General features: G+C 43.8%; 1 protein-coding gene across 1 annotated transcript; it reads right to left on the minus strand.

Annotated features, from left to right (window-relative positions):
- Positions 1–1,472: 1,472 nt before the first annotated feature.
- On the minus strand, positions 1,473–52,807 carry LOC147436574 (Transmembrane proteins 14C). Its single transcript, XM_086489447.1, has 4 exons — positions 52,375–52,807; positions 52,039–52,103; positions 1,938–2,025; positions 1,473–1,858 (listed from the first exon to the last, which is right to left on the minus strand). The coding sequence occupies exons 1-4, from the start codon at positions 52,631–52,633 to the stop codon at positions 1,749–1,751; spliced, it is 522 nt and encodes a 173-aa protein (XP_086345573.1). The 5' UTR covers positions 52,634–52,807; the 3' UTR covers positions 1,473–1,748.
- Between the last annotated feature and the right edge of the window lie 19,282 nt (positions 52,808–72,089).

The following is a 72,089-nucleotide window of genomic DNA, read 5'->3' on the forward strand; positions in this document are numbered from 1 at the left end:
AACATTAGCCAAGATGTCAATGATTGGGCGATATTGTATGAAACCGTATTGAGCCTGATGAATTCCTACAAGAAGGTGATCTTTAATCTGGTTCACCACCAACTTAGTCAACATCTTATAAATGACAGACATAAAAACAATGAGAAAAATGCTCGCAAAGTGCTTGCTCAAACAGCAATCTAAGCAAACCTTCTTTCCAAGATTCTAGAAATTTTTCTCTCATGTGCCGCATTCATCATGAAGAGCAAAGGCTTTTTTAAGAGTCTTCGAAAAGGAGAGGAAAAACTCCACAATAAGCCCATCCTAACCAAGGGATCGCCAACAACCCAATGCAAACAACGCACAATGCAATTCAAAATCTGTGAAAGGTTTCTCAAGGCATTGTGCATCCTGAGAAGAGATGATTGGTTGGAATATGAGAGAACAACAAGTGTCGTGCTTGACAAACTATTGAAAATGCTTGAGGAGCAATAACAAACGCCAGTCTATAATGCAACACCATGGCATCAACAAGTTCATGTTTGAATAATCTCCAAGCAGCTGAAGAAAGCTTTACACGCTTACTGTCCTGGGAAACCCTCGACTGATGCAAATGCTTGAAAATTTGCTTCAAAGAACAACCTTTATCCACAAAGACCCGTTGATGAGCACACATCTGCCATTTGTCAATCCACTTGTCATTAGTTGTATACATACCCAAGCTTCACACAACTCCGATAATTCAGAGTCAATTAACAACCTCAAGTCAGCCAATTCATGCAATTATTGACATACCTACTTGGCATCATTAAGATTGCCCCGAAATTGATTCATGTATTGTTTACCATAATCCTAAATAGCACATTGCACTCATATGACAAAGCAAAACCAAGCAACATCAAGATCAAGATGCATGTGAGCAAACAAGGGGAGAACAAGTCAAGAGACCATATCTCGAAAGGCCTCATGAGTAAGATGAGCATTGTTAATGTGTAGCAAGCGCTTCCAAGAAAGAGGTCTATAGACTATCACAAAGAGATTGCCAAAAGTAATTCAATAAAACAAGGTGATGATCCGATAGCTGCGAAGTGTAATCTATCCTCAATTCGCATACAAAAACAATCATATTGCTATGAGTTGAGGACATACCACTATCCAGGCATGCGCGAAAAGAGAAATGAGCAGCATGTTGAAAAGTAAATCCCGAACCATCACAATACATATAACGTCATAAATCAAGCATCTGTGCAAAAGCGATGAGATGATCCCATGATTGTTTCTCTACAAGCAACATGTGTGAATTATCTGTGGTGCTCTCATGCATATCAAAAGTATTGTTAAACGCACGCGCCTGTGTGTTGAAATGCAACCAAAAGATCTATACATCCACCCCAGAATTGACTCAAAATAGTAAACACGAATCTAGTTTTTGGCAGCACAGGCCATATCCTTAATGAACGCGATTGGTAACACACAGACGTGAAGGCCCAGCATCAAACAATCTATCGAATCAATACGGGAAAAGGTATAACTCTCGACTAATACAAGGTTCTGTTGGTAGCAGTTTGGCTACACTCAGAGGTAGACTATAGTTTCAAAAAACATTACATAAAAACTCTCGATGCATCATGTTGTTGGCCCAAAGTCATTTAGTTAATGGGTATCTCCATAGTGAAGAAAACATCTTGTTGGAAATGCTAGTGTTAACACTCGACAAAACTGAACACTGAAGCATCCCATGATCTACCCTCCATAGAGGTTCAGCATTTTCAGACTCTATCCTGTATATAGGCACCCACGAAAACTGCTGAAGCAACCACGCTTACCAACAACAATGGGGCTGCCGGAAATACCTTCTTTGTTGCAGCAAAACGAATACCTGTAAGGTAGCCATAGAATTGTCAACGTACAAAAGCGCACTCATGTGCTCTCTTCAGGGGCAAAAACAAGGTGCTTACCAAATACAGCTACAAAAAGGAGAGCGGTACCGAACCCGATAGCCTCGCCTAGGTCTTTCATATAGGGATCCAAAGACAAGAGATACACCTAGGAAAAGAAAACCAAGCCATCAGCTTTTCTTTTGGATGCAAGTGATTGCATCAACAAAATACAGGAAGCACTTTAAGGACCGGCATGTGCAGCACCTTCAGCGTACAACACTCGGAAAACGGTAAATTGAGAATCAAGAACAGGGGGCCATGATTCAGACCAAGAAATTGCAGCAATGACCGAAATAGGTATGTGCAACTCTCTTGAAGTTGAGCACACAGCCCTCGGCTAAATTATAATTTTTCTAGTTCGATTAGTACCACACGTCCTTGTACGAATTACTGACAGTAGGTGACCGTACGTGACCCTGTAAATTGCATGTAAGGAGACGAGAAACATTTTGTTTGGGTTCTTCAAGAGAGGTGGGTCCTTCTCTCAGTGCAGTTTTTTTAAAGCGCAGTAGAAACATAGTGAAATGGAATTGTCTGAGGATCTCTGCAGTCCCTACCAAAATCTGATAAGCCACACAGAGCCATACTTTAAATTGTCCTTTGAAATGTCGCAGGATATCCTCTGGATGCCAAAAAGAATAAAATCTCTCAATTCAGGGCTATCTTAACCTGCTACTCCTCTCATGTGTGCCCAGCCAAACAGATCCAATTTTCCCTTGCAAAAAATAACCCAACTTAAAAGTGCAGATTCAGTTACAAACTCATGGTAGTGATCTACCAAACAATATATCCAGCAGCTCCATCATACGTTTTATTTACTAAATACAAAAACATTCCTACAATAGTTATCAGTAACCAACAGTGGGTGTGGATCTACATGCAGATATGCTACACACATACACAAAACACACAAAAATGAGCATATATCACCACAAACTTCAACAAGCTGAGTTTCTATCATGCGTCATGACTCGAGATATGTCAGGCAGACTCCGTCACAATGAAGCCTAGCACTTAACAAAAGCTTTTGATAAAAAATAATTGAAAGATCAACAACGTGGTTGACACAGCATTCGCACCACTAAAGATAAAAAGATTTCCATACCAACCGCTCATAACTCTGCCGAAAACATCACAATGTGAAATTTGCATGTGACTAATATGACTAGAATGTATATCCAGATGAATTCAGGATAAACCCAGGTTTACCTATAGGAAGGAAAATGCAAGAATAGACATGGTAGTCATTCACAACACAATATAAACATCAAATCCATCATGCGTAGTATTGATTCTATGATGGACATCCCCACTGACGCCATCAGTGCCAAATAGAGGGTGCAGAACCACATACCAATATTAGCTCCCTACACAACCCACACCAAACACAGATTCACTGATCCCATACTTATCTACATTTCCAGAATATTCTACTGCAAAAAATCCATGGCAAGCAGACATAACGAAAGCGCATCCCACAAATACCATCAGGAACTACTTTTGTGTGAAGCTGATACCTACCACATACATAATTTTTGCATAATGGCTGTCTTTGCACATTATCATCTTGTTAATTTGCTGAGACAACTATTCAGAAACAGTTTCCACCATAAAGTTTATTGTGGAAATCACATTGTGGTTGATACAATTTAATCTGGTGCAAGCTTCGCTAGTCATGCATAAAAACCTATCTCAACCCCAACACTCTAAAATGGCATAAAACTAACTAAATCCATTAAGACTATCTTGTAGTTTTTTTTTTTTTTTTCTGTGAAAGATCCTTCTATTAGATTTTTGAAACTGCCCATAGCGCTACAGCTCCCCGCCAAGAGGGCACATGAAAACAAGAAAAAAAAGGGAAGACTCCCCCATAGTGGCTAAACAAGTGTACAATGGCTAAATCACAAAATGGGCATAGGGAAAAGCCACATAGGTGGTCGATAATGCCACTGAATGCCCTGCCCCACCGTGAAGAAAGACCATGGTTGCCACTATTGTATGAAGGCTTGGCACTGGAGCTCTGCTTTGTAGAAGCTATATCCTGAATCTGGTCGTATTGGCCTCGGGAGCTCCAACCAGGAAGCCTGTATAGTCGCTGCAAAAGGCTCATGTCTACCCTCTTAACACTCCAAAGCAAAGTGCTGACGAGAAACCTGGCATCGAGTACTACTGATGTTGACTTGCCACAAGCTGAATCACAAAGCTGTCCCACTCTATCTCATATCCTAGTGCTGGCCCCGAACATGTTGACCATGCTACAGCCCTCAAAGTATATAAGTTGTCTCTGGTAAAAAGAGACGCCATCACCCGAAGGATCCTGAGCCATATCTTCTATGCTTGAAGACAATCCCATTTATTTTACTTCGGCTATGGAAAGTGGATGGGCTAGCACCCAGTTAGCAGTCTATGCTCGACTGAAGTTCTCAAGGGAGATTAAGATGCTTTGTTTGGCTCAGGAATGTGAAGCCAAAGGCAAATGCAAGAGCTTGCAAGAGGACAAAGGCACAGGCAAGCTTGATAGGGAGAGCGGTGATAAACATTGAGAGAAGATCGGCATGGCAGACGTGGTGGCGGCCACAAAGGTTTCTAGTCACGTGGCCGTTGCCACAACTAGCTTCAACCAAGGAGAGGCTTGTGAGCAGAGCTCCCTACATATGATTTGAATCCATGTGTTGGAGTTCAAGTTATCGGTGTTTGAACCCGCGAGTCGCAATTCAAGGCACATGCATCTGGCAAGGAACCAACACGACAATATACAAAACACTATGGATGTGTGCACCAATCCATTTTTGTTGGCCGGATATGGACAAGATGTGTTTCAAAGTTCACTATCTAGGAAAGTTTGGCCATGATGTATTCATAGTTCACAAACGGGGATTCTTGGACGTAGTGTGGTTTTTATGTTTTGTTTTAGGAGTCGGGTTGGGCACTCCCGGCCGTTCCCCTCATACACCAAAAAAGTGAACAAGAAGAACGACCAAGACTATGCACCCAGGCTCCTCGGGCAAACGCTTTTGTCACTAGTTTCCTCTGGACTACGTGAGGCTTTGCTTCCCCAAGAGGCCAGCGTTATCTACACTCTTAGGACAGTGCCCTTGAGAGACCCATCTTGCTGACTAGTCATGGGCGTGACAGCGACCAAGTACCTATGTTCAGAGGCCCAGGTACTGCGGGACTTGCTTCGGTCTTCCCTTCGGAGTTTCCTCCTCCAGGTAACTTATCGCTCACCATGCTAAACTGCCCTTGTAACCCGACGGTTTTCCTCTAGGAAATGCCATACCCGCTTGGAAGGGCGTCGGCTCACAGGTGGCGTCCGCTGAGGTTGGTGGTGTCTCCCTTTGCACCTCCCAACCCCTTTTTGGCGAGGTTGACCCCCCCACGGGGACAAGGCACTTGGGCGCTCTTGTAGCTCATTTGGCTTCGCTTGGGGAAAAGGAGGGCATTATCCCTCCATCCGCCTATGCAGAGCACCCAAGTACTGGGGTACAACCTCATTGAGGAACTGGGGTACAACCTCACCGAGGAACTTCGCCATAGGCACGTGCCCTGCGGTTTTATTCCTCAAGTGCGGATCGCGGCGTACCCAAAAGGTCACGGCGTACCCAAAAGGGCATTCGCACACCCCAACAAGCCTTCCAATGTGTGATATAATAGCACCCAAAAGTACAAAGGTGTCCTCCCCAATGAATTGTCAACTGGGTGTAGGACCAAAGAACAAATCATCCTCGCCAGAGAATTGTCAATTAGGTGTAGGATCAAAATGTGTACCTCCACTAGAAAATTGTAGGCAACTAGGTGATATGTCAAATCAAAAATACAAATGGGGCTTTATCAAAGGTGATGTCCTACTGTAAATTGTCAATGTATATCGTTGTTGCCGATGTCGGTTGCAAATAGTCATCGTCGTTGATGCTCCTCCCCTCCAAATGTGTCGTCAAAATGAGCAAAGTGAATGTCGGTGGCGGCATGGCATACAAATCAATTTTGTGCAAATTTATGCAAGTGAGGATGGTCTTACCCAATGTTAGGTAGTGTCCGATCCTTGTACAAGAGTTATTTTTGTGAAGCCAATTATGTTGTGTCCAAATGCAAGGTGAATACAAAATGCAAAGATTTTGTGCAAATGCAAATGCATAGTATTTGTGCTAGCGGGTTTCTTTCAATCTTGGGATTAGCTCTTGCATACATAACTTTGGTGTTTAAAGAACCCTTAGTGGCCGTTGTGGGAACTTATAGCATTAGTGGCAAGGAGCTCGTGGAGACAATCCTTTTGTGAGCCACTTAAGGACCTCTCTTCTTAAGCAAGAAAAGAGAAACCAAATGCTCTGATACCAATGTAATAGAAATGGCCTATGAACTTTGAGAATAGCGGAATTAGGAGAATTAAAGAGAGCGTTTTTGTGAGACTACTTTGAGAACATAGAGGGTGAACTTCATTGACGGTAGCAACATAATCCTAGTACTTAATTAACTTGGCATGAACAATACTTTTGAGAGAGAGAGAGAGAGAGAGAGAGAGAGAGAGAGAGAGAGTTTAGAGAACTTGACAACAATTGAGGACCGGATTATGTGGAGCCGGTCCCCCCTCCCTTAGGCTTTTGTATTATAGGTTCTCCCATCAAGAGAGACTTGGTACAATACAATCTTTGTGTTCCTTGTGACCTGGGTGATGCAATGAAGATGGAAAGCTTCATGCATCACGAGCATAACATAGACTTTGTAAAAAACATTAAGAATCCTCAGCCTCAGTTCCAAGGCCTCAAACACCTTCAAAGGTGGAGAGAGCTAACGGGGTATGAGGGGAGAAAAGAGGAAGAAGAAATATTCATAGGAGAAAGAAATAGTTTCTCACTTATCATCACTCTTCTTGGTAGCATACATAATAGCATAGTAATGAAGATGGAGAAGATGGAAAGCTTAAGCATTGAAGCATGGCTCTTGGTTGGATTTGCATTCCATAGCCGAGAGTGTTGGTGTAGGCTCTCAACTTCTCTACTAGCTTGGAGAGGAAGATGGAGCTCTTGCACTTTGCACTTCACCAAGTGAAGAATGAGTGCAAATGAGAGAGTGTGAGGGAGTATACCCCCCAAGCACACCCCTTGCTTGCTTTGGTCGACCCCCCCCTTGTAGCTCATGCTTGAGGCTCATTGAACCCCTCCAAGCCTAGCCAATCACATGCAAGAGGCATATCAATCAGCAAGGGTAGGTTTTGGACAAGTGTCCTTTCCCCTTTGAGGGAGAGAGGCTTAATAATTGCTTAGATAATTATTTAGTTAATCTAAATGCTCATTGGACCCCTTTTAAGCCTATCCATTAGGATTCAGGCACACCTTGAGCACAACATGGGTAGGAGCTTGACATGTGTCCTAGCTGCCTCTTGAGGCTTGGGCTTACCTTTTGTGTGTGTGTGTGTGTGTGTGTGTGTGTGTGCGCTCTCTCATCCCCCTAGATTTAGGGCTTGCCCCCTCCTTCGTAGGGCTTTTGTTGACTTTTGGAACACAAGCACCTTAATCAGCAAGCACGACAAAGAACCTCAAGCTTGGGTAGTGTTCCCAAAAGCACTTCAAGCTCCCTAGTCGGCAAGCACCTCAAGCACCTCAAGCTCAACCCTAGCTTACCTAAGGTCAAAGGACTTTTAACACTAACCTTTGGAGGCCTTCATGAAGCTAACCCTAAGGTCTTTAAGCTCTAGCTTTGCTCTTTGACAGACCATCTCTCATTTGGACCCCTTTACCATTGGCCCCGTGTTGAGATAGATCTGTAAGCACATGTCTATATTCTAACCCTTGTTCCCGTTTATTCTCCCACATTAAATGATCAGTTTAATATGAGAAAATCATTTCGGTTGGTTAGATATTAGATTTTATGACAAGTTTTCTAGTAGTGACTCTTCAACCACTTCAGAGGAGTCATCAACAGCGACTGAAGAAAGCGACAATAGCATTGAGGTGATGGGCCTCATTCTCAAGGACCCTAAGAAGATGGAGCAACTTGATGCATCATCATTAAACCCAAGGGCGACACCAAGTATAGAACCTTTGGTAGAAGCAAGTAAGCTACATCGAATGCTCTCTAGTGAGTTGTGTGGGAAGGAGCGTGAAGATTATATTTTGATGCTAAGTAATTTTACGACATTGTTCATTGATAAATATGATAAAATTATTGGCATCACAATATTAAGCTTAAGGAGAGAAGTAAACCTTTAGTGCAAAAGCTCAGGCGGATGTCCCTAAAATAGAGAGGGCTCACTCTCTTTTCTTTGATGGAGCCTATAAGAGGACAGTGGACAAAGCTGTAGCGAGCATTGTCGTCTTCAACGAGCAAAGGGAAAAGGTATTCTCCATTGGGCATCTCTTGGATTCCCACTCCAACAATGAAGCAGAATATGCAGCCTTAACTCTTGGGTTAGAGTCATGTGTGACACAAGGTATTCAACGGTTAAATGTATTTGGTGATGCCATGCTTTTAATAAAACAAATACAAGGAACTTGGGCTTGTAAAAATCATAGCTTGCTATGCCATTTGCACCAAGTTGAGAAACTTTTACGGAAGTTTCAAGCTGTACAATTACATCATGTCCCTCGAGCAGAAAATCAAGAAGCATGTACTCTAGCTAGAGAGAAACTACAAGATGTTCTAGCAGGTGCGATCAAGTTGAAGCTATCTCTCTTCCAAGGTAGCGATGCTATGCCTGACATCATGAGTTTCTTGGACACAGAAGAGTGTCCTAAAGATCTTACTGAGGGCCAAAAGCAATGGCTTGTGCGCAAGGCAACATAATACCGCTTTATCAATGACAACCTCTACTGCAAGGGTAAAATTAAATTCTTAGCGTGTATCTCTCTCTAGAGCAATCACCGAAATCATTTCAAGTTGCCATGATGGTGTTTATGTAGGTCACTTTGCACTTGAAATCACCAATAGGAATGTTCTACAAGCCGGGTTTGCGTGGCCTAGTTTACTGAGAGATGTTCATCACTTGTGCAAAACATGCAAAGAGTGTCAGAAGGCTGGTGATAGGAGGCTCACATATGAGCCACAGACTCCTATAATCTCTTATGGACCATTTGAGAAATGGAGAATTGATGTCATTGGACCGCTGCCAAGGACCCAATCAGGTGAATTGTATATTATCAGGGTGTGGACTACATGACCAGGTGGACTGAAGCAGTTGCTACCAACGGGATTACAGCTAAGAAAGTGGCTATGTTTGTATTTGAAAAGAATTTGTTTCCGTTTTGACACTTCTCTTGAAATAATTTCTGACAGGGGACCAGGTTTTAGAGGAGACCTAGTAGGAGAGCTCACGGAGAAGCTGGGTATCTCACAACGACACTTAACTCTCTATTACCCACAATGCAACAATTTGGTGAAAAAGGTAAATGGTATAATCTGCAAGATCATCACTAAACATGTAAACAATCACAAAAGTGATTGGAACAAGCATCTTATGGCTGCTCTTTGGGCTTATCGCACTTCATTTCGCACATCCCTTGGGTTCACACCATATCAATTGCAATGTGTATGGTAAGTAAGTGATATGGTAAGGAGACCATTTTACCCATTGAAGTACAATTGGCTAGTTTAAGGGTGCTAGCTAGGCAAATGGAACGCCTTAATACTCATCTTCACAACTACATTTTTGATCTAAAAAGGCTTCAACTAGACAAAGAAGATGTTATCAACTATTATGCAACACATGTAGAGCAACATTGACTTAACCTTCAACAAGGGACTTAGGGCAAAAGGTCTCAAGAAAGATATGTTGGTCTTAAGGTATGATAACACGTTTGAAACTATGAATGATTAAAAGAATTCACCCAGATGAAAGCGCTACAACTGGAAGTTATTGATTGATGGATACAGATGGTAGGCTCCACAAAATACGTGTCAATGGATAAAGGCTGAAGCATTAATTTTTGAGGTTTGATCAAGCATCTATGATAGATATTCATGAGGAGGGAGACGACTCCACCTCAACTCAAGAAGAATCAAGTATGGACTAGAGGCAGGGGGAGAACTAATGAGGGCCGCTTTTCAAATTTTGGACCACCTCTCTCTTGGTATGCACTTGATGGCAAGGCTTCAAAGTTTCGTGGAGGAGGAGGGACCTGATGCATGAAAATCACAAAAATCTATGTATTTATTTTGTACATCGCTATGGTTTTGACACATTTGGATCTCAGAAATAAGGAGAGGTAAGAACAAACCCTATTAAAACAAAAAAAATCACTGGATGTTGATTCTACCTAACAGTCACTACCTGACGGTCAATACAGGTAAAGAATAAGAGTCAACAATGAAAAGGAAGGAGAATGTTATGCATTATGGAGTTACAATCAACAAAATATTATCAAATTCAATCATAATTCACTTGTGGACACAAGGCTTGCACATGAAGTCAAGAGGGGACCACCTGAAAGACTTTTGGAAGGAAAAAGACGGACACATATTTTTGTGGGATTTTTTTTTCTATTTTTTCCATTTCAAATTGGAAAAAAGTTTCAATAGAAAAGTTGTACGCGTTAACCTGATCTTTCTGTCCCTATTTTTTTATAATTTTTGGAGCTACGATTTGGGAGATATGGCCGAAATGGTGAAGCCTATCTATCCACACGAGAAGAAGTCATGGTTATCCAACTATACATACATAATTTCTTATAAGTTTCTCTCCATTATTGCTTGATTTTCTCTTATTTTATCAAGATTCTCTCAAATACTACAAGGAAGCTCTTGGACTCAAGCTATGGAAGGAGGCATGGAGACAACTCGCCATGATGTAGGCGATTAGGAGAAAGTTGGTCAATAAGCAAGGACATGGAGCTCTCTTATTGGGGAAATGCCCCTAACTGAGGTTAGTTTGTAAAAACTCCTCTTGCTCATAATCTCTTCCCTAATCCCTCTCTTGGCCTATAAAAGGAGGCCTCCTCTTTTGTAATTGGACACACATAATCAAGCTCTAGCACTCACGCTCTCATATATACATCCTTATGTATGCACCTCTACCCACACACAGTTCTACTATGGCATAGTATTAGCTATGGTCCTTCGTTTTGGTTTCATAATGGCCAAGAGATTAGAGTTACCATGCACATGAGTTTGTGAGATGTTGATTATGTACAATTCCTCTTGTAAATGTTTGTATGGTGCCTATGAAGCCTATATTAATGAAGTTCTAATGATCTCCTCCTCTCCCTCTCTCTCCTTCTCTCACATCTTCCTTGTGCTATGTGCCAACCCCCCTACCATGCGTCCTAGCCACATTCCAAGCTAGGTGGTGCCCCTATTGTGTACCTCCCATGATGAGGCTATTGTGCATAGTCTTGGTGTAGAGGCCACCCGGTCTGTTTAGCGCTTTCGCCTCTCAACGGGAGCGCGCCCGATGCCCAGTGGACTAAGGGTGGGAGTGGCTAATAAGTCCGGGGTCAGGGCTTGAGGATTCTTTGAGGAAGGAAAAACCTAGAGAGGTTCCTTGAGTTCTTGGTGTACTTGAATTCTTTGGGTCCTTGGTGTACTTGGATACTTGGGGTTCTTTCCTTGAGTTTGTGAAGCCCAAGCACACACAGAGCTCTGATACCAATGTCAAGTGCAACCAAAGAGTTTAAGGATTTAGCTCGGATCTAGTACCCGTACAAACACAACGTTACTTGACTTCACTTGAAAAAAGAGACTGAACTCAATGAAAGAGAGAGACGGAGAGAGAGAGAGAGAGAGAGAGAGAGAGAGAGAGAGAGAGAGAGAGAGAGAGAGAGAAGTGACGACAAAGCATGTCGCGTCCCAACCACCCTCAAGGGTTGCACAATGCTGATACAATGATGCCGAAGGCTGAGATGCTAAGATGCTAATGGGTACTTGATGCAGATTCTTGGTACTGGTGAGATACTAAAGGGTACTACGGTAGATGCAGAGGAGTACTGTGGTGGGTGCTTGGTACTTGAGAGCCTAAGTGCTGGGTACTACGAGTACTTGGTGCTCGGTACTGTGACGACAACGACAACGACGACGACAACAAGGCTATGGCTCAATGCTGAAAATGCTAGGGACTGACGGCTCTGATTTGCAACTAACAAGCGATGAAGGGGTTGAAATCTGCATGCTGAAAACGCTGGACTGCTGGCTGAATTTTGAGATGCCCCATGCTGAAAACGCTGATGAGAAGGGCTGGAAAATGCTGGGTACTTGGTGCTTGGTGCTACGGGGAGTTGTGGTACTACTGGTTCCCTGCCCCTTGTGCTTCCACAAGCTTTGGCGACGCTACCTAAATAGGCACTAGAATCTGGTTCGAGCAGCCCTCTGGCTGAACCCCACGACCTTGCTAATTTAATGCAAAAAGTCACTTTATGTAACAAACTTGGACACTCCAAGTCAAGAATCAACCGTGACAGCACCAAATAACCACTTCAAAACAATTCACAGATCACAATAGATTTGCACTGGCCCGGCGGAGTTCCGTGCCTAGAGATATTGGCCCCAAAGACTGGCGCCCCTTTCCGTATTTCTTTTTATATTAATCAATCATCAAAGTACAAGAGAGCAGTTAGGGTTTCACTCTCAGACTCTGCGTCCAGATGCCCTGAGAAGTGAGGCCCTCACCACTAATTTAAAGGTTACAAGGGATGCCCAAAAGCAGAGCCCCAAAAGCTTTTAAAATCAAAAGCATCAGTTCTCTCTCTCTCTTAGAGAGTCTTTTCTCTTTTTTTAATAAAAAAAAAGCAAAAGCAAAATTCGCGTCGCTCATCATTTTCCAAAAAAAAATTATTTTTTTATTTTTATTTTATTTTTAATAATCCGCCTCCGCGATTTCCGGAATTTAGGGTTTCTGGCAGAAATTAGGGTTTTTGCTGTCCGCCACGTCATCACTTTGTGACATACCCCCCTCTTGAAAGCATTGTAATCGACCGCGATTACGCCTGCAAAACCGACAAAAGCCATAAACCGTCTTAGCAAACACTGACTGTTAGTACCTACGTACTAGGAACACACATCTAGCACATGTACAAAATCGACAGTCACATCACCAGACATCACAGGACATCACATGACATTCAACATTCATTCGGATCTTAGACCATGATTTATGGGCAATGTAGCTAGCAATCACATCTAGGTCCAATCGGGACCTCATCGATGTCCGATTGACTAACCCCTATTGCAACCATGTCTATTCGAGATCAATCAGACCAAAATGCTGCAGTCATTTCGGCTATCAATTCCTGCACTCACAAGAAGTCAAGAACAAATCAGTATCATAATCAGGAATTCCATTTCATAAAGTCATCCAGCAGAATACTGTCAGCTCTCAGTATCCCTGAAGCTCAAAGAGACATCAGTGACTTTAGTATCAAAATCGAGGCATCTGTTGACAAGGGAGCGGAGTGACTCCCCTCTTGTGCATCCCACTGCACCAGATCTCCGGCCAAGCTGAATTCTGGGTTCCGTTTGGAGTAGACTATGCTAAACCAAAACATCGAGGTAAAGTTTCACAATCCGAGGAGTATCTGCTAGGTCCTCCTCCTCCATCCACTTCGCATCAAATGCAGGAAAGTTCTTGAACTTAACCAAGAACCGCCTTCGGACTTTACCTTTCTTCGTATCATTATGTGCCAAAATCTGTTCAGGAACAAGGATCTCCTCGTTTTCTTCCACTTTGGGTTGCTCATCAGGCACATCACCCTTAACAGGTTTCAAGAGACTCACATGCAATGCATTGTGAATCCTCCAAGTATCTGGCAGTTTCAATCGGAAGGAGACATCATTTATCTTGTCAGTAATCTGGAAAGGTCCGTAGTATCACATACTAAGCTTTGGAAAAAGCCTCTCCTTTCCCTTTTTCTTTCTTAGGCGTGCCTTCTCAAAAGTAAGAGCACCCAATCATCCTCCTTCAGTTTCCAGTCGCGACGATGGCGATCCGCTACCTTTTTCTGTCGTTCTTGAGACTTCTGCAAAGTCTCGCGAACCTTGGCAAAAGTCGTATCCAAATCTCGCGAATATTCATCCACTTCCAATATCTAATCTTTCGTGCTCAGGAAGGATGGAACCTTCGCAGCACTTTCAACAATCTCACATGGCGTCTTCCCCGTCGAAGAGTGTATCGTGTTATTGTAGGCAAATTCCACCAAAGGTAAGTTCTTTTCCCATTGAGTCTTCTGATGCGAGATACACGACTTCAATAAATCTAAAAGCAATGAATTGGCAATCTCAGATTGCCCGTCAGTCTGCAAGTGGAACGATGACGAGAACTGCAACCACGTGCCAATGTTCTCCCAAATTGCCTTCCAAAACAAACTCATAAATCTGGGGTCTCTGTCGGAGACAATCGTCTCAGGCGTGCCATGTAATCGGAAAATCATCGTGATCATTCTGTATTCTCGGGAGATTAAAAAAAATGAAATCCATTTCAATATTTTCCCAGGGGCGGGTGGGTATGGGTAAAGGCTGTAACAATCCCTGTGCCTTATGCCTGTCAAACTTGACCTTCTGGCATACCAAGCAACTGCGCACAAACTCTTCCACATCCTTCTTGAGTCTCCGCCAAAAGAAATATCTCTCTACCCCTTTCATGGTGGTAGCAATGCCGCAGTGACCCGTAAAAGGTGGACAGTGGCAATCAGTCATAACCTTTTCCCTCAACAGCTGTGTAACGCACAACATAGTCTTTTTCATCAAGTAGCCTTCCCGAAGGGAGTATCCAGCTACTGTTTCCCCATCCCGTATCCGTGTGAAAATATCTGCAAAATCTGTATCTGTGGCACACTGATCGACCATATCCTCGAAGCTCCTATGATGTATCGCGGAAATAGCTAGAACCAACGGTTTTCGAGACAAAGCATCTGCCACCACATTCTTCTGTCCCTGCACATGGACAATCTGAAAGTGGAACTGTGACAAGATGTTCACCCACCGCATCTGCTTTTCCGAAAGCTGCTTCTGTGACAATAAGTAGCGCAAACTCTGATGGTCTGTAAAGACAGTAAAATCCGCTCCGAGTAGGTAATGCCGCCACTGAGTAAGAGCGTGGATAACCACCAAAAGCTCTTTCCCATAGATCTGTGCTGTCATCTCCGGCCTAGAGAACAAACTGCTCTCGTAAGCTATGACATGGCCTTCTTGCATCAAGACCGCACCCAGACTACGACCACAAGCATCACAAAATACTTCAAATGACTTCTGCAAGTCCGGCAAAGTCAAATCTGGTCCTGTAGTCAATTTCTCTTTCAATGTCCGAAAGGCAGTCACCTCTGTGGGTCCCCACGAAAAAGGTACTCCTTTCTGTGTCAAGGTATGCAAAGGGGAAGCAACCTCTGCAAACTTTCGTATGAACCGCCTGTAGTACGAACACGGTCCCAAGAAGCTTCTAGCTTCATGGACATTCCTCAAATCGGGCCAATCACGGATAGTCTCTATCTTGGCCGGGTTCATTTGCACTCCTGCTGTTGACACAATGTGTCCCAAAAAATGTATCTCTGGTACGAAAAATTCACTTTTCGTAGCATTAATCACTAATGTGTGATCTCGTAATTCCTGAAAGACTTGAAGCAGATGATCTCTGTGTTTTGCCTCATTCGTGGAGAAAACAATGATGTCGTCAAAGAAAGTGTCAACAAATAGCCTGTACTCTCGAAAAATCCTATCCATCATCCGGTTAAATGTCGCAGGAGCATTGGTTAAGCCAAAAGGCATCACCAAAAACTCAAATAACCCAAAAGTCGTCCGAAAAGCTGTCTTGTAGACATCTCCTGGCGCTATCCTGATCTGATGATATCCACTCTTCAAGTCAATCCTGCTAAAGCACGAGGATCCCTGTAACCTGTCGAGTATATCATCGATCCTAGGAATCGGAAATCTGTTCTTGATGGTGATTTCGTTGAGAGTGCTATAATCGATGCACATTCTCCAAGATCCGTCTTTCTTCAAAACCAACAACACTGGAGAGCAATACAGTGAAGTACTAGGCTGGACAAGACCCTTTTCCAAGAGGTCTTTCACTGAGTTCATAATCTTTTCATTCTGTACTCGGCTCACACGATAAGGTGGCCGATTCGGTGGCGTGCTTCCAGATATCAAATCAATGGTATGATCTTCAGGCCCTCTCAAAAGCAATCGACATGAACGTGGAGAAAAAAATCTTGGCGTTCTTTTCTTCAGGTCAAAACATATTCAACCTTTATCCATCGTTCAGTTCTCCCAAAAGAATGAGTAAGAAAATTGAAGTTCATCAAGTACAATCTCTAAGCCCTTCATTTATCAAAGTCGCTTTCTCGGCCCGGTAGTCAACCACGGCGTAGTTCTTGTGGTACCAAGGGATCCCGAGTAGAACGTCACTCGCGTGCCTTGAACACCCCTGTCATTGCAAACGAAGTTTGCCAATGCTCGGTGTAATTTCAACATCCCATCCGGGTGCCAGTTGAACTACCTCCGCCTGTGGCGTCAGTCTATCGGGCGTAGTTCCAAATCGAGCCGCCAATTCCAAGTGAAAAGAAGTTGGCCTTGGCTCCTTCAAAAGAGCTTCCTGATCCTTCACTTTGCCCCGAAAGCGGCAAAGTTTGTACTTCCATTCATTAGATTCGGTGCAGGTCCCACGCCATGTGGTACCAGTTCTGCTTTTCTATCTGCCTTTTCAGCCACATTCCTCAGCTACTCTCGAACTCTCAGACCTGTCGTCGTCTTTATCATTCTATTCTTTCTGTGCCTTATCAGGGCACTTTGCGGAAATATGTCCATGTTCCCCGCATCCAAAGCACTTCCCCTCTCTGATGAAGCGAGCTCTCTCCTCAGGAGTAAGCTTGGGTCGTGCATCCTTTTTTTTCTCTGGGTTGCTCTTTTTCATTCTACTTTCATTCCCAGAAGTCTGTTCGGCTCGTTGTGTCATGGCCTCATCTGTGGGGTAGGTCAGACTGCCAGAGTGAATGGCAAAGCCCCGCTTCGCATGACTCATCAACTCCTGAACAGAAGCTGACTTCTGTTCCAAGCAGTGATTTCGGATTTCTATAGGTAGACCCAAGGTAAACCGCTCAATCTGTTCTCTGAACGAGATCTTCTTGAATGAAGAGGCGGGTAGAAAAGAGCTCCAGAATCTTTCACAATAAGAATTCACTGTATCGCTCTTGGTCATCCGGAGATGGTTCCAAGCAGCTCGTATATCTCGCTCAAAATCTTGAGTCAACCAAGAAGAAATAAAAAGCCTCTTGAATTTCAGCCATGTAACTGGCACAGTCTTGCTTAATAGAAGCGTGGACCACCAAGTACGAGCATTCCCCTTAAAGTAAGAGACAGCTCTCCGAATCTTGGAGTGCTCTGAATAGCGTCCTCCCGCGAAAGCGATGTCAAACTGCTGTATAAAAGACAAAGCCTTCGAAGCATCTGAGTATCCTGAAAAGTATCAAACTTGATCGAGTGGCCACCTTCCTTAAACTCTCGGACTTTCTTGCTTTTATCTTCGAGAAAGTCCTACTGGTTGGCTTTGTAAAAATTCTTCTTGTTCTCATAAAACTTTCCGTCATCGGAATCTGGGCTGTCTGTAGACGAGTCCTCAGTAGAACTGTCAGTCTCTGGGCGAGATGTAGCCTTCTTCTTGACCTTTCCGAAGCTTTGTTTCTTGCTTCGCTTTTTACCTTTTCTGTCTTCTTCGCTCGAATCCGAGGAGCTAGAAGAATTGTCAGAAGAAGAAGAAGAAGAACTGGGTAGGTCTTCAAACTTGACGCGCTTCTTCAATTTCTTTGCCTTGTCAAATGTCGACCGACGACCCAAATATCCCGGGAAGTCAGTGCCTTTCTTCTGCTTTTTGCCGTGCTTTTTGGCTTTCTTTTGCGTGTCAAAAAGCTGAGCAATCCGTGCATCAACCACGTTCTCCAGTTCCTTCTCCGTATATTTCTTGGAGGCAGAAGGTTTCTTGAGAGCGGGTTTCGGGATTGGTGTTATGGTTCTCTGCCACTCCATCTGTACCTCTTCCAAAGAGGTCTGGTTCATATATTTTTCCATCTTTGGATCCTTGGCAAAATTGAGCATCATCTTTGTTGCATCGCCAATCAATTGACGACGCTCCATCTTTCTTTGCTCCGCCTGAGTAGGCCGAGGCGGGCTATACTCTCTGTCTGAATCTTCGTTGTGATCCCAGCCCGCATCTCCAAATGCAGAGGGAGTCGACTGATCATTGCCTGAAGCCATAGGTGCCGCAGAAAAAAAAAAAAATCGGGGATCGGATTTCCCATAGAAGAGAAATCGGCCGTGCTCTGATACCACTGTAACAAACTTGGACACTCCAAGTCAAGAATCAACCGCGACAACACCAAATAACCACTTCAAAACAATTCACAGATCACAATAGATTTGCACTGGCCCGGCGGAGTTCCGTGCCTAGAGATATTGGCCCCAAAGACTGGCGCCCCTTTCGGTATTTCTTTTTATATTAATCAATCATCAAAGTACAAGAGAGCGGTTAGGGTTTCACTCTCAGACTCTGCGTCCAGATGCCTTGAGAAGTGAGGCCCTCACCACTAATTTAAAGGTTACAAGGGATGCCCAAAAGCAGAGCCCCAAAAGCTTTTAAAATCAAAAGCATCAGTTCTCTCTCTCTCTTAGAGAGTCTTTTCTCTTTTTTTTATAATTAAAAAAAAAAAAGCAAAAGCAAAATTCGCGTCGCTCATCATTTTCCAAATTTTTTTTATTTTTTATTTTTAATAATAATCCGCCTCCGCGATTTCCGGAATTTAGGGTTTCTGGCAAAAATTAGGGTTTGCAGGAATTTTAGGGTTTCTGGCAAAAATTAGGGTTTCTGTTGTCCGCCACGTCATCACTTTGTGACACTTTATAATAATTTGACTTAAGAGACTTAAGTGATTGTTCCCATGCTTGAATGCCAATTGATTGTATTCTACAAGAGAGGGTATGCAACTACGACCGCCTGGGCATGCACGTCTTGCTAGAGGCTCACAAAGTGCTAAGCTTGGTCCTAAGCTAGACTACGATTGACACTAGACTATAGCAGAAGCTTGTCCATGTGGGCAAGTGCAATGCGCACGTGACATGAGAGGTCCACATCGGGCATATGCCCGTCAACTAGTATTAGCTGATAGCAAGAGGCTATGGGTAAACAGAGCGAGCAGTCAACGACGAAGATAATGGAGAAGAAACGGCTAACGTCACCCAGTGTCACGTGCACATCTAACCCTATGTGTACGTGGACAAGCTACTTCATGACAAGGGTTCAATTAGCTTAGGAAGTGTTTTGGCACTTTTCTGAGTCTATTCGCAGACCCTACATGTCCAGGTACTTAAGAGTAGATGCATATCCTCTGGTTGTGCACAGCATGATCATCAAATTACCATCAGAACCCATCAGGAGCATTTTTACAGTGCACAGACCTATTTTCCCTATTTTAGCCATTTTTCACTTATTATTAATAAGTGACTTTGTTGAGAAACTGGGTAGGGTTATTTGACTCGGGTAGAAGAGGCAGTAGGGACCAAGTGTTCGACAGTGCACCTTCTCAGCAGGACCCCCCGGCAAGCAACCTAGCGTTTTCAGCTACCAAAGACCACACAGTGTTTTCAGCATTTGCAGATCAGCCCAGCGTTTTGCAGTTTTGCAGATGATGCCTGGCGACAGCAAATCACAGCAGATCAGCCCGGCATTTTTTCATTTGCAGACTACCTCTAGCGTTTGTAGATTCCCAGCAACAGTACCCATGATTGCATCAGCGTTTTCAATTTTCAACATCTAGATTTCGTACCGCAACCCCCAAACCTCGCAGATCTCACCTTTCCACAGCAGATCCTCGTCGCACGGTCAGATTAGCCACGCTTGCAGATTAGCCTGCTATTCGCAGATTTGACCATCTGCGTTTTCAGCACATCCTTACTGCATTGTCGTCATCGCCGTCGTCACCAACATAGAGGCAGAATTCAGCAGATACAAGATTTGCAGAAATTGCCCTTAGCGTTTCCAATTTTCAGTCCGTCTCGTCATCGACATCGTCGGCAAGTCCATTGCATTGTAGAGATTTGTGCAATCAATAGTAGACAGCTCTCGTCATAGAGAGTGGGGCCCTCGGAGGAGGGTTTGACAACATTTTGGTCTCGTATTCTTCTCTCTCTATCTCTCAGTCTCAGCACCTTCATTCACAGTGTTTACCAGGTAAGGTGCAGCGGAAGTGAATGTTGAACTTTGCTCAAGATGAGTGCTCCAAACTGTGCTCAAGGTTCCTTTTACTTACGGAAGGGAGAGCCTTCCGTTCTCTTAGTGAGAGAGTGCAACAGACACAAACAAAGTGGATGAACACTGTGAATGAAGGTGCTGAGACTGAGAGATAGAGAGAGAAGAATACGACACCAGGAAGTTGTCAAACCCTCCTCCAAGGGCCCCACTCTCGATGGCGAGAGCGGTCTATGCTATTGATTGCACAATCTGGTACAAGATGCTGATGCAAAACGCTGAATGTGCTGAGTCTACACGCTGATATCCTGGCTGAAAAACGCTGCCCTAAAGCTGTCCAAAACGCTGGTCTTTACTGGTTCAAAAACGTTGTTCATGCTGTCCAAAAACGCTGGTCATGGGACTGAATTCACTGCGGCAGCAGGGCTGAAAAACGTTGTTACAATGGCTGTAAAAACGCTGTCTAAGGGGGCTGAAATCGCCAGGTCTTCAAGGGGTGAAAATGCTGAAAAACGCCAGGTGGTCTTGGCTGAAAACGCTGGCTTTCTTTGGTCTTGGTTCTTGTTGAGAAGATGCTCCAGAGGGCCTGCTGCACGGGGTGCCTGTGCTCTCCTTCCTGCTTCTACCAGTAATGCTAGCGCTAGGGTTTGCTTATATATTGCCTTATGCAAATTGCCCTACCCAGTTCCCAACAAAAGTCACTTAATAAATAAGTGAAAAATGTCAAAAATAGGAAAAATAGGTTTAATGCACTGGAAAATGCTTCTGATGGATTCTGATGGTAATGATGATGATCATGTTGTATTGAACCAGAGGATATGCATCTACTCTAACTGTCTGGACATGCACGGTCTGCGAACAGACTCACAAACGTGCCAGATCACTGCCTATTCTAGACCGACTTGATTGAACTGAACCATGGTCATGCTGTAGCTTGTCCATGGACACATAGGGTTGGATGTGTCACGTAACATCCCCTCCTTTTCAAAGTGAGGTACTGGTACCGAACTGTATGGCGTCGAGGGAGATCACCGACAACATCCGGAATCCTCGAAAGGACTCTTCGCCGGCCCATTTTGAGATGTGGATCGTGCGATACTTGAATTTCATAAAGGTCTGCAAAGCTTGCTTCTTTGGGCCGCGCCGAAAGCGACAGAAAGTCATCTGTGGCTCCTTCAAAGCTTCAACTTCGTCTTTAGTCATGCGTCTACCTTCTTCAAGAATCTCCATGGCTGAAAATTCCTAAAACCACTTCCAACACAAAAACATAAACATACCCATTCCATGTAAAGTGAGTGGAGAAAATCTCGTCTTCCTCAAAGACTGTGCATGCAATGTAGATGAACAAATAGACGCAGTGCCAAACTGTTCATCATACACACGAAAACAATGAGATTGGATAGTGTCTTTCTAATCTAAATCAATCAACTGTGGCAATTCACAACGGAAATGCCCATGCTTGGTGCTCAATTCTTCTTGTGCTCTTTCTACGACTGTGTCATGCCAAGGAAGAGACATTGAATGTGGCTTCCTTGACTGCAAACATTTCAGCTTTCCATGAACAATCTGCATACATCCATGCTCATTCATGAGTGAAACATACTCAACGTACAATATGTCATGCCTAGGAAAAGTAATCACATAAAGACGCTGACTAAAATACAGGAAATGATCACGAATGAAACACTCGAACAATGCATGCTGGCTAATCATTCGAACACATAATACTTCCTGTGGGGGTTCTTTGGACCTAGGCTCGAGAGCCAAGATCGGTTTTTCCTGAGGGGGTTCTTTGGACCTTGACTCGAGAGCCAAGATCGGTGCTTCGTGATTGATCGTCTCTGTAATGAGGTTAGCTTCACTAGAGAAAGTATGAACTAACACATCATGCTTGTGAACAATCACATCATCTTCATGCAAATCATCATGCTTGTCACTATCATGCAATTCATCATGCTTGTCATTATCATTCAAATCATCATGCTTATCATCATGCAAATCATGTGTGTCATGCTCTCGAGATACAAACCTATGAAGAGCAAAGAACCAAACTTGACAATATGTGATCTCAACTTCGCTGCTTGTCCAAACAGGAAGAATAAGATTATCACCTTTATCATGCATAGCTTGGACAACAGCCATGACATCCCTACTCACGTCGTCAGTGCCCAAGAGTAGGTGCAAGTTTATATAGAGGTCATTCATGCTTTGAACGTACTCTACAAAACCAGCGAGCTGAGTTTCTATCACCCTCCGGAGGTGATGGGCATACTCAGCCATGATAAAGGCTAGCATTTGTCAAGCTATATTAAAAATACTAGAAGCGCTAAAGATCAAAACAACAACATAAGGTGTTATTAAGTCAAACAATAAGTTGGCTTTTTAGCTCCCCACTTCTATTGAATTTACTACTGATTATCTTGAACATTCCAAAGGAAGAAACATTAAAAATAAACTTACTACAATGCAAAAATGAACGAACGTTTTTCATGATTCTTTTGAATGAGTATCCTTTTTCAACTAGTAAAGAAATAAGATGGCAAGATGGAGCAACAAAAGTAGATTTACTAGAACAAAGACGAGAAAATCTAAATAGTTGAGAGCAAATGACACCGTACTTAGCTAAAAGAGAAATGTTCGAAGAAATGTGAGGCATACGGATGATTTTTAGATTGGCATATTCTGGTTCAAGGCGCTTATCATAGATATCTACTTCTAATCCCAAGGGAGTCTGGAAAATCTTAAGGTCTAAAAAGGCACAACAATCACTATTTGTGGTACAGTTAAGTTCACAAAACTCCTTGGGATAAATTCCTCCGCCTAAAGAACTCGAATTCAAGTACATAAAATCTTGAAAAGAAGGAACGTCAGGGACAAAAAGATCACCTACAAAGCGTCTTACATTGCATAACTTGTGCAAAAATATTGGGCAAGTGTTAGCAAGGACAAGACGCTCCATAAAATCAAACTCATAAGTAAAAAGATAGAAATTAGCAAGAAAACCAACACAATTGGTACCCATAGGGATACCAATTGTTTGCTTGAAAAGAGAGTCGCCAATGGTTATATATAAATTGGCCAAAAGAAAATCTAACCAAGATATGATGTCAATGTCATCTACAATCCTGGTGAATCTCTTTCTTCCTTTGTCTACATCTACATTCTTAGTTTTCAGCCATAAGAAGTCAAAGTTCAAGGCTGACTTTTCTACTAGCAATGCCTTGTACCTATCCTTCTCAAGCTTGTACGCAAAAACTTTTGAAATAAGAGACTTGACTCTAAATCTAAGGTCCTCCAAATTTAGCTTCGTGTATAGCGTTGTAAAGTCAAAAGTTTGGAGACATAAAGGAGAAGATTTCTCCTTGAGGCTTCTTGAAGAGTTCAAAAACTTTAAAACAAGAATCACACCTACTGAATCATTTAAAATCCAACTTGAATCGGTAGGTACATCTGCTTCCTTTAGCATGATTATCCACAATTCATTTACGCTAGGTAAAATGGCTTTGAAACAATAACTAAGCCATTTGGAAACCTCGATCAAAGAGGTGTTACAAGATGCAACTATAAATCTAGGCTTTATAGGGTTCTTGTGGAACTTCCAAACGGTATATAAAAAAGGTAATTTAAGCTGACACTTGAAACCAAAAGACTTACAAAAGTCTTGATGTTTCAAGATAACCTCTTGCATAGAAAGATCACAATCATTGTAAGTCTGAGAGTTTACCTCACCTAACAAGCATTCTAAATAGAACTTTTTGCACGTAACAACAAAGTTATTAGAGCACTTATCTACATAAGAGATTACAAAATCGCGATGAAATTTCCTAAGAGCATCACGATCAGAAGAAGATGAGCTATTCCTTCCTGAAGAAACGTTCCGAGAGCAAGATGCTAATTTCAAAGAAGCTTTCTTGAGGATTACAGACTTCCAATGGGTAAAAATACCTTGAACTCCTAAAGACTCCTCAAACTTTACTACGAAACTAGAAATTCCTTTTTCTATGGCTTTGAGAAGGCAATGAATTATTGGATTTATAAGTGAGAGGGTTTTCTCGCTTGGAACACCAAGAAAATAATTCTAAACGAGTTATTGGAATTTTAAGTGAGAGGGTTTTTCTCACTGGAGGCATCCGAGTACACAGTATTCCTAGTGCGTCATTCAAAGTAATGACGGGAGCCTTGAGAACGGGAATATCTGTAAGGCCACCAGGAACGGGTACTTCTGATGCGTCACAACGGATGGGTGACAAGAAGCATCAATAAGAAGTATTCGACCATCCAGGAATGGACATCTCTGATGCGTCATAGGATGGGTGACATAGAGCATCGTGAAGGAGATTGTACCGTAAGTTCGGTAGGAAATGACTAGGTGATGGGTATTCCTGATGCGTCACAAGGTGGGTGACGAGTGCATCGAAAAGGGGATATCCATAGTCGAGAGGAAATCCGAACTAGAAAAGAGGAATACGTGTAAAGACGCAAGCACAAGAATAAAGATGGGTTCTGAGAAGCTTTTCTTAAAAAGCGGAAATTTTAACGAGTTTTCGGACAAGAGCAAACGCTTTCCCGTGAGGAATCTATGTCTACATTGCATTTGTGCATGTGGTTGCATCCAGGGACTCCTGGGAAGTGTTGTGAAAAGCATTGTTTTAAACTTATAAGGTTTTATTGAGTTTTTGGACAGGTTCAGACCAATTTTAAAATATACTGGCCGCCCACTTAATAAGTGGGCAGCCACTTAGAAAATAAAGCAGCCAGCGAATTCTCTCTCCCTTTTCGGGTAGAGCAGCGAAAAAAAAAAAACCGCGATCTCTACGCGAGCAGCTATTCGTGCCGTTGCCAAGGAGCTATAGAAGCATCACATGCCCTCGCTGAGAAGAGGTTACCAACGCCAGCAAGAGAAGACTCTGCCGCCAGAAGACGTAAGAGATCGCGAGACTACGAAGCACGGAAGTCGCTTTTCCCGCGCAAGAGCGACAGGTATCTATTGTGGATTCGCCATACGAATTGTTGTCGCGTGTTTGCGTGTGTGTTTGCATGTACTTCATCGCGAAGGAGAAGCGAGAAGGCTTCGGCCTACGCTTGGGAATTCCGAGAACGGAATTCGGAAATTGTCTGCGGAGTCTCGACTTGGCGTACAGACGGAAAAAGGATTGAGAGCTCGTCTCTCCAATTTCCCTTACAGGAAGGAACGACCATCGAGTCAGAGAATTAGAACGGAGGGGTTTTCTCCGTTCTTGTGCTTGTAAAAAGATTCTCCCTAATAAAGGATTCTCCTTAAGGGGGGGGACCAGCCCATCTTCTAGTCCCCAATACTGTGTCGATCTTCTCACTCTCTATCTCTCTCTCTCTATCTATTTCTCTCTATATCCTCTGGCTTCAATATTAAGTGATAAATTCTATTTATCTGAGTATATTGTTATGCGCTCCCTTTTGTGACAAAGAATGAACAACTTTCTCTCCACAAATGACAATGGGAGAATCACTTTTGGCATTGAAAGTGAACGTATTTTCTGCCCAATCAATGAGAGGGTTATGCTCACAAAACCATCGAATACCCAAAATCATATCACATCCTGAGAGATAAGAGACTAGATATTTTCTACAGAAAGCAACTTGTTGAACTATAAACAACACATCAAGGCACTCTTTCGTGATGAGAGAGTCCATACCGGGAGCGAAGCCAGAGACCTCGAGAGGAGATTTCTGACTAACCTCTAGGCGGGCTCTCTCAACAAGAGAGGGACTAATCACATCATGCATACTGCTTAGGTCAAACAATATGACAAAATGCTGCCCTGTCATATGACCATAACATTTAATGAGAGACTCATCAATGGGAGGGTCGTGGGAAACTTAGGGCACACTCGTGTTGTCATTTATTGCATTGAGAGAGGAAGTGGTTTCTGTGGATTCTTTAGATTTATTAGAGTCAAGCTTAGGACATGTTCTTTTTATGTGACCCTTAATGTGACAATGATAACAACGACCTTCCTTAGAATAAATGCTTTGCTCTTCCGACATGATCTATCCTCCTAGAATTCCTTGTTCTGCTTTTTCATCTGGAGTGAGCTTAGGTTTAGCAAGTTAGTTAGCTTTACCCTTAGGTTCATTTGGAGAGTTCTTTTCTGAGAGACTATTGGAAGATTGGTTAGAAAAGTTACTGTTCTTACCATTCTTACTGTTCTGAGGGTTTTGCGAAGTCTGAGAGGTACTTGTGGAAGTCTTGTTTTCCTTAGGCTTTCCCTTGTTGTGCTTCATCTCCTGTGCGAGAGAAATCGCTACCGCCTTGTTGAGATCGATTGGGTCGAGGACTTCGACATCAAACCTGATGTAGTCGTCCAACCCGAAAATGAAAGCCTCCTTGCGCTCATCACCCGATTTGCGTAATTGGGTGCCGAGCTGCAAAACACAATTAGAGAAAGACATAACTGGCATACCATTTTGCTTGAGCGCACGCCAATCGTCCTTCAAGCGTGCTAGGTACTGTGGTGGCATGAACCGCGCCTTAAGCTTGTCTTGGAAGTCAGCCCAATTGGAAGAAAGGGGGGCGTCTTCGTCGGCTTCCTCTAGGTGCACCGCCAACTGTGCCTCTTGCCATGTGTGGTACCAATTTATGGCGTCACCGGCAAGGTACATGGCTGCTGTCAAAACCTTGCTATTCCCCATCTTCTTAGTTGTTGCGAGATGCATTAAATTGATGCAACCAAGAATGAATAATTGTAGCATCCATCTTACTATCATACTTAATGGACGTGATCTTCTCTGTCACGGGGCTGTTGGAGTCCGAATCGCGGCTTGCGCCACTTGAAGAACCACCAACATCTTTGGCCGGCTTGGGTTTCGAGGTGAGGACATGCAGGACCAAGTCCTTCATGCGTTGTTCTCTTTGGGCCTAACGCTCTAACTCCAAGGCCGCTTTTCTTTCTTCGCGTGCGTCGCGCTCACGTTTGAAGGCCACTCTTCTTTCTTCGCATGCGTCACGCTCGCGCTCCAAGGCTGCCATTCTGTCTTTGTGCTCACGATTCAAGTCTTCTTTTTTCTTTTCGGACGCCAAGCGCGCTTGTTCTAGGTTGGCCTTTTTTTCTGCTTTTCTTGCTGCTTTTCTTTCTTCTCGTTCCTTGGCCGCCAAGCGTGCTTCGCAATCCAAGCACGGCGATCCGCTTCTTGTTGTGCCATCGCAACGTGATTCGCTTCTTGTTGTTGAGCCATCGCAACGCGATTTGCTTCTTGTTGAACCATCATGTCCATCATCGTCTTGACCAACACCTCCATAGGATTTGGTGCAATCCCTAGCGTAGATGGCGAAGGGGAAGGGTCGGGAAAACCTCCATGGTGAGGAAATTCTTCTTCACTACTTTCATGCCCAACACCTCCAGGCGAAGTATCCATTCCGCTTCGGGTGATGACCATGTACTTGGGTTCTTGTGGGTCTTGGGTTCTTGAGGGTCTTGAGGTTCTTGGGTTCTTGAGGTTCTTCTTTCGCTTGCAATCTGTGTTAGAGAAGGATCTTCTCTTCACCCGAGTTCTGCTCTTTTCCGCGGGCGCACCCAAAGGCGGCCTTGCGCTCACACCCCAAGGTTGCTTTTTCCCACCTCACGTCGATTGGCCGGCCGCTAAGTGCACGGTCCGCTCTCATGAGTGAAAAAAGGCACAAGGGGAGGCTGGACAAGCCCTTCTTTCTTGGGTTTCCTGTCACTCTTTAAAAACGATTAGGAATCGACACGCCCAAGAAATCTTGGATTACGTGCGACCGCAACACGCCAAAAAAATTATGTGGTTCTTGTGGTTCTTTCCTTGAGTGATACAGAATACTGTCAAAGCATTGATACCAATGTAAGGTGCAGTGGAAGTGAATGTTGAAGTTTGCTCAAGATAAGTGCTCCAAACTGTGCTCAAGGTTCCTTTTATATACAGAAGGGAGTGAGAGAGTGCAATAGACACAAACAAAGTGGATGAACATTGTGAATGAAGATGCTGAGACTGAGAGATAGAGAGAGAAGAATACGACACCAGGAAGTTGTCAAATGTCACAAACTGCTGACGTGCCAAAGCCCTAAAGAATGGAGTCAACTTACAGATGCCGGCCGAGGGGCCTAAACCCTAAGAAGAACAAGTAGCAGAAGAAGAAGAAGTCTTACCAACTTATGGGGACCCCGTCCAATGGGGACCCAGTGACATTAAGGGATCTAAATAAAGCAAGACTCACACACACACTCACGCTAAGCTGATGACATGGCAAATGTACGAAAGTTCCGAAAATTACATTGGTTGATGACGTGGCAGGCTGTACGGATTGTACGGATTTCCGTAAATTACGTTGGCAGCTTTTGGCATTGCTTTTGGGACCAAAAGCTTTTGAGTTTTGAAGGCTTTTCACTATAACTGCTTTTCAAGCCAAGGGCCTTTAAATATGAGGTTAGGGCTCATTCTCTGGCATGCTTCCTGGAGAAGGTACAGAGTCTCGAGTACCGGCTTGTACTATGTTGATGCAATATAAAGAAATACCGAAAGGGGCGCCAAGGTTTGGGGCCAATACTCTCAGGGGTGGAATTTTGCCACTCAGTGTCGCGTGTCATCTCTCTCTCTCAGTTCAGTTGTTATTGAAGTGCTAAAAGTTAGTTCAGTCTGTTCTTTTCTATTGGCACGTGGTGCCGGTCTTGTGACAGTGGTATCAGAGCATCATGCGTGTGCTTTTTTAAAAGCATATCGGTCCTACCAAAGAGAAGACAGAGCAAGATCATACTTCGACCCCGGACTTACTAGCCAGTGGAAATTTTGGCTTCGTGCTCCGACCTCGGACTTTCTAGTGACTCCCACCCTTACTTCATCACGCATCGGGTGCGCTCCCGTCTTCACCGCTCATGTCTTACAGGACATAAGCCATTAAAATCACTTGCAAGAGAAGGATCCAAGATTTGTTTCGAGTTGTTGTTTTTCTCAGAGATAGTACCATGCAGATGTTGATAGCTACCAAGCAGCATACTCCAAGTACTTGGCAAGCTTTCAAGAAAAATTTTGCCCGAAGTTATATGGTTTCTGACATCTTCCTTCGGGGTGCAACTTCTGGCAGAGTGGGGTATCTAAATTGCTTGCCATGGAAATCCTAGCAGATTATAACTTAAAATTTCTTTACATCTCTCAGCAAGTGCCTCTTGTTGATAACCTCGGAGGTTCGGTGTGATTGCTTTCTCTTGGAACTACCATCGCCGCCAAAGAAACACAGTCTGTCCAAGAGTTGATGGACCATGTTGTGCTCGGCTACGACCTCATGGAAGGAACCTAACCCTAATTTTTGGTGCAGGTTGCAGGATGGAAAGTCAGTCGACTTTTCGAGCTGGGCTAATGTCGAGATTACTTTTTAAGTTTGAATTTTGTTTGAGAATTTGTTTAAGAACTTGTTTGCTGATCCTATTTGGAATTTGTTTGAAATGGATGCTATCTGTTTTGAACTTGTTTTGGTGCCGATTTGAAATGTTTGACTCTGGTTTTAATACTAGTTTCATTGATTAATTATTTTACTCCCAGGTGGAGTAGTGAGAGATGTTGTTTTGCTATTGTTTGAACCTCCGAACGACGCAGACGGGATGCCTGGGGAGCGTTTGGTTGTATGCTTGTAAAATAATTGTTGTTGTGACTCCCGGCCCGGACCTGGATGGTTATGCGGCAGGAGTATTAAGAAGTCTGAGCAGTGGTTACTCTCAGCACCTCCAAACGCAGGTTGCGGTCTGGGGGTCGTTTGGTAGTAAAAGGCCTCTATATCTCCCCGCTCGGACCTTTTTAGGTTATGCGGTAGGAGTGATGAGGGAGTCGTTGAATATCTCCCGGCCTGGACCTTGTTAGGTTATGCGGGAGAAATGTTCATCAACGGCTTTATGTTTCTATGTCTTGTAACATGCATATGTGATCATTTGTGTTGCATTGTGATGTGCCAACCACTGAATATTCCTAATTGGATGAGATTGCCTGGGTATGTAATTTTAGTGCATCAAGACACCCGTGGGGGTGTGATGGCTAATTTTACTACGCCAGAATATCAAGAGTTCCGATCTGGACGAGAGGAGAAGCTAACTCCTTGATCAAAAGAGCCGAAAGGAGAAGCTAACTCCTTAACAAAAAGAGCAAACTGATTGTCACGTGACATATCCAACCCTATGTGTCCGTGGACAAGCTACAACAAGACAAGGGTTCAATCGTTCCAGTCAGTATAGATTTAGAAGTGATCTGGCACTTTTGTGAGTCTATTCGTAGACCGTGCATGCCCAGTCACTTAGTGTAGATGCATATCCTTTGGTTGCACACAGCATGATCATAAGCATTCCCATCAGAATCCTTCAGGGGAATTTTCCAGTGCATTTAGCCTATTTTCCCTATTTTTAACATTTTTCACTTATTAATTTAAGTGACTTTTGTTGGAAAGTAGATAGGGCAAATTGAGTAAGTTTGTATATAAACAAACCTAGACTAGCACTAATTGGCAGAAGAGGCAACAGGAGCCAAGCTCAGCATGCAAATTCTCCAACAAGAACTTGGCGGTACTTCCCTCCAAGCAAGAACCTCCCCTAGCTTTTGCATCAGCCTTGCCATCGCCAGAAGACCCCAGTGCATAGCGTTTTTTCATCAGCATCCTCACCACCGAAGCCCAACACCTAGCGTTTTTGACAGTCTGACCTAGCGTTTTCAGCAGATACCACCTCAGCCTGCAGCGTTTTTCAGCAATGAAGTACTTGCAGATTTAGCCCTAAAGGAGTAGCAGATTTAGCCCGGAAAGACCATCAGTTTTCGGCCTAAAGAAACCTCAGTTTTCAGCCCTAAACCTGCAGATTTTCAGCGACAAAGACGCACACAAACAGCCCCCCAAATCAGCATTTTTGGGTTGTAGCAGATTTCAGCCCATAGCGTTTTTGGACAGCAGTAGAAAGATTGCAGATTTCAACCCTAGTGTCGGTCTCGTCATCACCGTCGTCATCGCCGACATAGCCTAGACTTGCATCATTCAGTTTGGACCAGTTTGTGCAATCATAAGTAGACCACTCTAGCCGACGAGAGTGGTGCCTTCGGAGGAGGGTTTTACGTCGTCTCTGGTGTCGTATCTCTCTTCTCTCTCTATCTCTCAGTCTCATTCACTTGCACACACAGTGTCCATTCACTTGTTTGTGATCATAGCATTCTCTCATTAAGAATGGCAGGCTCTACCTTCCATAAGAACAAAGGAACCTTGAGCACAGTTCGGAGCACTCATCTTGAGCAAAGCGCAAACATTCATTCCGCTGCACCTTACATTGGTATCAAAGCTTTGGCAGTGTTCTGTATCACTCAAGGAAAGAACCACAAGAATCACAATTTCTTTTTTGCTTGTTGCGATCGCACGAACCCAAGTTCGCTTGGGCGTGTCGATTCCTAATCGTGTTTTTGAAGAGTGACAGGAATCCTAGGAAAGAAGGGCTTGTCCAGCCTTCCCTTGTGCCTCTTTTCACTCATTGAGAGCGGACCGTGCACTTAGCGGCCAGCCAATCGACGTGAGGTGGGAAAAAGCAACCTTGGTGTGAGCGTAAGTCCGCCAAGGGGTGCGCCCGCGGAAAAGAGCAGAACTCGGGTGAAGAGAAGATCCTTCTCAAACACGGATTGCAAGCGAAAGAAAACCTCAAGACCCTCAAGAACCCAAGACTCCCAAAAACCAAAGATCCTCGTGAACTTAAGAACCCAAGACCACAAGAACCCACAACTTCAGAATGGTCATTACCCGAAGCGAAATGGATACTTCGCATACAGGTGCTGAGCATGAGAGAGGCGAAGAAGAATTTTCCCCACCATGAGTTTTTTTCGACCCTCCCCCTTCCCCATCTACGTCAAGGATTGCACTAACTCCTATGGAGGAGTTGTAAGCAGTTGTTTATGGAAAGGAAGTTAGAACGCGAAGCAAGAAATGCAGAATTTGATCGTGAATGCAAAGAAAGAAAAGCAGAAATGGATCGCAGACACGCAAAAAGCAAAGCAGAAAGAAAGGCAGCCATAGAGCGTGAGCAAGAGTTCTGGCGACTCTTTTCTCAAGTTCAGGCACAGATGCAAGAGATTTGGGGAAAGGAGACTCTTAGTATCTTCTTCTCCAAAGCATGACACACAGGACTTGAATGACAATGATTTGCATGATGATTTGAATGATAATGATGAGCATGATGATTTGCATGATCAAGATGTTATTTCTCACAAGCATGATGATTTGCATGAAGAAGATGTGGTTATTCACAAGAAGGATGAGTTAGTGAATGCTTTTTCTAGTGAAGCTAATCTCGTTGCAGATTCAATCAATCACGAAGGATCGATCTTGGCTCTCGAGCCTAGGTCCAAAGAACCCTTACAGGAAGTATTATGTGTTCGCATGATTGATACGCACGCATTGATCGAGTGTTTCACTCGTGATCGTTTCCTGTCTTTTCGTCAGCGTCTTTATGTGATCCCTTTTCCTAGGCATGACATATTGTACGTTGAGCACGTTTCACTCATGAATGAGCACGGATGTATGCGGACTTTTCATGAAAAGCTGAAAAGTATGCATTTTAGGAAGTCACATTCCATGTCTCTTCCTTGGCATGACACATTCGTAGAAAGAGCACATGAAAGTACGAGCACCAAGCATGGGCATTTCCCTTGTGAATTGCCACAGTTGATTGATTTAGATCAGCAAGACAAGATTCGATCTCATTGTGTGTGCGTGTGTAGTGAACGGTTTAGCACTCCGTCTATTTGTTCATCTACATTGCATGCACAATCTTTGAGGACGCACGATCAGATCAGCCAGCGTTTGCAGATTCAGCCCGCTATTCACAGATTTCAGCATCTGCGTTTTCAGCGCATCGTCATCGCCGTCGTCACCGACATAGAGGCAGAATTTAGCAGATACAAGATTTGCAGATTTCAGCCCTTAGCGTTTCCAGTTTTCAGCCCGTCCCGTCGTCGACATCGTCGACAAGTCCATTGCATTGTAGAGATTTGTGCAATCAATAGTGGACCGCTCTCGCCATAGAGAGTGGGGCCTTCGGAGGAGGATTTGACAACATTCTGGTATCGTATTCTTCTCTCTCTATCTCTCAGTCTCAACACCTTCATTCACAATGTTTACCACTTTGTTTGTGATCATTTGCACTCTCTCACTAAAATAACGGAAGGCTCTCCCTTCCATAAGTAAAAGGAACCCTTGAGCACAGTTCGAGCACTCATCTTGAACAAAGTTCAACATTCACTTCCACTGCACCTTACACCCAGAGACTTCATAAGAAGGCCATGAAGTGAGTAGCAAAGAGTTGCACTAGAGCAAACAAGAAGCTCTCAGCCACTATAGAGATCACTCTACTTGTTGAGGGTGGCCACTATAGAGATCAGTCTACTTGTTGAGGGTGGCTCTCCCATGCTTGAATGCTGACTGATTGTATTGTGCAAGAGAGGGTATGCAACTATGACCAGCCTGGGCATGCACGTCCTGCTAGAGGCTCACAAAGTGCCAAGCTTGGTCCTTAGCTATTGACACTAGACTGTAGCAGAAGCTTATCCACGTGGTGCAAGTGCAGTGCACACGGGACATGAGAGGTCGACATCGGGCATATGCCCGTCAATTGGTATTAGCTGATAGCAAGAGGCTATGGGTAAACAGAGTGAGCAGTCAACGACGAAGATAATGGAGAAGAAACGGCTAACGTCACCCAGAGACTTCAAGAGGAGGCCATGAAGTGAGTCGCAAAGCGTTGCACTGGAGCAAACAAGGCTCTCAGCCACTATAGAGATCAATCTACTTGTTGAGGGTGGCTCTCGAAAACCAGAATTGGGGAGGGGTATTGCGGTGGGTGCGGGGGTGCTTGGTACTTGAGAGGCTAAGTGCTGAGTACTACGAGTACTTGGTGCTTGGTACTGTGATGACGACGCGGCTATGGCTGAATGCTGAAAATGCTAGGGACTGACGGCTCTGATCTGCAACTAACTGGCGATAAAGGGGCTGAAATCTGCATGCTGAAAACATTGGACTTCTGGCTGAATTCTGAGATGCCCCATGCTGAAAACGCTGGTGCTAAAGGGCTGAAAATGCTGATGAGAAGGGCTGGAAAATGCTGGGTACTTGGTGCTTGGTACTGCAGGGTGTTGTGGTACTACTGGTTCCCTGTGAAACCGGCCTGTTCAATCCAAAAAGGGCGGTAGACTTTACTTTAAACCTTGATTTAGCTTTCACCCATTATTAGTCGTCTATTTTACCTGTACTTTCAAGACACAACAAAGGGGAGAGGGATACAGGCTGCTAGATTGCACCTGTATGAGTAGACGGACACCAGATTGGCCCCTAACTTAGGCGCCCCTTTCGGTATTTCTTTATTGTTCAAAAGAGGGAATAAACGCTGTGGTTCCTACAAGCTGCCCCGCACAAACTCGGCTGAATTTCCACTGTTCCAGCCCGATTTCGGCAGCATAACTGTACTAGAACCCTTCACGGTCAGTATTCCCACGCATTGACTGACTTTCCCGACGCATACGGGCACTTTGCAAAACCTGGCGAGAATCTGCAGCACGCTGAATTCTCTGTTTTCAGCCCTGAAAATGCTCCAGATCGCCTGTACAGCGGTCCCCTTGCGTCCCCGAACCTCCTGGGGGTATTAGGGTCCGTTTAGGGCCAAAACCCTAAACCTGCAAAAATACACAGCAGGCTGTAATTCACTGTTTCGGGCTCCGTTTCGCGTGCCGGTCGCATCCCTAGCAAGTCCTCGAGCTCCCGCACCTGTAGGGCTACTTGCCCTTTGAATCGGACGAGATTTCTGGCGTGAAACCTCTCCGAATTCACCTGTACCTGCGGGGGGATTAGCCGCTAGCTAATCCAGTACCTGTGCAAGAGGCTCTTGCCTCGGCAATCGCGCATGAACCCACACAACTGTACATTGGTCAAATGAAGAGCCCACTAGAGGGGCATAACATACTGCCAAAGGGGAGAGAGAGGGCAGTGCGTAGCGTGCAGGGCATCACTCCTGGCACCGCACTGTGCATAAGAGGGAAAGCAAGCACTCCATAGCTCTTAACCTGTGACAGAGACTTGCAAAATGAGCCTCCCAGCTATAAATCACGTTTTTGCCTTCTTTATAAGTAGTAAACTGGCCTCAGAGTGCCAAGTGTCACTCACTTGTGCATTTTCCCGCTTTAGACCCTCGGGTCTAAAAATATCTCACCTGCAGCCTCTGTTGACTTGGCCACAGAGTAACAAAATGATCCCCATGTCAAACTGCACGTAATGACGCGAAGACATTTTCAGGTCCCAAAATAGCAGTTCCCTAAATTTTAGGAGATGCTGCCATTGTATCTTTCTAGGTCATCCGACCCTCTTTGTACACTGCGGCCACATCCAAAACTGAAATGTAGCCTCTGTAGCAAAGGATTCCACTTTGGCTAGTCAATGACCCCACTTGGCTAACCATAGTCCTTGTCCAACCTTAGTGCTCTCTTGCCCTCAGGCCTGGACTCCCTCTGGACAGTTCCACACTAGCTATGCAATGCAGGGCAGTTAGATTTCCCGAGGGGTGTTTCCAAAAAGTGAAAGTAAATAGATAATAAGAAAGAAATCAACAAAAAGGATAGATAGTAGTCACACGCTGGTGACATACCCCCCTCTTGAAATCTCAAACGTCCTCGTTTGCATCTATGTCGTCCATGCTTACTGTCAACACTGATGTATTCAACACCTGTCGACACATATACGACACATACATGCTCATTGTCAACCTTGGTGTATTCAACACCTCGTCGACTCATGTATTGCCTGCGTGTGAACCCTGTCCCAATGACATAGTGGTAGCTTCGCACTCTGCCATTGTTTTGAGTCACTAACTTTCCAATGACAAAATGGTAGCTGCACATTTTGCCACTGTCTTATAGTACACGTTGGATCCCGTAACACTTTCGAGCATACCCAAACCGACAGTTTAAGAATGAAGTTACACATGTACTCCTGAATAGAAGCAATCATTGTATCCTTGACAAACTGACAAGAAATACTCACTTCTATAGCACTAACCAAACTTTTGGACATTCCATAAGAGCAATTGCCAAACTGACAATCTGTACAGCTCTAACATTCATGTAACAGGTATTTCATTTGAGCTCACTTTAAATACCATGTACATCATTTGTTTCAGAAGCCATTGTCACACTGACAATCCATGTAGCTTTGAAACTCAAGGGGTCAAGGTAGGTTGCAAATCGAAGGCTTCCAGGTAAAGTGATAACACAGTTGGTGACTCTGCAAGTTCACCTTCTTCCATCCACTTAGCATCCATTGGTGGATAGTTTCTGAACTTTACCAAGTAACGCCTAGCAACCTTGCCTTTCACTTTCCTTTCTTTGTGTGCCAAAATCTGTTCAGGGACCAAGATCTCGTCAAGTTCCTCGACTTCCGGCTGATCTTCAGCTGGCATATCTTCTGGCACATCACCCACATAGGGTCTGAGAAGACTCACATGAAACGCATTGTGAATCTTCCAACTGTCAGGCAATTTCAGCCTATATGCAACATCACTGATTATGTCGCACACTTGAAAAGGCCCATAGTAACGCATGCTGAGCTTTGGAAACAGTCTTTCCTTGCCCTTCATTTTCTTTAACCTTGCCTTTTCAAACCGTAGAAGCACCCAATCACCAAGTGAATATACCACTTCACGACGGTGACGATCAGCTGCTTTCTTTTGCTTTGCCTGAGTCCTTTCTAAGGCCACTTTGACCTTCTTGTACATTTCATCCATGTCTTGAACATACTTATCTGCTTCAAATATCTTGTCCTTTGTATGCAGTATGGGAGGAACTTTCTTGCCACCTTCAACTATCTCAAAGGGTGCCTTGCCAGTTGATGAATGCACTGTATTATTGTATGCATACTCCACCAATGGCAAATACTGCTCCCACTTTCCTTTATGCTCTGACACATAGCACTTCAGCAGATCTAGGACAGTAGAATTTGCCTCTTCTGACTGTCCATCTGTTTGAGGATGAAATGACGAAGAGAATTTGAGCGTGGTACCCATATTCTCAAACAAGCCTTTCCAGAACAAACTAGTCATGCGTGGATCACGGTCGCTAATAATCGACTGTGGCATGCCATGATACTTGAAAATATTGCTCATAAACAAGCGTGCCATCTGATCTGGCTTTATCTTCTTCCTGACAGGAATAAAATGAGCCTGTTTGCTGAATCTGCAAATAATGGTCCAAATACCATCATTTCCTGTCTGCGTTCTTGGAAGATCAAAGATAAAATCCATAGCAATACTTTCCCATGGTTTATCTGGAATAGGTAGTGGTTGCAATAACCCTGGTGCCTTTTGCCTGTCAAACTTGACCTTTTGGCATATTAGGCATTCTCGCACAAAGGCATCCACATCCCTTCTCAATGTAGGCCAATAGAAGAATGTCTCTACCGCTTTAACTGTAGCATCGATACCACGATGCCCTGCATACGGTGGGACATGACTCTCTTCCATAACTTTGCGTCGCAATGGCTTTGTGACACACAATCTGCCATGCATCATCATGAACCCGTCTTTAAGAAGATAGTGTTCATGACGTTGTCCATCCATTAGTTGCTCGAAGACCCTTGCAAAATCTTCATCATTTGCATACTGTTCTCTCATATCATCAAGTTCATGATGATAAGGAATCGACACAGCTGAAATTTGTGGCTTCCTTGACAAGGCATCAGCCACAACGTTCTTCTTGCCTTCCACATGCACAATCTGAAAATGGAACATGGACAAGATATTTGCCCATCGCATATGCTTCTCAGATAACTTTGTTTGTGTCAAGAAGTATCGCAAGGTCTGATGGTCCGTTTGGACAACAAAGTCTGCACCTAGCAGGTAGTGTTTCCAACTTAAGAGCGCATGAATCACAGCCAGTAACTCTTTCTCATAGACCTGCATGGTCATCTCTGGCCCTTGCAAAATTCTGCTCTCATAGGCTACTACCCTGCCATCTTGCATTAGCACTGCACCAATGCTACTACCGCAGGCATCACATTGGACCACAAATGACTTCCTAAGATCTGGCAACACAATGACTGGATCCGAAGTCATCTTTTCCTTTAAGAGATTAAAAGCTGAAATCTCTTTCTGTGTCCATCTGAAGGTGACTGCCTTCTTTTGAAGAGCATGTAAAGGTGAAGCAATCTCAGCGAAATTTCGAATAAACCTTCTGTAATAGGAGCATAGTCCCAAAAAGCTTCGGACATCATGCACCGTCTTCAAATTTGGCCATGACTTGATCGCTTCAACTTTTGCAGGATCCATTCTGACACCGTCCTTTGAGACAATGTGTCCCAGAAAGTGAATCTCTTCCAGAAAAAACTCACTTTTCTTTGCATTGATGAGCAACCTATGACTGCATAGCTCTTTGAACACAATGGCCAAGTGATGCCTATGCTCCTCTTCATTCTTTGAGTAGACTATCATGTCATCAAAGAATGTACCAACAAACTGCTGGTGTGGACGGAAAATTCTGTCCATCATCCTATTAAACGTAGCAGGAGCATTTGTGAGACCAAAGGGCATCACTAAAAATTCGTAAAGGCCAAACGTTGTTCTAAAAGCAGTCTTGTGTACATCCTCTGATCTAATGCGGATCTGATGATACCCACTCTTTAGATCTATCCTGCTAAACATAGCTGCTCCTTCTAATTTGTCCATAATATCATCAATTCTAGGTATAGGGAACCTATTCTTGATGGTATTCTTGTTCAGTGCACGGTAGTCGATGCACATACGCCATGAGCCATCTTTTTTCTGCACCAACAATACTGGAGAACAGAATGGAGATGAACTGGGCTGAATCAGCCCCTTTTCTAACAGCTCCTGTACTTGGCCCATTATCTCTTTCTGCTGAGCCGCACTAACCCTGTACGGAGGCTTATTTGGTGGGCTACAGCCTGGCACCAAATCTATCGCATGGTCCTCGGGTCTCTCTGGCGGTAATTGAGACGGTAATGAATCAGAAAAACAGTCACTATACTGTTGTAAAAACATTGACCTTTCTTTATCTAGCACAGATAAATTTGATTCATCACAATCTGACACTTCACGTGCAAAAACCAAGTACGCAGAAAGATGCTTTTTCATTACAGAAGTAATAGCAGAAGCTGATACAGTAGGAATAGACTCCCCTTTAAGCTTTACATCCAGAATATGAGTCTTTCCCCTGCTCTGTACAGTGATCTTTTTGTTGTAGGCATCCAGGATTCCCTGTACACGAAACAACCAAGGAATACCTAACAACACATCACATCCGTCCAGTGGCATGATGTAAAATTCTTCAGCATCTACATAGGACTGGATATGTAGACGCAACTTTCCAATGATGGGTGTCACAGCCTCTGTATGGCCAGGACATGCCAAACCTGCCTCTGCTGTATACCCCATCTCTTCAAGTCTGATTCCCAACTTTGAAGCCAATTCTGGGGAAATAAAGTTGGCTTTGGCACCTGGATCAAAGAAGATAAGCACTGTTTGATCCCTAACCTTTCCCCATGCTCTGCAAAGCTCACTTGCATCTGAATTTGGCTTGTCGCCCACCATATCTGGCACTAGACCAGCCATGGGCTTCTTTCCCTTCTTGTCTTCCTTGTCTTCAGAATCAGCTGGCCTTTTCTTTGTAGGACAGTTGTAAGCGATGTGGCCAGGCTGCTCACATATAAAGCATTTGTTCTCTGTCCTCAGGACCTTCTTTTGCTCTTCTGACTTGCGAGGAAAACGTCTTTTCCATTTCTTTGCTGGTCCTTTTTCTGATTCAGCCGTAGCTTTGTCTTTCCCTGTGTTGGCCGACTCCTGAGTCCCTTTAGGAGCCTCATTGGGAACGTGCTTCTTGGCTGAATTTTTCTTGCCTGATCCTGCCTTGACGCCAGTGTTAAATTCACAATCTTCTCCCTTGAGCAAACCATTGCCAGTGTTTGCTACCTCGATGAGCTGCGTCAAAGTAGTGACTTTTGTCTTCGTACAGTACTTTCTCAATCCTTTAGGTAGGCCACAACAGTATTTTTCAATCTGTTCTGTCAATGGCACAAACCTATAGGAAGTTACTGGAAGTAGAGCTTTCCAAAACTTCCGATTGTAATCATCCAGATTTCTGCAAGTGGCAGCATTTAGCTGGTGCCATTCTGTCATGACATCTGCTTCGAAATCATCAGATAACCATGCTGCTGCAAAAATCTGCTTGAAGTAAATCCATGTGGACGGAGCTTGCCCTTGAAGCAATAAAGTTGTCCACCATTGTCCCGCATTCCCTGTCAAGAAAGTGGCTGCCTTGCGGACCTTTGAAGCCTCTGTAAAGTTTCCCCCTGCATAGGCCTTGTCAAACTGCTGGAGGAATGAAAGAGCCTTCTTCCTGTCATCAAACCCTGTAAAGGTTGTGAATGACACACCTTTGCCACCTTCTTTGTATGGAGTTGGCCTCTCCAGCGGCGTTAAATTGTCATATGGAAGTGACTGAAACATGGGAACACTATTAGGGTTCATCTGTGTTCCTTGGCCGCTATTAACTTGACCTGGAAATGCCATATTTGGCTGCTGATTTGTAATTCCAGCCATACCAAAATTTGCTTGTGGCATCCCAAATTGTCCCTGAGTGCTTTGAAACCCTGGTTGCATACCCATGACACTGTACATGGGGTTAGGCATCATCGTTTGAGCACCCGCAAACACTGTTCCTGGCGTATAAAACTGATTTCCAGGTGCATGACCAGCCATGCTCTGAAATACCGATCCACCTCCAAAATAGCCAGGGTGTACTGAAGGTGGTGGGAAGACCTGTTGCATAGCCTGTAAGTTGCTTCCCTGCCCATTAGAACCAGCTATAGGCTGTTGAAAGGTGGCGGGCTGAACTGGTACAGCTTGAAAAACTGGCATCTCAGCCACCTGTTCTTGCACCTTAGGCATACGTTGTGGAGACTGCATGTTCTCCGTCAAGTGTACAGGTGTTTCCATTGACTGTGCTGTATGAATCACCTGTGCTCGAGCCTTAACAGGCTTTTGAATATGATCCAGTGACCCAACTTGCTGAGACGGAACAGGAGGTTGCAGAAAGGCTAAAAACCTTGGGTTCTGCATTACTTGTGTGAACATAGCCACAGCAGTAGCCAACTGGGTCCTGAATATATCATCATCAGTCTGTGGTGGTCTTGAGGACTCACCCACTTCATGTGTCTGTTGACCCTGTGAAGAGGAAACCTCTTCAGTCACATCATCTGGTCTGTCAGCCATAATTACAATTCCCTGTGTCTCGTCTATGATCCCCTGTGTCTTCAAGCCCAAAACTGCCCAAGGCTCACTTCTATGGGAAAAAGTGATTTAGTCCCGTCGATGGAACCATGAAACCGGCCTGTTCAATCCAAAAAGGGCGGTAGACTTTACTTTAAACCTTGATTTAGCTTTCACCCATTATTAGTCGTCTATTTTACCTGTACTTTCAAGACACAACAAAGGGGAGAGGGATACAGGCTGCTAGATTGCACCTGTATGAGTAGACGGACACCAGATTGGCCCCTAACTTAGGCGCCCCTTTCGGTATTTCTTTATTGTTCAAAAGAGGGAATAAACGCTGTGGTTCCCTACAAGCTGCCCCGCACAAACTCGGCTGAATTTCCACTGTTCCAGCCTGATTTCGGCAGCATAACTGTACTAGAACCCTTCACGGTCAGTATTCCCATGCATTGACCGACTTTCCCGACGCATACGGGCACTTTGCAAAACCTGGCAAGAATCTGCAGCACGCTGAATTCTCTGTTTTCAGCCCTGAAAATGCTCCAGATCGCCTGTACAGCGGTCCCCTTGCGTCCCCGAACCTCCTGGGGGTATTAGGGTCCGTTTAGGGCCAAAACCCTAAACCTGCAAAAATACACAGCAGGCTGTAATTCACTGTTTCGGGCTCCGTTTCGCGTGCCGGTCGCATCCCTAGCAAGTCCTCGAGCTCCCGCACCTGTAGGGCTACTTGCCCTTTGAATCGGACGAGATTTCTGGCGTGAAACCTCTCCGAATTCACCTGTACCTGCGGGGGGGATTAGCCGCTAGCTAATCCAGTACCTGTGCAAGAGGCTCTTGCCTCGGCAATCGCGCATGAACCCACACAACTGTACATTGGTCAAATGAAGAGCCCACTAGAGGGGCATAACATACTGCCAAAGGGGAGAGAGAGGGCAGTGCGTAGCGTGCAGGGCATCACTCCTGGCACCGCACTGTGCATAAGAGGGAAAGCAAGCACTCCATAGCTCTTAACCTGTGACAGAGACTTGCAAAATGAGCCTCCCAGCTATAAATCACGTTTTTGCCTTCTTTATAAGTAGTAAACTGGCCTCAGAGTGCCAAGTGTCACTCACTTGTGCATTTTCCCGCTTTAGACCCTCGGGTCTAAAAATATCTCACCTGCAGCCTCTGTTGACTTGGCCACAGAGTAACAAAATGATCCCCATGTCAAACTGCACGTAATGACGCGAAGACATTTTCAGGTCCCAAAATAGCAGTTCCCTAAATTTTAGGAGATGCTGCCATTGTATCTTTCTAGGTCATCCGACCCTCTTTGTACACTGCGGCCACATCCAAAACTGAAATGTAGCCTCTGTAGCAAAGGATTCCACTTTGGCTAGTCAATGACCCCACTTGGCTAACCATAGTCCTTGTCCAACCTTAGTGCTCTCTTGCCCTCAGGCCTGGACTCCCTCTGGACAGTTCCACACTAGCTATGCAATGCAGGGCAGTTAGATTTCCCGAGGGGTGTTTCCAAAAAGTGAAAGTAAATAGATAATAAGAAAGAAATCAACAAAAAGGATAGATAGTAGTCACACGCTGGTGACACCCTGCCTCTTCTGCTTCCACAAGCACTGGCCACGCTGCCTAATAGGCACTAAAATCTGGTTCGAGCAGCCCTCTGGCTGAACCCCACGACCTTGCAAATTTAATGTAAAAAGTTACTTAATAATAAAATTGACTTAAGAGACTTAATTGATTGTTCCCATGCTTGAATGCCGACTAATTGTATTGTGCAAGAGAGGGTATGCAACTACGACCAACCTGGGCATGCACGTCCTGCTAGAGGCTCACAAAGTGCCAAGCTTGGTCCTAAGCTACACTAGATTGTAGCCGAAGCTTGTCCACGTGCTTGCGCACGTGACGAGAGAGGTCAACATCGGGCATATGCCCATCAACTGGTATTAGCTGATAGAAAGAGGCTATGGGTAAACAGAGCGAGCAGTCAACGACGAAGATAATGGAGAAGAAATGGCTAACGTCACCTAAAGACTTCAAGAGGAGGCCATGAAGTGAGTAGCAAAGCGTTGCACCGGAGCAAACAAGGAACTCTCAGCCACTATAGAGATCGGTCTACTTGTTGACGGTGGCTCTTGAAAACCAGAATTGAGGAGGTAACTCCAAGAAGCCAGACCGTGTGGAAAGCCTGCTGTAGAATCTTGGTAGAGAGAGCAGGGTGGGGCAGTAAGCCAGCAAACCCATAACCAAGGGCAAACAACACAAGAACAACCAAAAGAAGACAAGGAACCCGATGAAACAAAAACTAAAAAACAAAAGAAACCAACGAAATAAAATGAAAGAAACATGCTTTGAAAACAAACATCATCACACGCGCGCAAACGCCCCCCAAGACACACACACACACACACTCACACAACCCGAAAGCCAACCTTAAGAGCACGAGACAAACAAAGATACCCTACCCTATTCAGAGTATGGCACTCCCCTCCGCTAGCTCTTAGGTAAGTCAACCAACACGTGCTAGGGAGATTTATGCTGGAGATTCAATGACACAAATATATCTCTTTACCGCCATATAATACCATGTAGGGGGGCGTCAAACACAGACAACCGCATCCTTTTAGAGATCAACCCCACCTACAGCGCACACACAGCAGGGAATTACCCTCCAAAGAGTAGGCACACTCAAAGAGCACCTGGATTCTCATCGCTAGCAGCCGGAGATGGTAGAGATCACTTCCACAGGGGGATTGTCACATGCACATCTAACCCTATGTGTACGTGGACAAGCTACTTCAAGACTAGGGTTCAGTTCAATTCAGTCAGTCTAGCTTAGGAAGTGTTCTAGCACTTTTGTTAGTATTCGTAGACCGTGCCTGTCCAGACACTTAGAGTATATGCATATCCTCTGGTTGCACATGGCCATCAGATTACAATCAGAACCCATCAGGAGCTTTTTTACAGTGCATAGACCTATTTTCCCTATTTTAGTCATTTTTCACTTATTATTATTAAGCGACATTTGTAGGGAAACTGGGTAGGGAAATTTGACAAGCAAGTATATAAGAAAATCCAGCGCTAGTGATTTCTGGCAGAAGAGGCAGCAGGGACCATGTGTCCAACAGAGCACCTTCTCAGCAAGACCTCCCCCCGGCGGAACTCCCTAGCGTTTTCAGCCAATAAAGAAGCCAAGGTTTTGCATTTGCAGATCCACCTAACGACAGCAGGACACAGTAGGACCACAGCGTTTTGCAGATTGCCACCAGATCAGCCCTAGCATTTTTGGATCGGCAGGACAACCTAGCGTTTTTCAGATTCTCCGCGACAAAACAAGCAGATAGATCAACGTTTTCAGTTTTCAGCATATACAAGTCCCGAACCTTGCAGATCTCACCTTCCCACAACAGATCCACGCCGCACGGTCAGATCAACCAACGGTTGCAGATTCAACCCACTATTCGCAGATTTCAGCATCTGTTGCTAAATTGGCTTTACCTGACAGAAAAATAATTCTAAATGAATTATTGGATTTATAAGTGAGAGGGTTTTCTCGCTTGGAACACCAAGGAAAAATAATTCTAAATGAGTTATTGGAATTTTAAGTGAGAGGGTTTTTCTCACTGGAGACATCCGAGTACCGAGTATTCCTAATGCGTCATTCAAAGTAATGACGGGAGCACTGTGAACGGGAATATCTGTAAGGCCACCCGGAACGGGTACTTCTGATGCGTCGCATCGGATGGGTGACAGGGAGCATCGGGAAGAAGTATCCGACCATCCAGGAACGGACATCTTTGATGCGTCATAGGATGGGTGACAGAGCATCGTGAAGGGGATTGTACCGTAAGTTCGATAGGAAAGGACTAGGTGATGGGTATTTCTGATGCGTCACAAGGTGGGTGACGGGTGCATCGGAAAGGGGATATCCGTAGTCGAGAGGAAATCCGAATTGGAAAAGAGGAATACGCGTAAAGACGCAAGCACAAGAATAAAGATGGGTTTTGAGAAGCTTTTCTTAAAAAGCGGAAAATTTTAACGAGTTTTCCAGAAAGAGCAAACGCTTTCCCGCGAGGAATCTATGTCTGCATTGCATTTGTGCATGTGGTTGCATCCAGGGACGCCTGGGAAGTGTTGTGAAAAGCAATGTTTTAAATTTATACGGTTTTATTGAGTTTTTGGGCAGGTTCAGACCAATTTTAAAATATGTGGGCCGCCCACTTAATAAGTGGACAGCCACTTAGAAAATAAAGCAACAAAACTAGCCAGTGAATTCTCTCTCCCTATTTCGGGTAGAACAGCAAAGAAAACCGAAAAAAAAAAAAAAAAAACGGCCACGATCTCTACGTAAGCAGCTATTTGTGCCGTGGCCAAGGAGCTATAAAAGTACCATATGCCCTCAGTGAAAAGGAGTTACCAACGTCAGCAAGAGAAGACTCTACCACCAGATAACGCAAGAGATCGCGAGACTACGCAGGTATCTATTGTGGATTCGCCGTACGAATTGTTGTCGCGTGTTTGCGTGTGTGTTTGCAGGTACTTCATCGCGAAGGAGAAGCGAGAAGGCTTCGGCCTACGCTTGGGAATTCCGGAAACGGAATTCGGAAATTGTCTGCGGAGTCTCAACTCCGAGTACAGACGGAAAAAGGATTGAGAGCTTGTCTCTCGGATTTCCCTTACGGGAAGGAACGACCATCGAGTCAAAGAATTAGAACAGAGGGGTTTTCTACGGTTCTTGTGCTTGTAAAAAGATTCTCCCTAATAAAGGATTCTCTTTAAGGGGGGGGAACCAGCCCATCTTCTGGTCCCAATACTCTCTCTCTCTCTCTCTCTCTCTCTCTCTCTCTCTCTCTCTCTCTCTCTCTCTCTCTCTCTCTCTCTCTATATATATATATATATATATATCCTTTGGCTTCAGTATTAAGTGATAAATTCTATTTATCCGAGTATATTTTATATTGTTATGCGCTCCCGTTTGTAACAGTGGTATCAGAGCATGGTCTTCTCTCTCTCTCTGTAAAGGAGGACGACTGGGAAGATACGGGAAGAAGCCATGACAAGCCAAGAGAGAAAGGAAACCTAAGTCCTGCAGGAAAAGCTCGCAAATTCTCTGCTAGGGTTCTCTGAGAAGGCGACAAGAGCATGATGCTCAAGAACCTACAGAATCTGAGGAGCGGAATGTTCAAGATACTTCAGAACCCAGAAGATATCCATGAACATCAATCCAGAACCATAGCCAAGAAATCTCGTCATTTCGGGAAGGATATGAAGGTCTTTAGACCTCAGAACCCTCCGGTCAAGTTTGATACTTTTGACGGAAGGGAAGATGTCCCAAAAGCGGTCGACAATATGAAGTTGCCTTTGCAAACGGCAATTTCTGAGAAACGTCGAAGGTGAGGCATGTGACCAAACACCTCAAGGGGATTGCAAGTACTTGGTGGTATACCAAGGCTCTGCAAGGAACTTACAACAAGACTAGGATTCAATTCAAGGCTGAATTTTTCGACAAATTTTTTTTCTCTACGCTTTGAGGAAGGCATCCAAGAAGATTGGGATCGGTTTGCCCAATAGGAACACGAGTAAGTCAAAGCAAGTAGTGGTTCACTCTTGCCAAGGTAGCTCCACTCTCGACCCTCTCTGAGGGAGGAAAGATGAAGAAATTCAACAAAGGACTTTTGCCCGAATTTTGTAGACGCATACTTTGCTCAGATGGTGGAGTCAGCAATAAAAGCTGAAAGTGTACACCTTAGTGTACATAGAATCTAATCCCCGCAGTGGGACGAGAACCATTCAACACAGAAACAACGAATTTTTGTTATTTCTCCTTAAAGAATATGTTGCTATGCGGAGAAAGTTTGGAGTAAGGGAATTCAATCTAACTCCTGAGTTCTTGAATAAAAGACCCTCAAACTTTAAGTGAGAGAGAAGGTCTTTGATCAAAGTTACATCTTTGAGGAAATCATAAAGTGCATGGTGCTTGTTTGCTCTTTTGCACGAGGTATGGTTATGTCTGACCAGAACTACTCACTCTCGAGTGTTTATGAGAGCAAGATCAAATTGAAACATTGTTCTCTGAGATGAATTGGTTTGCTTAACTAGCCGGAAGGTCAACTATTGATCTGGTATCCGGTAATTCTCGAACAGATAACCTGCTACTGCGGGTAGGAAATTATGAAGGAACCATTATGAGCTTTCCAGCAAAGAAAAGCTTTCATTAAGCTTGAATACTCTTTAAGCCCACACCCCCTACCCGGTAAGGGAAGATATGGTAGTGCTTTTCGCACAAGTGAATGAACACTCTCTTTACGAGGGAAGGAACAAGCGACGACTATGGCCTGTGCTCGAGGAATCCAAGGATTGAAATCCTAGATTATTTGATGAGCGGGTTTTGCTCTAAGATCGAGCCAAGGGATCGTCAAGTTGAGCGTCTTCGCTCTAAGGATCTTACAAAGGGAAGGTAATTTCCCAGGTTCACCGAAACTCTAACACGGCTTAAGAATTATGTACACTTTTGAGTACATGGATCACACACGAAGATGCAGACCTATGCCAAGGAACTGGACGAGAGTTCGTTATACTCTCTTGAGCGCCTTTTTGCACGCAAGGATATTCCGACACGAGAATCTCTATTTGAATGTGTTCGGTAGAAGGACTTTGAGTTTCTCTACAGAGAAGAGGTTTTTTGATGGTCATTGATCATTGAGTACCCTATGTGCCTTTACCATTACAGTGGCAACTTTTGGTTACGGTATATGTTTCTCCATGAGCAGGTCAAGTAGCATTTACACGCTGCTGGAATAAATTCGAACTATTATGTTCGTAAGAATATAGTTGGCCAACCGTTTCAGAATGGTAAGAATTACATATGGGAGAACATCCCTGAGAATCAAAGAGGGTTCACTCTATTGTGAACCGGGTTTAAACGTACGTTCAGAAAATGCTATGTCTAGAATCCTATCTGCCTGAGATTTTGCAAGACGTAATTGATGCTCGCAAGGTGAATCATTTTTTTATGATTATGAAAGGAAGAGACTCTAATGGGCATCGGGAAAACACTGCTGGTGATAATAACTTGTAGGAGGAAAAGATTGGAAGGAAGTGCCGCCGTGCACAAGGAATCTTCGGATTGGAACCGTCTGCCTATGTTGAGCGACGGCCCGGAACAAGAACCTTCTCTAAGGTGATCGCAAATTGTGGAAGAAAGACATCGAGCTTAATGCTCTATGACTTGGGCATTCCCTATGTGGGAGGACACAAGAGGTTTAATATCCTCTGGACTAACAACGCAAGATCATGCGTAAGGACAAATACCTAGATTGATTTCTAGGAAGATTATTCTTCTCGAATTTGAGAAGACGGAATCAAGTTAACAGAGTCTCAGATAAGGAAACTTTGGTTCAGAACAATTGGCCTACCCAAAGCAAAGGCCCGGAATAAGAACTTACGTTGGTAAGATGACACACTTTGTTTGCCACAGGAAGATTCACATGAGCTTAATGCTCTCGACATGCCCTATGCGGGAGGACACAAGAGGTTTAATATCCTCAGGACTAATAGCGCAAGGTTATGCGCAAGGACATAGACCTAGATTGATTTCTAGGAGGATTATTCTTCTCGGAATTGAGCAGGTGGAATTGAGTTAACAGATTCTCGGATGAGGAAACTTCCAATCTGTTAGAAAGACGCGAATGACGAGTTCTTACATGGCTCGTAACTTTAATGAAAGGTGGAGGATATCCTCGAGGTACTAGAGGAAAGACATGAACCCGTAAGGTAAGTAATGAATTTTTGAATTTTTGTTTAATTTAATTTTTAAGTTCTCTTTTGAGAAAGGACTAGCTCAACTCACCATTGAGCAAGATTTGGAATCTTTCCGGTTTCTCCCCGGCAATTCAATTGGACCTCTACACTTGAGGACAACTGTTTATAAGTGAGAGGGATGTTACTAAATTGGCTTTATCTTACAGAAAAATAATTCTAAAAGAATTATTGGACTTATAAGTGAGAGGGTTTTCTCGCTTGGAACACCAAGGAAAAATAATTCTAAAATGAGTTATTGGAATTTTAAGTGAGAGGGTTTTTCTCACTGGAGACATCCGAGTACCGAGTATTCCTAGTGCGTCATTCAAAATAATGGCGGGAGCACTGTGAACGGGAATATCTGGAAGGCCACCCGGAACGGGTACTTCTGATGCGTCACATTGGATGGGTGATAGAAAGCATCGGGAAGAAGTATCCGACCATCTCGGAACGAACATCTCTGATGCGTCATAGGATGGGTGACATAGAGCATCGTGAAGGGGATTGTACCGTAAGTTCGGTAGGAAAGGACTAGGTGATGGGTATTCCTGATGCGTCACAAGGTGGGTGACGGGTGCATCGGAAAGGGGATATCCATAGTCGAGAGGAAATCCGAACTGGAAAAGAGGAATACGTGTAAAGACGCAAGCACAAGAATAAAGATGGGTTCTGAGAAGCTTTTCTTAAAAGCGGAAAATTTTAACGAGTTTTCCAGAAAGAGCAAACGCTTTCCCGCGAGGAATCTATGTCTTGCATTGCATTTGTGCATGTGGTTGCATCCAAGGACGCCTGGGAAGTGTTGTGAAAAGCAATGTTTTAAATTCATAAGGTTTTATTGAGTTTTTGAGCAGGTTCAGACCAATTTTAAAATATGTGGGCCGCCCACTTAATAAGTGGACAGCCACTTAGAAAATAAAGCAACAAAACTAGCCAGTGTATTCTCTCTCCCTATTTCGGGTAGAACAGCAAAAAAAACCAAAAAAAAAAACAAAAAACGACCGCGATCTCTACGCGAGCAGCTATTTGTGCCGTGGCCAAGGAGCTATAAAAGCACCACATGCCCTCACTGAAAAGGAGTTACCAACGTCAGCAAGAGAAGACTCTACCGCCAGATAACACAAGAGATCACGAGACTACGAAGCACGGAAGTCGCTTTTCCCGCGCAAGAGCGACAGGTATCTATTGTGGATTCGCCATACGAATTGTTGTCGCGTGTTTGCAAGTACTTCATCGCGAAGGACAAGCGAGAAGGCTTCGGCCTACGCTTGGGAATTCTGGAAACGGAATTCGAAAATTGTCTGCGGAGTCTCAACTCCGAGTACAAACGGAAAAAGGATTGAGAGCTTGTCTCTCGGATTTATCTTCCGGGAAGGAACGACCGTCAAGTCAGAGAATTAGAACGGAGGGGTTTTCTCCGGTTCTTGTGCTTGTAAAAAGATTCTCCCTAATAAAGGATTCTCTTTAAGGGGGGGACCAGCCCATCTTCTGGTCCCCAGTCTTGTGTCGATCTCTCTCTCTCTCTCTCTCTCTCTCTCTCTCTCTCTCTCTCTCTCTCTCTCTCTCTCTCTCTCTCTCTCTCTCTCTCTATATATATATATATATATATATATATATATATATATATCCTTTGGCTTCAGTATTAAGTGATAAATTCTATTTATCCGAGTATATTTTATATTGTTATGCGCTCCCGTTTGTGACGGCATCTGCGTTTTTCAGCACGACGTCGTCACATCGTCGTCATCGACATAGAGTCAGAATTCAACAGATAAAAGATTTGCACATTTCAGCCATTAGCATTTTCAAATTTCAGCCCGTCTCGTCGCCGTCCTCATCGTCGTCGGCAAGCCCATTGCATTGTAGAGATTTGTGCAATCAATAGTAGACGCTCTCACCATAGAGAGTGGGGCCTTCGGAGGAGGGTTTGACAACATTCTGGTGTCGTATTCTTCTCTCTCTATCTCTCAGTCTTAGCACCTTCATTCACAGTGTTTATCCACTTTGTTTGTGTTCATTGCACTCTCTCACTAAAGGAACGGAAGGCTCTCCCTTTCATAAGTAAAAGGAACCCTTGAGCACATTTCGGAGCACTCATCTTTAGCAAAGTTCAACATTCACTTCCGTTGCACCTTACAGAGATTGCACAGAATCTGGCTCAGCGAAGATCGCTCTCCCTTCCATAAGTAAAAGGAACCCTTGAGCACAGTTTGGAGCACTCATCTTGAGCAAAGTTCAACATTCACTTCCGCTGCACCTTACAGGGATTGCACAGAATCTGACTCAGCGAAGATCAAACCAGGCATATTCTTCAAGGAGCTTCTGACACCCCCATCTTTGATGTATACCATACTACACCCAAGTATGGTACAAGATAGAGTTAGCTAGAGTGCAAATCATACTTGTATACCCTTTGCATATAGTCCTACATTCTAAGCCCCTAGTAGTAGAGCTCCATCCTCTCTCCATTCATCATGGTCACCACTCATTGTACACGTGATACCCTTTGCATATAGTCCTTCATTCTGAGCCCCTCGTGGTAGAGCTCCATCCTCCCTCCATCCATCATGGTGACCACTCATTGTATATCCCAAAGCACCAGTTTATTGGCTAGCTTTAGCTATTGTCAATTTTCAGTTCAGCCTTTCCTTTTTTGGGAAGGCAGAGGATACATCGTATATGTACATTGATTTGTCTCAGTTAAGCCTTTTGAAGGCGTTATTAACATATCTCTCTCTCTCTCTCTCTCTCTCTCTCTCTCTCTCTCTCTCTCTCTCTCTAATTAACGAGCCTTCATCTGTAAGGCCATTGTGTGAAATCCCATCAACATAGAGCCAAATCACAAAATAGAATTGAGACTTTAGGATTTCTTCAAAAGAAATTACGATAAAGGGCTTAAGATTCTCACCAGACCCATTAAAGCTCCTCCACTCAACCCTCCCAACAAAGAGCCTTTGCTTGAACTTCTAGTATCTGCGCTCATGAGTAAAAATACCTGAGCAACTTGAAAAACCCTTGCAACGTGTGAAAGCACAAACAGGTGATTACAATCTACACAACTCAAGGCAATAAAATAAACTTGGTTGATCAAGGAAAGGAATAACACATATAAAAGCCTCTCTCTCTCTCTCTCTCTCTCTCTCTCTCTCTCTCTCTCTCTCTCTCTCTCTGTGTGTGTGTGTGTGTGTGTGTGTGCGCGTGCGCGCGCGCAAAAGAGAGAGAAATCCAGACAGACAGAACTCACAGGCAAAGAGACCACCACCCAAAAGAAGGCTTCCATAAACAGCTGCAACAGTAGGTGTTAGCTCAGATAGGGAACCATCAGCACGCACTGGCATTACTGCTCTCCGGGAACGTGCTGCACGTGTGCATGAATAATTCGTGGACAATCCATGGCTGCTAAGTTTGATGGAAGAAATGCGGCGGACTTGGGTCCTGCTCCTGCACCATGCTGCTGGCACGGGTAGACAAGGCAACACGGACACCGATAGCACACCCGCCATGGCTCTCTACAGTGAAGCAGTACGCTGACTCTTATATTTTTTTTGTTTGCACGTGGCAGAGAGAGCTAGTCCCTTCCAAGGCTGCTTAGAGCTGAGTCGCGCCCGGGTCTGAGTGGTGGGATCTACGGTGTGGGTCGCCGGTGGGAATCTTGAGGGGGATGGGCGGTCAAAAAAAAACAGGCCCCGGATGGCAGCCAGGGTCTCAAACCCCCTCCTTGCGAGGCTGCTGACTAACCAACTCGCCTACGCTCATCATTGCTTCAAAATGCAAACATATAATTCATAAATAACTCGGATGTCCACTGTCCCTGTCTTAGTTTACAAAATTTTCCTTATTTACTTCTCAAAAATCTGACGACGTTGTGGCTCTAGTGATTCGTGCTTGGAGTTCTTCACCCGCGTGGACCCCATGGTCGGGGCTTCATTTTATACCCCATGTTCGATAGTGTTGAAGGGGGGAGTGGGGGGAAGTAAGATTCGAGGTCGCACCTCTTCTATAAGGGATTGATTTGAAGAGTGCATCCTACAAAGGAGGAGAGGGAAGCCCTCCCAAAAATATAGCTATTCCCTACCTTTTTCGTAGTGCTAGTAGGTGCAAAATTTCCTTTTGAAATTGTTGCCTTGCTTTTCTCCTTTTTGAAATTAGAAAGTGGTCTCCCCCAACTCACCTTAGGTGCATCCTGGCCCTTACACATCATCTGCCCAAGCTTGGGCGTGAGGATGTGGAAGCCAGCCGGCAGAAGATGATTGGGTGCACCAAATGGACAGCGGACAAGAAAAGGGACAGTCTCGACCCTTGTCCAAGTTTGAGTGGGGATTGATCTCTAACCATCTTACATGTGTCATAGCTTTAAGGCTATAAGTACCACCTGACATAGACCTCGCTTTTTAAAAATAAAATTATACTAGTGTGTAATGCATGCGTGCCCATCCCCAAAAGTGACGGGCAGGCATGCATTTGGTGTGTATCCAGCCTAAAGGACATGCAAATCACCAAAGGTGATGTGATTAGCGCTTTACTATCTATGAGTGATGGCTTGTCCCAGTCCTGGATAGTGGACTCGGGTGCCACTTTTCATGTGACTCCATTTCGGGACTGTTTTTCTACTTTTGATGCAAGCAATTATGGAAAATTTTATCTTGGAAATATTCATGCTTGCACGATTAATGAAATAGGCACTATTCATTTGGCCCTTGATAATGGGCAAGAACTTGTTTTGCATGATGTCAGTATGTTCTTGGCATCAAGAAGAGTCTGCTATAACACCATGTTAACCCTCACGGCTCACGGACACCCCATCACCTACGACGGACGTGTATTATGTATTTGGTAGAGTCAGGTACCGGGCTTGTCGGACCAATAGGAAAAGGGTAAGAGTGATCGCCGATGAGAGGCGCACTCTAACTGGGACATTCAAGGGATTAGTTGGTTAAGCATGGGCGCCCAAGTGTGAATGGGGTGAGTTCATATAAAAGCCAACTAAACCTAATTTTTACTCATTCTCTCATTTGTGCAATAGAAGAGTGCTCTTGCTCCATCTCCATCTCCATCTTCTTCTTCTTCACCTCCTTGTGTGTGTGTGTGTGTGTGTGTGTGTGTGTGTGTGTGTGTGTGTGAGAGAGAGAGAGAGAGGGAGAGTGTGTGTGCGATCGAGCATTACGAAGGCACGACGGCGGCGAAGCGGTTGAGCGCGGCACGACTGCGGCTTCTTCTTCATCGCGGCGAGGAATCCACCACGAAAGCGAGCGTAGAGTGGTGAGTGACACACCCTTTGCTCTCTTGAGCTTGCTAGTTTAGGCTTGTTGTGTGCTTGGAGCCATTTGTGGCTCGCACAAGGTGTATTGGCAAGTCCCTTGCTTCGACAGTGCGGCAAGGAGCGCACATTTTTGGCGCCGCTGCCGGGGAAATGCCCTACACTAAGCTCGGTTAAGCACTTTACGCTTTTTTGTGGTGCAATTTCTATCATAGGAAAGGCAGGGAATGAGTGTGTGTAATTGTGTGGAGATTTCTGTTTTTTGCGTTTTTTGCGTTTTCTACGTTTTCTGGTTTGCACTGCACAGTTAGCGTTTCTTGCGTTTTTGCATTTTCTGCATTTTCTGGTTCTGTCAAGTTTCATTTTCTGCATTTTCTGCATTTTCTGTGTTAAATTTTCTGCATTTTTTGCAATTTCTGCATTTTCAATTTTTGCATTTTCTGCAAAAAAAAATAAATTTTTTGAAAAAAAAAATAATTAAAAAAAAAAATATATATATATATATGGAAAAAAGAAAAAAAAATCCGAAAAAAAAAAACGTGAGTGAGGGGGAGGTTAAATTTTTTAAAATAAAAAACGTGAGTTATAAAAACGGACGGGTTGGTTTGTATAAAAGATAGATCGGGATCGGGATCATTTCCCCAAGCCCAAGCCCAAGCCCAAGCCCAGGCCTCAAGCCTCAGTCCTCTGATATATACTAGACTCACTCTTATATATATACCCTACTCCCTCAAGAGGGAATGAGAGCATGTGGGACAAGTCCTCCACTCTCCTCCATTCTCTTCTCACTTGCACCCTTAGACTTGCTATTTGGAGCCTAGTTCCCTAGCTAGGAAAAGACTGTTTCGGGCTTTTCTGGAGCAAAACAGAACCAAACGGAGGGCTGTAAATCACGGCACGACCCTCTGACCGATACGCTCGTTTCGAGCTATCACACGGCCCATTCCACGACACGCTCTAAAAAATCTAGCAAAAAAACAAACAAAAGACACGCAAAAAACTAATCACAAGGCCTCCTAGAGCAGCTTTTTGACACCTTAGGGTATCAAAAGCACATGCACTTACGCTCTGGGTGGGTGCTAGAACACGAGCATATTGAGGGTGCCTCTGTTCATACGGACACCCATTACCCATCCGCGATAGGCTCTAGACCCTCAGCGGGGACACAAGGTAGCACCACCCAAGACCCTAAAATAGCCGCTAGTGATTCCTCCTCCGACTCAGAAATCATGGAAGCATACCCTACCCAAAACACTGAGAGAGAAGGCCATGCACCTCCTGAAGCTCCACAGCCTAGCACTAGTATGTTTAGCCGTTTCATGGAAACATTAAGTAGAGCTACTCGCTCGGAACCTGATGCAAATGAAGCACACGAAGGGGGTGGGGAAGTGGACTCTCCTTTCACATCGCACGTGGACCCCACACCCCCAAAGAGTGTCCAGGTGGATATCCTGCCAACTTCTTACTAAGAAGGCCCTGTTGAGCTGCCTCCTTCAGAAGTTCCCTCTAGAGTACCGTTGGTGACAAGTAAAACCACGGGGAGCAACATTGCTTCTACCTCACAAGAAACCGTTAACACATCGACTCTAGAAGGATTGTTCATTAATGATCATTGGACATACGACCTCCACACTGAGGTGTTGACAGATCTACACTCTGGCCACGCCTACCATGTAGGATGGATAGAGATTGTACAATCCACCTCTAGTGCCACGAGCATCGAAGATCAACAAAAAATGATCTGTAATGTTATCCATGGCATTATTCAATCGGAAAGGCAAAACCGAGGGGTAAATATACTCTCAACTGGCCCCATGAGATTTCTAGATATGAGCAAGGCTCAACAGCCTACTCTATCACAAATGGAGACTCCTTTAATGAGCCCCATGGACCCATCTTACGTCATTTCACCTGGGGTCTCTATGCAATCTGAGCCTCCGAGCGACAACTTTAGCTTCCCTAACTTGGCTCAACCCTCTATTAAGGAAAACACAGTGCTCACTCCAGGGATAAGCCTGACAGAGAATGTACCGATGACATCTACGGTTAGCGCAGTGCCACTACCTAGTGTCGTAGTACCTAATATGGGGCCTCGACCGTATGTGCCTCTAGCCCCTTATGCACACATGGCCCCCACACCTCCAATTGTACCACTTGTTTATGCTCCTCGAGTGCCGCTCCCTAGCCCTTATCCGAGTGGACCTATGCCCGGTTATGTTCCATATCCTGCATCATCCACACATATGCCAAGACCGGTACCCGTCCCTCTCCCACATATGATTCCAAGAGTACCTCCACCGGCCCTGCCTCCTCACATAGGTGACTTGGCAGCGTTTGCTCAAACCATAGGTCGATCTATCGCGGAAAATATGCCTCATGCATCTGATAGAGAGCCTAGAAGTAAGGCAGTAAAAATTGCCAAGCTCACGCAAAAATTCAATGGGGACGAAGATGCTAGAAAACACATTGAAGTGTTTGAACAAGTATGTGATTCCTTAGGGGAACGCAACGAACTACATAAGTGCAATGCCTTAAGCTTGACATTAAGTGGGAAGGCTGGAGATTGGTATAGAACCCTAAGGGTGGACGAGAAAACAATCTACCCTACCCTTCGAAGGTTGTTTCTAAAGGAGTACATACGAGAAGGTGTGCTTTGGGGTGTAGCATCTTAGCTACAGAAGGCCGAACGTAAGGAAGGAGAGTCAGTAAGGGACTTCATTAGTCGTCTAAAGCACTTAAACTCTCGCTGCCCTGTAAATGAGCGCTTCAACAATAACCAACTGCTTGATCGATTTATTCGAGGGTTGAGGAATGAAGGAATCTATAATGGACTAGTGATTAGAGGTATCACAACCTGGGAAGATGTCACTGCCAATGCAATCCAATTAGAGGACAACTTGATGATAGCAGGCATGAGGGTGTCTACTGACACGAGATCCACTAGCTCACAAGCCATTGAGTATGAACCCATGACTGCAAGGCCCATTGCCAATGAGCCAAAGGTATTTGAGACATTCTTGACAGACCTCACCAAGGCAATCCAAGAGTCTCTTAAGGATAATCGACCCCCTCAAAATAGTCACATGTATCCAAGAAGGGAGCAACAATGGTGTTCCATTTGCTTAGGTCCACATAGCACTAGTGAGTGCCCTACGTTTAGAGTAAAATTTAATGGAACTTGCAACGCATGTGGTAGGTATGGTCACCAAGCTAAGGATTGTTTAATGATCAAACGTATGATGGCAAATAGACCACCTGTAGCCTGGACGGATGCACCTCGAGCTCCTGTATTGATGCCTGCTCCACCTGTTGAGCAACTACCGCAACACATGGTCCCTAGATCTCAAAATGTTGTACAAGCTACACCGCTACCACCTCCTGTGCTAGGACCGCAGCCCCCGCATCCAAGAGTCGCCCCTATGAACCAAGTGGGTTGCGAGCCATCTAATGCTTATGCAGATGGCTGTGAGGAGGAAATAGACACTAGTATTGCCTACGGACTTGATACATTGGAAGAGTGTCCTATATACTACATGGAAGATTGTTGGGGGCAAGTCAAGCCGGTTTATCAAGCTGCTGCTCTCGCATCCAGAGGTCAAAATATCAACACCCAGGCTAGGAGGCCACCTCTTCAATGCTACGAGTGTGGTGGACCACATCGGGCAGCGGAGTGCCCTATTAGGCTGCAAAAGAATGCTGCACAGATGCAAATGAATCAAGGGAGCACGTCTGCAATGCCAATACTCACATGTAATCGTTGTGGCATAGATCACTTGATTGCCCAATGCCCCTATAACCCAAATGCGCCTAAAATCACACCCCTAAATTTGGTCGAAATTGCTAGTGTGACATCGCCAATACCACCCGTCGCACCCGCTTATGCGATTACACAGTCCATGCTTCAAGGGCCAGGCCATATCCTCGAAGAGAGAGATACCGCGTCAGTTATCCAAGCAAAGAAAAAGAAGACACGAAGGACGAGGTCGCAGAATACGGAAAATTCAAAGCCAAGTTCCAAAACAAACATAGGAACAGGAGATGACCCCGTGTATATGAATGACCTCGAGGATGATTCAGATTCAATCGAGACAATGGAGACTAGAACCAATACCACAAAGGGAAAGACCGACAAAGAAAACCGTAACATGGAACCAAATGAAAACCGAATAAGAGAAAACCATAAAGAGCCTCTGAAAACACCACAAGTGTTTCCAAATCCAATCCAAGACCCCCAAGATAAACCGCAGGGGCAAAAAGGGAAGAATCGTAAAAAGAAGACTGGGACGTACCCAAACCCAGTAGACGAGATTGAGCAGGTGAAACATCTAAGAGGTTTAGTGGAGGAGACTCAAAGGAAAATAGAACCAGAACCCATGCATGTCAAAATTCATGACACAGTGTTTCCCACGCAAGTTCATCCACCCCACATGAACCATAGACCGTTAGCCATATCTAGTATCATCCAAGAAGGGAGTGAGGACGGGACATCAGAAAGTGAGCATACACCCTTCTTGTTGGAAAAGATGTTTAACGAAGGAATACCTGATCCCATTGAGGAATATGAGATTCCATCCTCACCAGTTCCTAGTCAAAGGACCTACACCCTGCAAAATGCCAATGAATGTTGCCAAACTAGTGGACTTCATGTCTTCTGAGGTCCGAACCACGATCATAGCAAAGCTGTATGGAGATCCTGAGCTATTCCTTGCACTTCGAGCATTCCTTAACGGAGAGCTACGAACGGGATTACCGCAGTTTGCGCAACCAAATAGGCCTGACTCGATTATGATTGATGAGAAAAATCATGTGCAATCACTTGACTTAGATGGACACGAGTCCGTGATCGAGGTACCCATTAACGAATTAGGGCAGTATTTTGAAGGCGACGAGTCTAATGCGACCCTACCCATCACTACCAAGGGATTAACTATAAAGGGAATTCTTGATGGTGGTGCGGGAGTTAGCATCGTTACAAAAGATTGTTGGGAATCCATGGGAAAACCCCGCCTCAGTGTTACTAACATTGTGGTAAAGATGGCAAATGGTACCATAGCCAAACCTATGGGGATGCTCAAGGATCTTAAGATCAAAGTTCTAGGATACAAGGTACGACATACGTTCATTGCAATGGATTTCTCTAAACACCTTATGTCATATGAAATGATTTTAGGACGACCATTCATGAGGGAAGCACAAATGGTTCATGATTGGTCTAAAAATCATGTCTATTTGCAATTCCAAGACTCTGTCCTTAGAGTGGATTTGGTGACTGGTAAGGTACACCCCTTAGGGAGTAAAACCATTATTGATCATCGCTCTGACACCACAGTTCACTCGGCCCCACTACAATATTGTTACACTTGTAAGAAGGATACAGACATTGGCCAAGATTCTCCTTATATGGATATCCTACCTGGGATGACTGAGTCGGACAATGTGGATTGGGTCCACCTAGCAGCAACCATAGACACTTGGGGAAATAGGGGGACGACCTGGGTAACACCTGAGGGGGATGAAATGCCTGTACCCTTAAATATGTTACAAGCAATGCATATCGCTTCCGACAAGACTCATCCTAATGTAACGAAGAAAACATACAAGTGGGTCCCTAAAGCTTCTTTAGTGACCATAGCTAGTGCTAAAAAACAGAAGCCTTGTAAGAAACGTACCACTCGCTCCAAGAAAAGTAAGAAAATGTTGCGATGGATCCCTAAACGACTATTGGAAGCCCAAGGCTACTATCAAGGAAATGTCATATTTGGGTGCCAAAACGTAGATTGTGCTCTTACCTATCACCTGACCCAAGTGAGCCCAATCCCGTAGCTCCAAAACGAATCAATGATCGTGGAAAGAAAAAAATCACAGAATGCTACACACCCGCTCCCGAGCTAGTTTGGGTACCAAAGAAAGAACGATTTGTTCCACCTAGCTCACGAAGGGGGGAGTCCCATGAAGCTTCTAGCTCCTCATGTAATACATCCATAGAGGTAAAAGCTTCTACACAACCTCCATCTATAGTAGTGGACCTCCATGAAGCTACAAAAGAATCCACACCTCCCAGTGTTCAAGAATCACCTGATGAACCACTTCAAGTTCGATCCTGGGAGAGTACCTTACCACCCTTGCAACTTGACGAGGCACCTAGGGTAATAGAAAACTACTGGCAAAAATCCTCACCTATTACCAACTGGAACAATTGGTTTCAAAGGGTGACAAGCTCATTTCAAACTGTATGATCTACCCAAGGAAGGGGGGAGTGTTTGCTGACAGTCATCATTCATTTGTTTCCCTCTCAACCTTTCTCCCTGACCTCTATATCTCCCAATCTTAGGGAATGTATATATAAAGCTTTATACTCACAAATAACAAAAAAATAAAGAGCAAGAGCAATTAGCAAACGAGTATGCACATTAAAAGTCAAAACATTGACTCAGACCTACACATGTCACATCTAGTACAGTGAAACAGAAACCTATGCCATAAAACACCTTTGATCCTCATCACTTGAGTGATGGAGGGTAGGTAAGATTAGTACGATAGGAGTGTTTCTGTTTTAGAGTTGAGAGATTAGCGAAGTTCTCTTTTCCCACTAATGTGCCTCCTGGAGGTATTCCTTTTGTTTCCTAGTGTGTACAGGAGCGTGTTGCTACTGATAGGATTTGGACCTTCATGGAATCTTTCTCTTGTTCACACTTCAAATCAAGCGCGACCATCAACACAAACAGGTGTTTCTTGTCCATTAGCATTGCCCTTATCTTTTTGCATCCATGTTTGTCTGCTTTGATTGTGATTGGTAGCATAATATTCAGCGCATTGGCTTAGTATCAAACATTTAATTCAATGTAATGTTTTGTCATAATCACTTCTCTAGGTTTAAAAATCAAGCAGTCCGACTAAGCTAGTTTGACCAAGCTAGGCATTAGAAATCTTCTCTTAATACCATGGGGAATGCCTTCCTAAGAAGCAATGGTTACTTAGGTTCTTAATCCGATTTAGGCAGCATTGTGTGAAATGTACTAGGGCTTTCTAGGGGGCTTAACCCTATTGACCTTTAGCTTAAGTATTATAAAGGGAGTTTACTAATGTGATGAGCCTGGGGAGGGTAACAGTGTTATATGACCCCCCAAAGTTACAAAATTAAAATGCTGAAAATGAACAAACAAAAAATCAAAGTGCCACAATGTAAAATTTTAAGCTGGAAGAGAAATCCCTGCTTAAATTGGTACTTCACTCACATGTATCGCCTATGGTACCAGAGCCCTAGAGGTTCCCAGTGTGGGCGCTTTTCCTTGAAAAGCAAAAAACCCAAGGCATACAAAATAAGCACACACATCATAATTGAATCAATGTGAAAAGACTTTGGGGGGTCAAAGAAAAAGTAATCAGTCAGGCGATGATTTCATGAGAAATTCCTTTTATGGTAGCTTAACTACAAGGTCTTCTAGATATAGCCTCTAGTCAGCCCTCGAACATGAATACTTGGCTCTCGCGATTAAACAACTTAATTGACCACAGATAATTAAGAAGCTTACCCATGGTATTAATATTCGATCTCTAGTGCCTTTCGACCGTCAAATTAGCGACCCCAGACTTGTTAATTTTTTACCTTTATATCTGTTTATGCATTTGATTACATTGCAATTTAATGTTCATTGCTGACAAATTGTTTGAAATTCTTTTACCAATCAATGTGTCTACCTAAAACTGCATATGCTTTTTAATCACTTATGAGAATGCAATTACTGTGCCAATGTTGTTTGATTTTGCAGTGCTTGAAGAAGGCTACGCACATTCATCTCAAATGCTCTTCCACCTCGACGAACCAGCTTCAACTCAATAGCTTCCGAGGACGGAATCTATATCAGGAAGGGGGGCATGTTAACCCTCACGGCTCACGGACACCCCATCACCTACGACGGACGTGTATTATGTATTTGGTAGAGTCAGGTACCGGGCTTGTCGGACCAATAGGAAAAGGGTAAGAGTGATCGCCGATGAGAGGCGCACTCTAACTGGGACATTCAAGGGATTAGTTGGCTAAGCATGGGCGCCCAAGTGTGAATGGGGTGAGCTCATATAAAAGCCAACTAAACCTAATTTTTACTCATTCTCTAATTTGTGCAATAGAAGAGTGCTCTTGCTTCATCTCCATCTCCATCTTCTTCTTCTTCACCTCCTTGTGTGTGTGTGTGTGTGTGTGTGTGTGTGTGTGTGTGTGAGAGAGAGAGAGAGAGAGAGAGAGAGAGAGAGAGAGAGAGAGAGGGAGAGTGTGTGTGCGATCGAGCATTACGAAGGCACGACGGCGGTGAAGCGGTTGAGCGCGGCACGACTGCGGCTTCTTCTTCATCGCGGCGAGGAATCCACCACGAAGGCGAGCGTAGAGCGGTGAGTGACACACCCTTTGCTCTCTTGATCTTGCTAGTTTAGGCTTGTTGTGTGCTTGGAGCCATTTGTGGCTCGCACACGGTGTATTGGCAAGTCCCTTGCTTCGACAGTGCGGCAAGGCAAGGAGCGCACACACCATTTGCAGTGGTGGTACTCGGAAGCTCACAAAGGGTGCTATGCAAATTGTTAAGGACACAAAGAAGGGGACACTTTACTTCTTGTATTGCAAAGCCTTGACAGCCAAGTTTGTTGCTATAGGAGAGACTAGGTCTCACTTAGAGCTTTGGCACAAAAGATTAGGCCATATGAGCCAGAAAGGACTTGATGTTCTCTCCTCTCATGTTGATACTAAGGGCTTGAAGCTTGATTTTTGTAATGAATGCCAATATGGAAAACAAGTGAGAGATTCTTATAACTCTGGTGTCTCTCGCAAATCTGATTGTTTTTATCTAGTACATTTTGGTGTGTGTAGCACGCATGTCAAGAGTACGCGCATACTTTGTTTCTTTTGTTGATAATTTCTCTAGGAAAATATGGGTTTTTGTGCTCAAGAATAGGAGAATATGGGTTTCTATGCTCAAGAATAGAAGTGATATGTTTGCTTCTTTAAAGATTTTCATGCATTTGTGACTACCCAAACACGTAGGAAGTTCAAATGCTTGCGTGTATAGACAATGGGAGTGAGTTTGCATATGCTCATTTTGTTAAGTTTTGACAAGAAATGGTATCAAGAGGGAGCTAATAGCCCCTTATAATCCTTCGTCTAATGGTGTGGCTGAGAGATATAAAAAAACATTGTGTGAGAGGGTCTAATGCATGTTGTGCACTGCTAATCTCTCTTAAGGATTTTGGGGAAAGGTGCTTAAAACTACATGTCATATTTGCAATCGTTCACCCCACACACGCATTGAAAGCTGGAATCCTTGAAGAGTTTTGACCTGCCAAACCTGCTTCATATGACCACTTATGCATTTTTTGTTGTGAGGCATTTGCGCATGTAAGGCATGAGTTGAGGAACAAGCTTAATGCTAAGTCTATGAAAGGAATCTTCATGGGATATGGAGATGAAGGATAAATGGGCTATAGAGTCTGGCTACCTCAACTTCAAAGGGTTATATGTAGCCAAGATGATGTATTCAATGAGGCAAAGCTGCTTGAAAACAATGTTGCCTTTGATGTCAACTCTAAAAAGGTCAAACTCCAGCATGTACAGCCACCTATTAGTTCTAAAATTGAGCCTCAGGATGCACCACAAAGACGCAAAACTCTTAATGAGCCAAAGGTTATTGACCGAGAAGATGTTAGACCACCGTTGCATGCACCTAAAGGTTATTTTCAGCCAAGAGAACATGCTGAAAATAGGATTGAAGATGATGTACAACAACCCATAAATGACATTGTCATCCCACCTTATCTAGAACCTATGTCAGATAATGTAGACCATTGAGTCAAGGATATCTAGCAGGGTGAGGAGGCCAATTCAGAGATTTGACCCCTCTTGCAATACATTATGTTGATTGATGAGGGAGAGCCTCTTACATATAGAGAGACCATGTAATTTCATTCTAAGAGCAAGTGGGAACTGGCTATGCAAGAAGAAATCAAGGCACTAAATGCCAATATTACTTAGGATTTAGTTAAGTTACCCAAAGGTAGGAAAGCCATTCCTAACAAGTGGGTGTTACAAAATCAAAATTGTTAATGGGAAACCCAAGTACAAAGTTAGGCTTGTTGCCAAAGGATATTGGCAGAAGGCATGCATTGATTTTCAGGAGGTGTTTTCTCCTATTGTGAAAATGACTACTCTTTGCATTCTTTTTTCTCTCATTGTTATTTTGGATTTGGGATGGATGTAAAGATAACATTCTTGCATGGTGATCTTCTAAGACCAGAGGGGACCATCACATGCAAATAACCACCCAACCATGTCCTATATAGGCCCTTGGTCGTGTTATTTATAGGACCCCCATTTATCGCATGTCTGTCCTGGCCCTTGGCCTGCCCGGTCTTACACTAAGCTTAACATTACTCCTTGGAGAAGCATTTTCGTCCTCAAAAATGTTGGTAAAGGAGATGGGGAGAACGATCGCTTCCAACTTCCAATCTTGCTTGCACACTTCCCTATCAACCTCTCACCATCTTTTCCAATGTACACACACCTAAACTAAACAACACACACACACACACACACACACACACACACACACACACACACACACACACACACACACACACACACACACACACAAAGAGAATAGATTTGACAAAGACAGAGTGTAAGAGATTGTAAGAGATGTAGACATAATTAGAGGGTAGACAACATGATTTAGCATAGTCTAAGAGAGAAGATCAGAGAATCTTGCAAGTGAATGGCCTAAAATCATAGTCCCAAACTCTACGGGACCTCTTCTTGTGGAGTTTGGTATTTAATTTATTATTTGAGTTTTGGGTGCCAAAATTGGAGGCCCCTCTTTTACAACTAGAGGACTTTGCAACATGTTTTTTCCTCATGGTAAGCAAACTCCAACTTGTAAACTGTCTATCCACCTTTGGAAGTACTGACAGTACTGAGTTGTGTTTCCCCACCATTTACAAACATGTTTGTCTCCCAAAATGAATGGTAAATGTGGGTCACAATTACAACATTGCTGAGTAATCAACAATGCTAGAAATAACCAACTTGGTTTAAATTAAAAAGTTTAATCATTGATCTACCAACACCCAAACTGAGCCATGATCTTTATTGGTGATTGGTAAACCCACAACTAAGCGCATAGAGATCCTGCACATAAAGTGTGAAATGATTCATAAGCTATCAATTGATGAATTTCATGCGACTCCAAATCAGATTTTTCTAAACACTAGGTCCCATAACACCTAGTGTGCATGCCTTTAGCAAAAAAACAATCCGAACCTGCATTTTCATGACTATAACTGCCAGTACATATGTCAAATGTGATGCTCATAGCATACATCAAAGAGGAGAGTAAATAGTTCTGAGAAGAAACTAATACCTCCTACTGCAATTACTTGCAAGCCTTGCTAAAACGTTTGAACTGTAATAGAATATAAAACGTAAAGTATGTCTAGATACAAACGATGAGACATTTTCATTAACATTACATATGAGCCTTGCTTTATACATAAAAACCATCTGTTAATGTTGTTTAGCAACACTTGTAACCTTAACAAGTCATTCTAAGTATCCGACAACTTTTTGCCACTAAAATTGTTCATGATATTACGTGCTCAAAGTGGTCTTCAAAACAGATGTGACCAACACCTAGGGACTCTTTCACGATACATGATTAAAACAACAGGCGCCAATTTCAGTCTCATAGACTCATATTCTCCACATGTGGAATATCTCTCACATAAGGAGGTCTGAAAAAATGACATCCTTCCGGTACGAAATGCACTTGTGTGTGGAGGTAATTGGAAACACTCAGCGACATGAGTGAGAGGGACCCTCATAAACTTTACTCCACATTGGCTAAACCAAACTCCATGAGCTCTTAGACTATGTTTCTCCCTTTGTAACAACATGTGCCAAACAAAACCCTACCATGTAGGTCCATAACTACATAATGCAAAAATGTGTATGGAACACTATAACCCAAAATTCCTTGCTACTACATGACCTTGTCATGTCTTTGAAGAGTAAAATGGATGAAAGCATTCAAGCTTCTACATCCTACTTAGAAAAGCCAATCAAATGAAATAAAACCAAATCATATGGATACCTAGAGGTTGTTGAAGATGATGAAACAGGAAACATAAGGAAGACAGCAACTCAGAGTAGGAAGAAGATGGAGAAGGAGAAGACACAGAGCTTGTGTACGAGATCTCTGTAGTCTCTGTCTCTGTATTGGAATAATAATGTATACAAACTCGGAGCTACAAAGCTTATATGAAACCCTAAGAGATAAGGTGTCCTTTCACACCGGATGTCCAGGGGGAAAAACCCAGTGGGAGAAAAGTGCCCCTGGTGAAGCGCGTATACACACTAACACTACTACATGTCTACAAATCCCCCCTGTAGTGATAGTGTGAATCCGTACAAGGTAGCAGATCATCATGTGTATGAGAGTAAGCCCAAAGCTTTTCGGAAAGCTTCAAACTTTTCTCGTGATAACGCCTTCGTAAATAGATCTGCAATGTTATCATGTGTAGGACAGTAAGTTAGTGTGATCTCCCCTGCATGTAGCCTTTCCCTGACATAGTGGTAGTGAACCTCTATGTGCTTTGTTCTTGCATGAAATATTGGATTCCTTGCAACTGCCATAGCACTCTGACTGTCAGTGAAAATGGTAGTGGGTGCCTGTTGACACTCACAAAGATCTGCCAATAACCTGCGTATCTATACACAATCAACTGTTGCCGTGAAAGCTGCCCTGTACTTAGCTTCACAAGTTGATGTAGCCACTGTGGGTTGCTTCTTGCTTAGCCAAGATATACATGCATTTCCCAAGAAAAAACAATTGCCACTTGTGGAATGTCGTGTGTCAAAATCACCAACCCAATATGAATCGCTATAACCAAGAAGCTGCATAGAACTGTGCTTTCCATACATATCCCCCCTTGGAAAGAACATGGCAAGATTAGGGGTACTTGAAAGGTAACGAAGTATGCGCTTCACAGCCTGCCAATGATGCATACCTGGGCTGTGCATAAATCTGCTTGCTTGTGAAACCCCAAATTGAATGTCTGGACGAGTGTTGCCTGCCAAATATATCAAGCAACCAACCGCTGCTGCATAAGTATGTACATCAAAAGGTTCTCCAGCATCGTGCATGCTCAACTTTGATCCAGTTTCTACGGGTGTAGAGATTGGTTTACAATTTTGCATACCAAACTTGTCCAAAATTTTATGCAAATATTTTGCCTGCAACATGTATATGCCATCCTCTGATTGCACAAACTGAATACCCAAGTAATAATGTAGCAAACCAAGATCAGACATCTCAAAGGTTTTTCTCAAAGCATCTTTAAACGCTTCAATTTCATCCGCACTATTGCCTGTAAGAAGCATATCATCCACATAAAGTGTTAGCATAATGAGAACTCCATCTCTCTTTTTGACATACAAAGTACTTTCTGTTGGACTATTCTGAAATCCCTGGCCAATCAAATAAGTATGTATCTTCTCATACCATGCTCTTGGAGCCTGTTTGAGACCATACAAAGCTTTACGCAATCTACATACCTTTTTCTCTTGACCTTTTACAACAAAACCACTTGGTTGACTTACATAAACTTCTTCCTGCAAATCACCATTCAGAAAAGCAGTTTTGATATCCAACTGATGCACTTTCCAACCATGATGAGCAGCAATTGCAACTAGTGATCTAACTGTGGACGCACGAGAAGTAGGAGCAAAGGTTTCATCATAATCTATGCCTTTCTGTTGCGCATAGCCTTTTGCCACAAGCCTTGCTTTGTACCTATCAACAGTACCATCTTGTTTCCTTTTTACCTTAAAAACCTACTTTGTACCAATAGGCTTTTTACCTGTAGGCAAGTCCACTAGATCCCATGTATGATTCTTATGAATAGAATCAATTTCTTGCTGCATAGCATCTTTCCACTGAACACACTCTAAAGCTTGATCAAATGAATCAGGCTCATCTGCATCACAAAGAGTGCTAAAGCAAGCCAAATCTACTTGCTCTCTGCCAAAAGTAGTACCAGCACGTGTTTTTCGTGGCAACGGTGCATCCAACTTGCTATCCTGCAAAGTTTTCTGAACCCATTTACGCAAGGTTCTTTCTTCCCTGAGAACTTCTTGCTCTTCACGCACAATTTCCTCTACATCATGAGGTGTCACATGCTGATCAAAAGATTGATCAAGATTATCAACCTGTTGTGATTCTTGATTCTCCACAAAAGAAGGAAGCAAACCTTCAAATACATCATGTGTCTGCATATGAGGTACATCAAAAGCAACCATAGGTTGAGCAGTAGTTTCTGCAAAAATTTCATCACGACTTTCAAAAATCTTGTTTGTAGCAGGATTGTAAAGTCTATAACCTTTACTTCCACTACTGTACCCCACAAATATACATTTGATTGCCTTATCATCAAGCTTCCCACGTAACTGCTGAGGGATGTGAGCATAAGCAAGACAACCAAAAACACGAAGATAACTGACTGAAGGTTTTTTGTCATACCAAGCTTCATATGCAGCAATGGTCTTCAAGGCACGAGTAGGACACCTGTTCAAAACATGTGCTGCACAAGCAACTGCCTCCATCCATAGCTTATGAGGCAAACTCTTAGCCTTGAGCATACATCTAGCCGTCTCCATTAAAGACCTGTTCTTCCTTTCTGCAACACCATTCTGTTGTGGTGTGTATGGCATAGTGCATTGGTGTTTAATGCCTTTCTTTCCCAAAAAATCCTTAAATGCACCTGACATGTATTCACCTCCTCGATCGGTACGAAGAGTCTGTACTTTGCAACCTGTTTCATTTTCAACCATGGCGACATAATGTTGAAAAACTGCAAACACATCTAACTTTGCATTGAGTGGATACACCCAACAAAACCTGGAAAAGTCATCAATGAAGGTCACAAAATAAAGGCTGTTTCCTATAGATGGCGTCCTCATAGGACCACATACATCACTGTGTACAAGCTGCAACTTTCGTGTCGCTCTAACTGAACCATCCTACGAAAATGCAAATCTGTGCATCTTTCCAAGAACGCAACCTTCACATACATGTCTTGGTGGCATCTCCAATAAAGACAAATCATACACCATATTATGACGTTGTAAAGTCATCAAACTGCCATAACCAACATGCCCAAATCTAGCATGCCACAACTCAGCATCCTGCATGGCCTGAGTCTTTGTTTCTGCAATACATACCTGAATCTGCTTTTCATAACGATCTAGCACAAATAGTCCATTTTCCAGCGTACCTGTAGTGATAAGAGAATAACCATTCTCTCGATCTCGTACAACACATCTGTCATCCTCAAAAATGACCCGAAGACCATTTTTTGCAAGAGAGGATACAGACAACAAATTCTTCTTGATCCCTGGAACATATAAGACATCTGGCAAGCATAAATCTGAACCATCTGAAATGGTAATCAAAATCTTACCAACGCCTTTGATTGGATAAGAAGCATTATTTGCACATGTCACCTTCTTTCCTGTTGGAGCTGCATCCAATGAACAAAACAAATCCTTGAAGTAATATGCCTGGATGCACCACTATCAAAGTACCAAATCATTTGTGTCTTGTCAACACTGTAAGCAGAAAAATCTGAACATACTACAAAAGCATAAGAATCCTGCACAAAGTTTGCAGACTCTTCTTTAGCTGTAGAAGAATCACCAGAAGCTGAAACAACCAAACTTGACTCTTTCTTCTTTTCTTTAGCAATTCGCTTTTTACACTCACTAATGTAGTGACCAGGTTTCTTGCAGTAGTGACATTTACCTTTCTTCTTGGACTTGTCGGAATCACCTTTAGACTTCTCTGAAGATTGTCCTGCACTAGACTTGGAGTGATGAGCACTCTCTTTACCCTTGTTTTTGTTCTGTACAACAAGAGCATGATCCATACCATCCACCTGTAAAGACTTGTTCTTACGTGATTAATCCTCCTGCAATAGCAAAGCCACTAACTCTTCAAAATGAAGAGGGTCAGGATTAGCTCGCAAAGACAGAGTCAAAGAAGTCTGAAAAGTCAAATAAGATGGTGGTAGTGAATTGAGTGTTTTGGAAACCAAGTCCTTCTCTGGAATCACTTCATCAATGCTAAGCAATTGCTCTTTAAGATCCCTGATTTTTGTAGGATGATCGACAATATCGTCACCTTCGTCCATCTGTATTTTGTCAAGTTGTTTCTTCAAAAACTCTATTCTGGCAGCGTTTCTTCCTCCAAACATAGCTTGCAGAGTGTTCCAAGCATCCTCAGAAGTTCTGCAAGATCTGATATGTGGTGTGATTGTCCTCTTTATGGTTAAGGCAATCACAGCCATAGCCTGTGCATCTTTAGTATCCCATCTCTTTTGCTCTGGAGTGACTTGTGAGGGTCCTGCACCAATAGCTGCACCACGACCAGGCGTGGCAGGTGCAATGCTACCTGGACGAACTTCATCTCCAGATACATAATCCCACAATCCTTTACCAACCAAAACATTTTTGGCCATAAAAGACCAAAGAGAATAGTTGGTACCATCCAATTTGTCTTCGGATGTAAACGCACCAAAAATCTCTTTCTCCGTAGATTGAGCCATACTGTGGATGCACACAAGAGAGCAAAAGAACCTCCAAGAGATTCACAAATCTCCTCTCCAATCCAAGCAAAACTCTACACAAAATCTTAGCACAAAGCTAAGACAAGCTGCTTCCCAAAAGAACTGTTTACCTGAAGAAAATCTGTCAAAAAGCACACCCTCTTGATCTAAACGCCTCCGAAAAGTAACTTCTGCTACGCTACTCAGAACAAAATTCTGAGGGCTCGAACGGCTTCAAAAGGGGGGTAAAACCCCAGGTCGCCTACTCAGAATACTCCCGGAACGTCGAGGATGCTCCCACGAACAAATTTTCCGAAAACTGCCTGAAAACTGCGATTGTGCGCGCGGACGCGAAAACGCAAGTAGAGGCTCTGGAAATCACCTCGCTCTGATACCAATTGTTGAAGATGATGAAACAGGAAACAGAAGGAAGACAGCAACTCAGAGTAGGAAGAAGATGGAGAAGGAGAAGACACAGAGCTTGTATACGAGATCTCTGTAGTCTCTCTCTCTGTATTGGAATAATAATGTATACAAACTCAGAGCTACAAAGCTTATATGAAACCCTAAGAGATAAGGTGTCCTTTCACACCGGATGTCCAGGGGGAAAAACCCAGTGGGAGAAAAGTGCCCCTGGTGAAGCGCGTATACACACTAACACTACTACATGTCTACAGAGGTTGAACATAGTGTTCACTTACTTGTAGTCAAATGCACATGACCAAATCTCTTATCTAAAAGACCTAGTAACACTAATCAAAAGATTAGTGAAATCAAGTAGTATTGTGCTGATAACCCTAGGTGTTGCCCTTGCAATCCAAACCCCTTGGTTAAAATCTATAATGTGAAACCCCTTGGTTAGACTCTGTATAAAAATTGCTCAACTAGCAACCAACGGTGACCAACAACACAGTCTACCATGTCTTATAGTGATTGGAATCAACTTGGAAAGTTGAAATTGTCCCCTGTCCCTTGATAGATTGTGGACTTCTTTCCTTGAAAGTACAACTCTGATGAGATCAAATTGTGGTCCTCAACACCTATGAAGTGATTGTGTATAGCTA

This window comes from Adiantum capillus-veneris, chromosome 18 (assembly GCF_014529385.1).
Source record: "Adiantum capillus-veneris isolate H3 chromosome 18, ASM1452938v2, whole genome shotgun sequence".
Lineage (NCBI taxonomy): Eukaryota > Viridiplantae > Streptophyta > Polypodiopsida > Polypodiales > Pteridaceae > Adiantum > Adiantum capillus-veneris.

Excerpts from the sequence above, each read along its gene's own strand:
- LOC147436574 (XM_086489447.1), bottom strand. The coding sequence starts at position 52,633 with ATGGCGGGTGTGCTATCGGTGTCCGTGTTGCCTTGTCTACCCGTGCCA. Across the intron at positions 2,026-52,038 it reads GAGGAGCTTTAATGGGTCTG|GTGTATCTCTTGTCTTTGGA; the intron begins GTGAGAATCTTA and ends TTCTTTTCCTAG. Across the intron at positions 1,859-1,937 it reads CCTTTTTGTAGCTGTATTTG|GTATTCGTTTTGCTGCAACA; the intron begins GTAAGCACCTTG and ends GCTACCTTACAG.